The sequence below is a fragment of the Fundulus heteroclitus genome, chromosome 11 (assembly GCF_011125445.2).
Source record: "Fundulus heteroclitus isolate FHET01 chromosome 11, MU-UCD_Fhet_4.1, whole genome shotgun sequence".
Classification (NCBI taxonomy): Eukaryota; Metazoa; Chordata; class Actinopteri; order Cyprinodontiformes; family Fundulidae; genus Fundulus; species Fundulus heteroclitus.
In genome coordinates, this window is record NC_046371.1 from 13,972,407 (window position 1) to 14,044,495 (window position 72,089).

Consider the following 72,089-nt stretch of genomic DNA (forward strand, 5'->3'; position numbering starts at 1 on the left):
TATAAGGTAAAAAGCAGCAAACTGTCTGAGACAAATCTGGTTTAGAAATCCCTGAGAACTCTCAATTAAGACCATTTAAAAAATCACATGAAGAGGTATGAGTCACTGGAATCAAAGTATGATATATATTTATGAGATGTGTACAAGAGGTATGTTATTTAAACCTTCATGAACAACTTTTATTCCCATAGTGATTGTTTCATTGCATCATCTCTGAAGAGACATGAAGCAGTTTATCAGATCAAGAATGTATTCAGGTGCTATTAAGAAGTGCCCACACCATCAGGATGGCTGCGATAAGAGAGATAAGAGAGATACTTGTCTATGCCAATATATATTCAGAGCTCTGGCCACTAATTTGGCCCCTTTCCCTTATTAAGCGGAGCTAAAGTGTAGATTTGTGTTTCCATTCCCTACAACTAAAGGCATAAAGCTGAAAGGATATAAGACGGGGTGCAAATTAGAGATGCTCACAGAAACCTCACTTATGTGCACTTGCCTAATTCATTCAGCGGGTCTGAAGAACAGTATTATACACCCCATTCATTATTCAAATGCTCTCCATTATCAAAGCGCCCAGAGAAATACGACTAACCCAGCCAGAAATAACTCAGTGTGGCGTGATTTCTCCCTATAAAGCACTTGGTCAGGTGCAGGCGTAAGCACAAACTCACACGAGAGCGTATGGACATACAACCTGCTCAACAAAGTCTTTTCAGACTATGTGGATCCAAAAGAGCAAGGAGAAAAGGAAGACAAGAAAGGGATGTCAGAGAAAAGGAAACAAACAGGCAAGGGCTAGAAAAAGAAACAGGTATAAAAGAACTAGTGTAACTTAACGCAAGATGGGAAGTTATCATAAAGTGTCTTGCACACATACTGATGCACCCTGAATGTTTTCACATTTTGGCAGCGAACAAACACAAACCTCAACTCATGTGATGAAGACAAAGTAGGACTGAACTGTGGACTGAAAATAATGCATCAGGTTCTCTGTATGTTTCAGTCAAAAAAAGCTTATTTTCAGAGAAATACGATTTAAATTATTGTATAAAAAAAAAAAACTGGGTAAGTTCATATTTAAGACACTTTAACATGGTCTTATTTTTGATTTCAGTTCTTAAAATAAGCTACCAAAGTCCAGGTGTAGCAACAGCATTCTTTCAAGGATAAATGTAGCTTTGTAGTTCTGTCACGATGTAAAAACAATACCCAAAATACCCAAATCTTCATTCAAGAGTAACCAATGAAAGCTGCTCTTTCATTTTTTTTTGTAAGAGATATAGATGGAAATACTAATAAATGACTGAGTACAAAGTTAACATATAATTAAATCCAAATATAGCACATTAAAGACTTTTAAACGCTAAACACTGAGATTTCCTTAACTTTTTAAGACCCCACAAAAATAATGTGTCACCTTTTAATGTAACTTCAGTCTCTTTGGGTTATGTTTGCACATTTTAAGACTGAGACTTGTCCCAAGCAGCCCAAACTGAGATTGCCAGGAAAACAGCAGATTTTAAGTCCAGCCACAGATTCTTGATTAGATTTATGTCTGAACTTTGACGGGCTCATTCTCACTGTGGTCAACACTGTTCCCAGAGGAATCTTGCTGAAAGAGTTTTGCTCTGTTGGAAGGTGAACCTCTAAACCAGTCTCAAGTCTTTCTCAGCTTTTTGCAGGTTTTCTTTCCTCGTTGTCCAGTCTCCATCCATCTTCAGCCTCTGATCAGCTTCCTTGCCCTTGTGGAAAAAGAAACATGGCTACAGCATGATGCCTCCACCACAATGTTTCACCAGTTTGTTCATCAGAGTTGTGTGTGATGTCCTCTGCCACACTCAGTATTTTGTGTGTAGGCCAAAAAGTTTAATTCGCAGAGAAGCCGTATTTAAATTTAGACCTACACAATTACACCTACACAACCTACACAATAACACCTACACAATTGGAGGACTGCTGAAATCAGCTGGTTGAATTGAATTTATATAATGGAATCAGAATGATAAAAAGAACAATCCACATGAATGGCACAAACTCACATTTTGAAAACTTTCTATCCCTCCATTTCACTGTTATGCACCGCCTTGTGTGGATAATCAGAGTTTGTGATTATGATTTTGCACAATATGAATTTGTTCAAGCAGTACAACTACATCCCCAGATCACTTTAGTCTGTAGGGGTACGAGAAGATGAAAAAGAATGGAAAGGAAATAAATTGTGCATTTTCAAGAAAGAATAAATAGTTATAAAAAAAGAATAAAGAATTAAATCACACTAGGAAAAAACCATATCTTGAATGTTGGTATGCCTGTTATTCTTTTTTTTCTTTCTTTCTATGTTGATCACACTGAGTTGAGTGCATCCCTGTTGGGTTGAAAAAATGTGAAGCTAAACCCCTGTGACAGCAGGAGTGCCAGAGGACCAGGAGGCACGAGGAGGCTGCAAAATCCTGCAGAGCAGAGACATTACCCCATTCTAAGGCCTGTCCATTTAGATTCTCAAGGCCTATTCATTAGACTTCCTCTATGCATGATTTATTTATGTTCTTAATTCAACTTCAGGACAAACTACAGGGTGGTTTTACTCTTAATCACCAACTGAGTTGCGACATTCCTATTGCAGGACTCTGACTCACAGGGTTGCTGCATGTTTGGGTGAAGGAAATAAATTAATTTTGTGCTCTTTTTTTTGCTTTTGTACATTTATAGATCAAGGTCAAGACAATTTAGTTCCATTATCAAAAGACAAACATATACAACCATGTTACAGTTGACATTTGGTGTCAGAGTCGTTGTCTCTTCGCTATCTTCTCTTCTCTCTCCCTGCACTGGGCTGTGCCTTTGAAGATAGACATGAAAACTGAGCCAGGCCACAGTGGGACCCCCTGAAGAAGGTCCCCTAGCAGATGCAGCCACCCGCCCTCCCTCCCCCACATGCTCCCACCGGCCCCACGCCCCGAAGACAGCCCTGGGGCTAATCGACCAGGAACACAATAAAGAAAGCAGCAGAGGTTGAATGCTCTGAGCACGTCATTTTTTTTCTGCGTGTGTACAGATCAAGGAGAGGAGCTTAACAAAACGGAAAATGAATGAAGCCACCCTAAATACAAACAGCGATCCGCAGTGGGCTCCTTCACATTTTAAAGATTTACATGTGACTTACTTAACACTTGCTGTGAGCTAGGGAAAATCTTTCTTTTGAAACCCGCATCAACATCAGAACAGCTGAAAAAGCAAAAGCTACGCCTTTTACCCCCCTAAAGAAAAACAGGATGCGCTGGAGACAAAAGGGGTAACTGCGATCATGCCCAGCGAACATAACGAACAGTTTATTTTATGGCATAAAATGTAAACAAAAAAGATGGCATGGTTAATTCAAACCAAGTAATAATTTGGCAAAATCATTAAGAACTGGTTAAACCTTCTACGGTAAAATTAACCCACTTTCACAGCAGCAGATTTAATTCAAAATTTTGAATTAAATCATACTCAAAATTTATCAATAGGTTTAGTAGAAACACATCAGATTAAATGAAAGAAAATTAGTATATAATAAAAATATAAAATATTATGGTTAATTATTACTAATACAAAAACAAGTTATAAAGCAAATTCCTGCTGTGATCTGCTATACATACACAAAAAGCCTAAATGATAAACAAAAACATCTCTATTATTAATATTTCCCTCACATATTTAGTAAAATAATCAAAAAGCAATTGAAAGAGAGCAAATTAATTTGCTGAATTTGTTCATATAATTAAAATACCAAACCTCCCTGTATGGCTTCCCACTGTAAACATCAACCTTTCTGTCTTTGGATGGTAGAGCTTGGCAAAGGACCAAAACTACCAATTTGCTGGGCTATAAAAAAAAAGAAAAAGGGGGAGCCTGTACTATTGTACTGTTGCGTTGTTTCTTTCAAAAATAAAACATTTCTGAGCTGGATTTAAATCTTTGATATGTTTCATACCATGTGACCCTCTACAGGTTTGATACAATAAGTAGAAAAGTTACAATTTGAAGGTGTGGTGGAAATAATGCATTTTAGGACTATTGCGATTCAAGCTGATGCCTGTTGAATACAGGCAAAAAAAAAAGTTCTCAAAGTATAGTATTTTCAGCACGTATAGATCTGGATCCTAAGTCATTGCATCTATGTATGAAATACCTCTTTTTAGTGCTCAACATGGTTTTATTGTCCCTATTTAAGTACAAATTTAAGCTGCAAGACTTGACACTGCTTCAGAGGTCCATGTATGAAAGCATGTATGATGTATTAGAAAGGCCCAGTCAAAGTCCAGATCTAAATCTGTCGAGAAAACTTGAAAATCAATGTTTACAGACACCCTCCATCCAATCTGACCGATCTTGACCATATTTGTATAGAGTAATGGGCAAATACAATTTTTAGTGACTGTGAGGAAATAGGGTCCTACAATGTACGGACCTAGAGGGGGCTGACTAAATGAATACAGCCACACTAAGATATTTGTTAAAGCAACATTAACATGTCTGTTGAACTGTACTGAAGGAAGTCGATGATGTTACACCACTGCAGACTGCCCTACAACTGGTTTTAGGCAGTCTGCCATGTCCTAAAACCTCCATGCATTCAGCTGGCAGGAAGTTTGTTAGTGGTGAGCTCAACCGGAATAAAAGATAACATTTTATGTTTTTCCACTGACCACATTCGTATGCTTCAAAATTTTATTGCAAAACAGTGTTTTCGTTAACAACAAGAATTCAGTGCTACGTGTTTGTTGCCTCTCAAGGCACAGCGAAGCCCATGCCCAGACTTAAGCTCATGCAAGGCCTTTTAATGTAGTAACACTTTTGAAACCCAGTGTTTCTCCATGAAAGGCATTTCCACAGCCGTCGGCCTGTTTTATGAGAAAGTAATCAAATACGAAAGTGACTTAAAGGACATGCAGAGGCTTAACTTTTCGTCACATTACTCTGGAACCAGAGTTTACCTGTTCTTTGGAATCTTAACAAACCTTGTTTATTGTTCAAAAAGACACACAAAGAGGGGTTTTCTTCTCAACAGTTCTATAAAAAGCAATGTTGAAAAGGATAGTGATTCTCTTGATTAAGTCATGAGGAAGCCACGGTTCAGCAGCACAGATACACATAGCTGAATGGCACACAGAGACCCACCCTCCACCAAGAACAAGCCTCCCCCATAGCTCTCACATTGCATCAAGTCACCGAGTGACGGGTACATTGTCCGAGGCAAGGGGGAAAAGAGTGGTGAAACGTGTTCCTCTCAGAGAGAGAACGAGCTCCCCACAGCCAAAGAAGAGCATTTACACAAATGCATATCTCCGATTAGCTGAGTGCACCACACGAAAAGAGGGTTCTTCCGAAGTTCGTTGTGGGCTGAATGATTTACACAGTCATCAATATTTGAGAGATCATTTGAACTTCTAAACGTTCCTGCATTTCCATTTCCAGACACATCACAGCCTCCGAGGACAAATAATACATAACGGCTCCCTCTGGTCACAACTAAGAAAGATTGTCTTGATTTAGTCCAATACGGGTCAGCTTTTTACACCTGCATTATTTTTTCTACCACCCATTTGTGTGGTGTTGGTGAGAGGTTAACGAGGGCAAGAGTGTCATATTAATTTCAGGGTCTCATTTTTTTTAACCCTACATTTTCAATGATGGAGTGATAACGCAACTTACAATTTTAATCAGCTTTAAAAGAGAGAACTGGATGCACCAGTCTAAATGTACTGCAGCTTTTCTCTAAGCTCTATAGGATCTAAAGTAAGGTCCAATGTACGCATAAACCCACACTGATTTTTGGTAAATGTCCTTCAGTAAGTTGATTCTCAACCACTCAATTTTCGTAGCTATTACAACAATGTGGAATAACACTGAGCTATTCCTCACTCTTAGGTTTGAAAGCTTTACCTTGACTTTTCCAAACAGTCTTCCCATTGTGGTCAAATAGCTAAATACATATTTCATCTAATTTTTGGATCATTCAAGGTGGACGGTGTCACTGCGGCTTGACTCTTGGTTGTTCTTGAGTTGCCCCTGAACATACTGTTCAATATTCTTTCATCTAAGGTTTTCTTGCAGACTGTGGCAACATGTTGACAATTTTAAATCAACTTTTCACCAAATTATTTATTTAAAAACTACCAGGAGCAATTAGATAGGAGTTGGCCCTGTTAAGTTAAAAGACAATCTAAGTAGGAGACTGCATTTATATATTTAATCCTGTAAGAATCATTTCCGGCCCTGTGGGTTAGAGAAAATCCACAGTAAATGTATGTGTACAAATGTCATTATCATTCTATGTGGACGATCTGTTAATGCTGGTGAAGTGACCCAGGAGAGTGACGGCTGGGTGGTTGATCTGACTTGGATTGCGCCCAGGAGGATGGGACCCCATGTGCTAAAAAAAAACAGCTAAAAAAAAACAGCAGCTTTACCTGCAAGTGTGAGCCACCAGAACTGAGAAAGACTCCTGGTTACATTTTCAGAAAAACTGAGTGAAAGTCCGGTTGCCTCCGATTTAAGCCTGTTTTCTGTTGTTAAAGGGGAGATTTTCTTTCCACGGTCCCTGTATGCATGCTCAGTATGACGGATTGCTGCAAAGTCAGCGACAGTACAAGCAACTGTCCAATGCCGTTCCATGGTCTTCTAGTCAGCGACTAAATGCAATCGGCTGGATTTCCTTAACAGATTTTATCAGTTCGAACAATAGACTGTACTTAACTGCATTACTTGATAACCAAATTCTGACATATTAAGCTATGCCGTGAATAGTGTAAAATCTGTTCATTATGTATTTTTTTCGGTTTCTTTTACTCATTTTGTAATCCTTTTCTAATGTGATAACTTAAGAAAATCTAAAAATAAAAGGACTTACTTGGATCAATTTAGAGCGTATCTTCTTCAATGGAATGACTAATTTTAGAGTACTTTGAGACATTTACTGTGAACTGACATTATACGAAAAAAAAAAAGGTATTGAAATATAATTAAAAAATCCACATAAACTATGAAATAGCTATGAAAATAATCATTCAAACTTACGACATGCAAAAACTGCCAGATCACTGGATAAAATCGAGACACAAAAGCAGAGTATGCAGTCTTTTAAATCTTCTTCAAGTTAAATACATTTTATGATCACGTTGCTATATTGCAAAGCGTTACATGTAACACATCTCTGTATTTTGGTACTTTGAATCAGCTCAAATACAAAAAAGGTCAAAATTATAAGAACAAAAGATAAAAAATACATTATCAGACCATTACAGACATAGTGGACTGACCACTAGGTGGCTGCCAAAGCCTCTTTTCTTCTCACTACATTTCCACATGCCCTTAATGTATCCTCTCTTTCTAAGGACAAAGTCCAACTCTCCAGATTGTGAATGTGCTTTAAATTGCTCTACATCTGGCAAAAACTTTAAACCCCACTACAATCAGATCTTTGAAAGGTTCTAAATAAAGTTGGTAGTAAAAAAAATAAAAAATAAATAAAGTTTAGAAAATAAAAGACCTGGCAGGTTCACATGTATTCAAAGTAGGGAATCAAATGTACTCAGGTTAAAAAATTCATTAGATGCTAAGCATTCAAAATCTGTATTATTTGCTTTGTAACATTTTCAACAGGGTTTCAGTCTTGCAGTGCTGCAGGAGACGTGTGTGCAGATACAAATCAGAGAAGCTGAATGGCGTTTTCCTGAATACTGAGAACCTTTGTCTATGATCTTGCTAAAAAAGAAAAAAAAAGAAAAGCTCATGCGGTTTGAAAATGAAAGAGTGATATCAGTTAAAAAGGCTACTTTTTTTTTCCTATGCATGGGTATAGCTGAGTCAGAACATTCAAATGACCATGAGTACTATGAAACTTGCTGGTGCCAGTACAATGCTTTGGGTGGGGGTGCTTCTCTTGGCAGGGACAAAGAAGCAGGGTGGAGTGGAAGGTGGAAGGAGCTAAATACCCGGGAATCTTGAAAGAAGCAGAACAATTACCCAACACATTCAATCAGAGCTACATAGTAACAGTTTAGATCAAAGTATATTGGTTCTCCAGTCAAAGTCTGGACCAATTCCAAATAAGAAATCGGGAGCAAGACTTGAACTGATGCTCTCAAACACACTCCTTCCAAACTAAGCCCCATTTTTTTTAACAAAAGGCAAACTTTTTAGTCTTTAGGTTTGCAAAGCTGGCAGAGACCCCCCAAGAACTGTAGAAAAGGGCAGCTCTACAAAGTATTGATTCAGGAGGAGGCCTGAAAAGTATCCTGCCTGCCGTTTTCCTGTTTTATAGCAGGGGTCACCATCCTTTTTGAAACTGAGAGCTACTTCATTCAAAGGGCTACCAGTACCGACCTTTGAACAAAAGACTCAACTTAACTTCATGTAGCCTAATATACATTTTTTTATGCTTTTAAATCTATGTGAATACACGTATGATTAAAACAGAAGAGCAATTGAATAAGATAGCATTTTAAATGCACCTCACTGGAGGGTTGTGCTATTTTTTGAACAGGCTTGAGTGCACCACATATGGTTCTGGGGGCTACATGGTGCCCGCGAGCCCCATGTTTGTGACCCCAGTTCTATAGCACCACGACCTGGGATCAAAATGGATCGTTTGAGGACTGTGCAGCATTTCATTTACGGAACATGCCTACAACTGTAAAGATGTTCAAGTCTAACCACGGATTCTCAGCTGGACCAAGGTCTAAACTTTTACTAGGCCATTCCCCCTCAAACCGCCTAACTGTTGCTTTAGCAGGATTCTTCGGGTCATTGCCCTGCTGGAAGGTGAACCTCCATCTCAGTCTCAGATCACAGGCAGACTGACGAGTGTTTTCTCGAGAACATCCCCATATTTAGCACCATTCATCTTTCCCCCAACTCAGACCACTTTCCCAGTGCCTACTGCTGATGCACTGCTGATGTCTCTGCTGATGAACTCTGCAGCTTCCTTTGCTGCCTGTCTGATCAGTGCTCTCCTTGCCCAGTCTGTGAGGTGGGCAGGGCTCTTTTGGCAGGTTTTGTGGCACCGCGTGCTTTCCATTTGGAAAGCAAGCAGTGCTTTCCATTTGAAGATGATGGATATGATGGTGCTCCAGAAACATCAAGGAGAGCTGCTTGGTTTTCGCGGTGTAATGCCTCTTGCTTAGAGTTGTTGCAGCCACTGGAGCCTTTCAGAAAAGGTGAGTACATTGGGGTAAATTCCCAATGTACTCAGTTTATATATATATATTTATTTACAGAACTAAAACCATTTTGTGCAAATCACATCAAATAATTTAAACTACAAGTTGCAATGTAACATGGAAAATGCCAAGGTAGGTGAACACTTTTGCAAGGCACTGTACACATTAATACTTTTTTAGATTTGTACAAACTCAAAAATCTGCAAATATTTTTTTTTATTCCACAACCATTATGCACTTCTCTATGTTGGTGTATCACTTGGCACCCTGGTAAGAAAAATAAGACTGTAGCTGATGCAAACAAGCTACAAAAGGGATGAATACTTTTGCAAAGTACAATTTGGTTCATAGAAGCAAGGCTTCTCTATGATCTAAAGTGGTTTGAGCAATTGTTCTTTAGGACTTCTTGAGTTCTTTCATCTTTTTCTTTTTAAGATTACTTGCTTTTTCTATAATTTATCCAATTGTTAAATTTCTTAAGTCACCCAACTATTTTAAAAACTACAGAGGCATGAAAGGCTTCAAAACGTTTAGACACTATCGTTTTTCCTTAATTTGCTTTCCTGTTTCTTAATCACATGCCCATCAACTGTTTTTAAATGACGACATGAAGAAAAATTACTAACAAATTGCTAATGATTAAAATGACAAACAATTCCACTTCATTTGCAAATTTGCTTAAATCAGTTTATTCCAACATAAATAAATCCATTAATCCAATTAAAATACAATTAAGTGCTGGACAATTCCATCTAGTCACAACAAAATACAATGATTCAGCAGACTGTAAATGCCAATTTGTAAAGATTTCTAAAAAATATATATAAAAGGCAATACGGAACAAAACATTCTCAAATAAGCTTTAGTCATGAGAAATAAAAGGTAATGTTCTCTAATGCTCATTTCATTACAATGCAAGAAAATTACAATAAATAGATCATCTTATGTTAAATTAAATACGAAAAAATAAATAAGATGGAATATCATATAATAATTTTTAACTAAGATACTACACAAAAAGTAAACCACACTACTAACTTCATTTTCTCATACCATGCTGCTTAGTTATGTCTTTTTTTTTTTGCCCACATGCACAATTTCAGCTTTCAGAAAATTGCAAATAAACCTCGTACGACACATCTGCACTAGACTTGCAGCTGCACCTCAGCAAAGGTCGGAACGGTCCCAGGTGCTGAAGTTAGTCCGTCCTGACGAGGTTTGTCTTCTGGCTACATTTTCTAATGTTTTCCAGCAGATCAGTGATGGGCCTGGTTACGGTTGAGCTTTTCACCGACTTCAGCTCTTCTTTGCAGTCAATCTGAAAGACGAGAAACCATGGTCATTCAAGCTGCTCAGAGGTGTTGCTCTGTTGTCCCTCTACATTTTCTTTCTAGTTTTTGCCAGTTAATCCATTTTGTTGTTAGGGCTAAAACAAACTGGGTCTTTTGCACATCATCGACCTTTGAAAAAAGGATTCTTACGCTGGAACTGTTGATGTATGCCTTCAGGAGGCGCTCAAGTGTCATCTCATCCTTCTTGGTTTCTCCAACCTTCTTGTGTGCAACCAGAATGCTGTGCACTTTGCAAAAGAAGCCATTCTACGTAGAAAGCACACGGCAGGTAAGCACATTGTCAAAAATACTTTTCAAAGCTATAAAAGCACGTTTTCAGTGATGAAGCACTCTTCTTACCTTACAACCGGCGGTGACCAAATCCTGCACGTCCTCCACAAAGAAATCCTGTCGCACACAAAAAACAAAGTCATTTTTGTTTTGTTTGATGTTTGACAATATTTAACACTAACATAGCTATAAATTGTTGTATCAAAAGCAAGACTAAAAAGAGAAAACTCACATTTGTGAAAGTTGTCGTGTAATTGTTAATGGCATCAATGATTTGGTTGCGGCTGAGCCGTGCATTGCCACTAGCCAGAGCAGTAGGAACCGGGGTCGCCAGCTGAGCCACAGCAGACAGCAGCAGAAGTATCACCATCTCCATGATTTCTTGCAGGCTGAGGACGTCTCAAGGAGTCTGAAGTTTCTTTTTGGATGTTCAGCTGTAAGCTCGCAGTTGCTCTGAACACTCAATCGAGAGCTCGACATTTATATACGCTTTACCCACGCCTCTAGTCAGGTTTCTCAGTTGCAAAAAAAAAAAAAGGAAACGTCATCTGCAGTGATTATAAGATAAGTTGTGGTTTGACTTCAAAAAAAAGGATTTCTCTGAATTTGATGTCTTGTTTGCTGTTAAAGTGAAATGACCTCAAATCAGTTTGTGTTAAGGAATAACTCTGGCTTCAGGGCTTCTGAAGAGGTTTAATAACAGAACGTTAAACTCACAAAGATGAAACAGGAACGTTTGAACCGTAATCTACCAGATTTGTGAAGCTAAAGGTGTTAGGTGCTTATCTTAAAGCATTTTACCATTGAAACATTTGTTTCAGTTCTTCACAAAGAAGGCAGGTACATTAAGTCAATACAAAGGCATTATAACTTTTGCTTTCAGTTTTTTTTTTGTTTAGATTTATGCAAATAATTTGGAAAAAAATAACATTTTCCCCTAGGCTCATCTTCATAGACCTCAGTTAACGCTAGGAAAACTTTCACAGTTCACAGCATATTTAAACAGCGGGTCAACAACAGGAAAAGTGGTCTGAATGCAAGTTTTCTTCAAGCCAAAACAGAGTGTTAATTTGCCCAAATGCAATCAAAGCATAAAGTGTTACTGATGCTCTTTCAAGCCACGGAAAAAGCCGCTCGCTTTTTCAATGTAGGTAAGACGAGAGGGAGGAGATGCTGCACTTGGTGATTTCCGAGTTCTGGTCCTGGTTCTTGCGGATTCGGTAGAAGTGTTCGATATAGCTGGAGCGGCCCAGGAGCTCCACAAAGTCTTCATCGTGGGTGATGATGAGCAGCTGGAAGTTACGCTGACGAGAGCGGCTCTTGATGATTCTGGAGAGCATGGCAAAGAGATAAAGTTTAAGAGCAGCCTGCTGAATGATGTACGTTTAATACCGGTGCAACATTTCTAACCTTTAAATCTTAAGAGAGAGGAAAACAGCGATAAGGGATTGCTTTGTTGAAGAATGCGTCAATGCCACGGACAGCTGCACAATCATTTGTACCTCTAAAGACTCGAAGATCATTAAAAAAATACTGTCTTCAAAAAGTCATAAATCAGAAAAGGTTCTGGTAGGTCACACTTCATAAGGGGAGTTCAATAGAAACATGAATAGTTCATATGTCCATTCAATTGGACTAAATGTCTAAATCCAAACAAGAAAAATCAAGAAGCTGTTCCCAAAAATACTTGAATGCTGAGGTCTTGTACACATGTAGCCGGGTGTTTATAAAGACGAATATGCCCCCCACATTGTTTTTAAAAAAAATACCATAGACAGGATCGCTTTTAGAAAAGTTTTCATCCGAATAAAACCGTGTGAATTCACCACTGACCGTAGTTTTAAACATGCCAGACGCACAGGGCGCAGTGCGCCGCAAAGCAAAAACCTGTGTCAGCCAGTCAGAGTCCTTCAAAATAAAAGCGGCGTTGAACAGCAGAGTGCCTGAGTAACACAGCCCTACTCCAAGCGCTTTTTCTCCTTTGAACCTCAACGTATTGGAGCAGCTGGGCTTGCAAAAAACAAACAAACCAGAAGCGTCTGAAACAGTTCTAGTTTCCGGTACGCTTTAACTTCGACAACATTAATTTCTTTAGGCCACCGTGTGGCCAACTCTACAACAATGTGACGTCAGCGGCGTGATGCGGCGGACCCTAAAACTCTGTCTCGTCATGTACACACACATATTTTCAAAGACGGAGTTTTTAGAAATCTCCGCTTTGGCCAGAGTTTTCAGAATCATCCGTTCTTAGGCAAGTAAAACACCGTTTATGTGTGGATGAAAGGCGTAACCAGACATATATATATATATCCGTTTTCCCAGACACCCATCTACGTGTGTACTAAGCCTGAGTTCAAACTGAAAACACTTAAAAGATTTAGCTTTGCTGTAAATAACTGAATATTTAGTTGAATCACCATTTATTTTTCATCTTCACATCTTTTTTTCTCTCACAATGGACAGACTTGTGGCTCCTATGAATTCGTGCCCAGGATGATTGGACTACTTTCAAAAGGTTCTCTGCAGTTCATTGCCTCGCAAAAAGCATTTTCTACAGGATTAAGATTCTGGGATTTGGGCTAAAGACACCATAACGTTAATCTTGTTGGTCTGGAATAAGTGTGATTCTCGCACATCTTTCTCCTTTTTGGTTTCATTTAAAAGAATTACAGATCATTAAAGCTGAGCAGACTAATATTTATCACTTCTTTACACGTTTTTGCCTCTCCAGTCAATGAATATCAGAGTACACTATTCTTCTAAATAATGTCTGAAAAAGGCCAAACTGTAAAAGAGGAATGACTATAACCAGAAGCAACCAAATTGACGCCTTTGCCCTTAAATACAAATATGACCTCAATGACTCAACTTCAAATGTTTCTTTTCAATCAATGATTTCATCACAAAATAATATCAGTCGCCTAATAATCATGACTTTATGATCTGTTAGTTTTCTATTGCTCTACTGCACATGAATAGTAAATTGTTTGCAGGGAAATTTCGACCAAAAAACGACTGGGTTAGTGATGTTCCTGCTATTATTTTGAACATAACTGTATACCCCATCAGCTGATACAGACTTAAATGCAAAAGTCTTAAAAAAAAAAAAAAAAGAGAAGAGCGAAGATAAGGTGTGTTAATTTCGACTGATGCTCTCATTACACACTGTGTCGTTTAAAAAAACTTTAGATAAAGCTTCAGGTTGGGTTGATAATGTATAATAACAGGAAGTGCACTGACTCTACAAGGGCATGGGCCAGAGACTCGATGTTCTCTCTGTCCAGGTTGGTGGTGGGCTCGTCCAAGGCCAAGATCCCACAGTTGAGACAGAAAGTCTCTGCCAGGGCAAGACGGATGATCAGGGACGCCAACACCTGCAAACAGATTAAAAAAACCCTGATTAAACAGAACATTTACATTATTTCCAAACATCTTCTTTCTGTTGCTAATTTGCAGATAAGGTGCAAAAGAAGAATCAAAATCAAATTGAAAATAATCGCATGAACAATGACAAACTATATCAGTATACTATGTACCGAAAGGTAGAGTTGTGCTACTGTTAACTTAATTTTAATAAAAAAATACATTTCCAATTTGAACAACACTGCCTTACAGACTTTATGGCAAACCAAATGTTTGATCGACAAAGTTATCATCATGTTATTATTACAATACTACATAATAGCAAGTGATTAGATTAGATTAGATTAAACTTTATTGTCATTACACAGGTACAGGTACAAGGCAACGAAATGCAGTTTAGGTCTAACCAGAAGTGCAATAGTAGCAAGTGCAGGATATACAGTACAATGGTTCCATAAGTACAGGACATGGGTTTTTACTGAATAAATATAGAGATGGATACTATTATAAACATAATTTTACTGATAGATTTGTCCTATGAGTATAATATATAGATAACTAGTATTGTGAACTAAATTTACAGCTGGATATGTACCGAATATAATATACAGGTGGAGTTGCTGATGAGACCAATCACCATAGTGTCGTCCGCAAACTTGACGAGGAACCTTTCAATTAACTTGGCCCTAAATTCATGCCAAATATGGGCAACAAAAAAGTGAAGAAGAATAACCTTCTGGGGACTGGGGACATTTCTTTATGTTTGAATGAGATTTTTAAAACCCTGCTTTCGTATTTAACAGCGATGATTATACGCTATCAGGTATAGCAGAGGGCAGGACCGCTACTTCCCTGTAATTGGCTGAAAATGCTCAGCTCCATTTTACACATGGCCAGCATTTAGCCATGCCAGCACAAATACACAACCGCCGTTGTCTGTACCTTCTGACCAGCGCTGCAGCGTCCTCTCATATCCAAGGCCGTGTCTCCCTTCACCATAACGACTCTGTAGTTGTAAACCCGCCTCCTCACTCCAGCTGACGAGTTCTCGTCCACATCCGACCTGATCTCCACGTACTCGATATCTAAGGAAAGCGTCGGGCACGAAAGGTGCAATAAAAGTAAAGCAACGGTGGAGAAATATTTGACTTTTTTAACTTTACAAGTTCTACAAAAACACCGGCTCTTTTGTAAAAGAGAAGCACCTCGGCCCCTGTAGGTGCTGCGCCACAGGTCTCGGATGATTTTATTGATCTCGTCCATTTTCATACTGTGAAACCTCATGATGGTCCTGAGGAAAGCAGAGAGAAAATTAAAGTTAAAAACTAAAAGCTTTATTTAGGCTGTGCTGCTGACAGATTAAGAACAATGAAATAAGATGAATAAAAGCGACCAGTCATGTGTAAATAAAAAACGTTTCCTCTCAATATGAAAATGCACCATCATCAACACCCAAATGTAGGTTGAACTCGTTCACTTCCGCAAATGCGGCTTTAATGAAATCCGTTTTCTCATATCTTGGTTAGAAAATGAAAACGACAGCAACTTTTTTTTGTTTCATTTAATACTGAGATGTGAGAAGATGGGTCTTTGTAAATAAGATACGCCAACAGAAAGCTGGATGCTCTCTTCCTGCATACTAAGAATTTTTTTGCCTATCATCTAGCAAACTGATGAAAAAGTCCAGTGTGGTTATACAGATTACGGCGATAGCAATGCAACATGCAGAGGTTCTTCCTATGACCATAAATGGGGGGGGTTATGAACCATACAGAAAAGCTGAAACTTGAGGGATTGGAGAACACCTTATCCAGCAATCTGACCTACTGCCTTATGTGCGTAACTGCTTTGTCAGCAGTCGTAAGAAAATACTGACTTCTGTGCTGCAATAGAATGAGCCCTCCAAAAACACAGGACTTCTACGAAATCCTCAAATGTATCCCATTTTGTAAAAAGAAAAAAAAAAAAAAAAAAAAAAAATAGAAAGAGCCCAAGATCAGTTGGTTTGGATGGACAGTGCCTGTGAAGAGGGCTCAGTTTTCAAGTTTGATTTAGATCTGAGCTTTGACTGGGTCATTCTAACCCTGAAATATGCTTTGATTTAAACCACCCTATTGCATCTCAGTCTGTAGCTTTAGTGCTGCTCTGTTGTCCTTCAGGAAGGCTAACCTGCCCCCCCCCCCCATTCTTGAGTCTTATGCAGCTTCCAACAGGTTCCCTTCCAGGACTATTCTGCATTTCAGCAGGGACAGGGGCAAAGGCTCCCCAGAGCATGAAAAAGCTTTTACTTTGAGGACTTCAAGGAGCATGTGCATTTATCCAGAAACTGAATTACCCCAACACTGCAAACTCTGGCTTGAATTGTATACAGTATGGTAAGTAGGTCACATTGGCATGAAAAAAAAAAAAAAAAAAAAGGTTTAGGGCTAGCTCATGTGAATTAGGTTACAACACTGACGTAGAGCAGTACCAATGCAAACGATTTATGAGAAAAGGAAGTTGACGTGCATAACTTAAACTAACACAGCACTACCGATAATTCGTACATGAGCAAATAGTTTTTTTGTTGTTGTTTTTTTTTCCTTTTTTTCCCCTTATATATATATATTATAACAAATAGGTTTTACATATACATATACATATATATATATATATATATATATATATATATATATATATATATATATATATATATATATATATTGTATGTATTGTGATGTATAGTACTGCATATGTAATGCAGAAAAGCTCACTGGTGTTCCAGTTTCAGAGTTATAATAAACATCTGAGAAAAAAAAGTTGAAAATATAGCCAACATTTCATCGTTCTGCATGAATTATAACGCTTTACAATATTTGTAAAATACACTCCAAACTCACAAGACTATATATAACCAATTTTACCTCCTTCTAGAGCTGAATGCTTGAACATTTAAGCATTCAAGCTACTTGTTTTCATGAAAACATCAATGCATCTTAGAACATCAGGTATTGCTTAAAGCTGGCTCAGATTCTGAGGAAGGTTCACAAAGGTGCCATCTGACGGCTCATTCTGTGACCCAATAACCTCTGTTTAGTTTCACTTTCCAAGGTATTATTTAATACCATATAACCTACGAGGGAGTAAAACCCATGACATGTTAAGTGTGCCCAAAAAAAACCTGTAGATGTTTCTGATAATTCTTTAAATTTTTCTTAAGGAACGAAATAGCAATAAGATGAACTACTTTTAATGGCTTCCATGTCTTTGGAGATCCAGCGTCCTGTAACTGTGGCATTTCTAAAAAAATAAAATAAAAATGACCATTTCAATAAATGCAGTAGAGTAGATTTTCGATATGAGATCTGTATTGAAAAAACCAAACAAACAACAACTATAAAAAGCAGTGTGTTTCAGGAAGTCAAAAAGCCATTACAGGATGTACTTGGGGTCATATTAGTCCCCCCCTCCCCCCACCCGCCTCCCCAATTTAAGTAAGTTTTTAGCTTTGCTAAGACATTTTGAGCTATAATAACCAGAACAGTAGGATAAAAGAGTTAAACAAACAGTTTGAAATAATTAACGGTTTCACAGTAATTTTATCTTTATGTAATAGTGAAAGTTAAATCTGCATTCAAATTGCGTATGGGGGTTGAAGCTTAAAAAAAAAATATCTGAATAATTATTAGTTAATAAAGGCCTTTTTCTAAAAAAAAAAAAAAAAGTAGTCATCCGTTGATAATATGCTCATTGAAAGGTAATTTAAAACACCCAGCCATAAATTATCAATGACAGTGTTTTTATGGTTTTCACAAGGTTTTGCTCCCAGCTTTTTTTTTTGTTTGTTTTTTGCAAAGTGACTCATTAAATCTTTTTTTTCTTTTCTTTACACTAATCATCTTAACAGATTACTTTGAATTCAGAGAGAAACTGTGACATGGATATCTGCTCTGCTGAAAGGCTTTTTAGCCTTGCTTGCTTGGTATCTTGATGAAACTGCAGACAATGATGCTCATAACCCACCCACATGTTTGGGTAAGTTACGCTTTGCTCATTCCTCAGATGTTATCTTACTGCGAACGCTAACTTTCTCACATGCGTTTCATTGCCAAAATCTGCAAATCCGAAATAATTAGATTTTGATTGACACAAATCTTTTGTGTCTGTAGATAAAACATGCATAGAGCCAGAGCTGCTTTCAGCTGAAAATGAGGACCGGGGCAAACCTTCGTCAGCCTGAAGCCAGAGACCAATAGATAGCTACAAGAAGCATCTCACTGGAGTGATCTAAGGGGGTAAACATTAGCCATTAGGGGGTTAGGATGTAACCTTTTCCTCAGCTAGAACGTACATTTTTATTGTCATCTTTAATTTAACTACTAAAACAAGGTTAGTTTTGCTGATCAAGCGCAATTAAATAATTTTGGCCACTCAGGACCATGTTTGAGTGTTGCAATGCAGAAAAGTGTTATAATTGGCACAAATTGTGCACATAAAAATATGATTTCTGGTTTATTGCAGAATGAAAGTTGCTTAGGGCTTCAGGTTTTCCTTCAGGTAGCTAAAATTGGCCCCACTACTGCAACCACACTACTGCTAGCTGTTAACTTCACTCTGCCATTGAAAGGTCTCCCGTATTCTCCAAGCGGACTTCAGACCAGTGAAGAATACAATAAACAGAAGTGAGGTGTCCATATGCAGGCCCAATTTGAAATAAATTAAACACAGAACTATGCAGGGCTTTTTGTATGCTTCACAAACTTATGTAAAAAAACAACAACATAATAGCAGCTTAGCAGGTAAAAAAATGAAAGTAAACAAGAATTTGGTGGGCTCTCACGCCCTTCAGATTTGTTTCTCGACCAGCAATCAAACAAAGTACCTGGACATAATATAAAAAAAAACAACTACAACAGTTTCGGGTCTGAAATAAGTGCTTTTTTTTTTCAATCATTAGCCTTTTTAAAGCTATTGTTCTCATCTGTTTAATGTGACTCCTGTTACTGAAGCTCAACGGTGATTTTGCCTATGATCTGGCTGTAAGATGCGCGTTTGATCTTCGCTCTGGATCACAGGTTCTCATTTGTGAGGCAGGCGCCATATTTGGACTTTCTGAAATTCATGCTTGCCTTGCCTGGAAAAGGCATGTTGAGCCAAAGATGGACAGGACTCCAAATGCATACTTTTTCATATTTGTATACTTGTCGGGAATCATAATCCATGTTGGCATATAAAAAACACGCTTGTCAGCTTTGGGGAGGTTGTCAAACTCGTTCCTTTTGTACTTTTTAGCGCAAGTGGACCTTCTGACGAGCGGCTTCTTCGAGATTTCCTGACAGGCTTTTGAACTTGGACGCCCATAAATCTGTATCCATTACACTGGCCAGTTCAATTTAAAGATCAGGCTGACATATGCTCATGAATGAAAGTGTTCAGCAGGGATGAGTCAACGTTCAGCAGTCTGACAGGGAAGGACAGCGAGTGTGTGTTTTCACCCTCTCTGAACTCGCTGGATCTTTCTCCAAATGCAGCTTGCATCACCATAATTGTGCGGCGTGAATAATCAACATTTATCTGATTGCTCTCTTCTTTGAAGTCTCTCATGGAGGGGAAGCAAACACTGACATTAAAATGGCAGAACATCCAACTACAGGGCAGTGCTTCACTTTCCCTGGAGATTTACATTTAGCGTGTTTAGGTGACTTGTTTAGGTGACTTGTCATATCCACCATGGAATAAAGCTTTTTATGAGGAAAATTACAGGCCTCTCTCATCTTTCTAAATAGGAGAACTTGTACAATCAGTGGCTGACTAAATGCATTCCCACTGTAGAAACATTAAATTGTGACTATTTTAATACTAATAGCAAAGTAAGGATTTTTCATACTCAGGGTTTCCTTTAGGGTTTTTCTAAAACCGTGGAGGTGGTGATATTTTTATTAAAAGGGATGACATCATCATCTCATTTTCATAGTTGTTCTAACTTTTGTGACTCAGGCTGTAGGAGAAGTGACAAAAATGTTATTAAAAGCAATGTTTGAAACTAAAAATCACTTTTACAAAATGATTTATGAATTTTAATACATTGCCTGAATCCACACTACATAAAAGCAAAAAGACAGCTATCAGAGGTACACAAAGTGAATGAGGTGAATAAGTGATTGAAGCTTTGTGTGAATCAAATGTAGGGAATTATATTAGTGTAACAGTTTCAGAGACAAAAAAAAGACTACTTTAAAAACTGTATATACATGACGAGGCAGCAGCAGCTGTGGTGTGCCTGTGAGACAGCGCTGAAGGAACTCTTATGGCTGCTCTTGCTGCTGCCTCAACACAGTGATTCCAGAACAAATAGTGTTTTTGGTAAAGTCGCCATTAAAACAAAAAAAGTAATTGAAACTGCAAAAAAGACAACAAATAGGCAACAGTGGACTGTCCTCTCTAGCTTTTCTTCCCTCCTGAGAACAGAGCAGCCGCCAGCTAGCCAGCTTTGCAGCCAGACAGGAAGAAGCAGGCACTTTCAAAACAAAGTAAACTTTAACTTTTCATGACATTTAAATTAATAGATAAATAATAATAATAATAATAATAATAATAATAATAATAATAATAATAACAATAATGTTATGTTCAGTGTTTTTTCGCTAATCCACCTCTTATATACTTCAATCCTTATGTAATTTTGTCTGTGTTGTGTGCACCTGCCTGTTGCTTTAATCCTATAAATTTCCCCGTCGTGGGATAAAAAAAGGATTAGCTAATGTTATCTTATCTTAAATAACACTTTTTAATATATGTCCTGGGTTCTTTCAAGGTCTTAATCACATTTTCTGTGTGGGCTCTAGTAACATATGATAGATAATATCTACTTTGAAAGTTAACATGAACTGCTGCTGAAGATGACCACTGATCTACCTGGATATTTACCTGACTCCGCCAGATGGATTTGCTCCGTATATCCATCTGGAAACCTTCCATTGAAGTAATTTTGGGAAGGGGCGAAAATACTGGTTAGCTGATTGGCCTATGTTGGTGACAGACGGGCCAAATAAACCAATCAGATTCGTCGTCACGACGACGAAAACACAACCACAAGCCAAGCTACTCTTGCTGCTGCAGGTAAAGGCTTGTTAGCTCAGCAGAGAAATACTCTGTAATTCCGATAAAACTTGCTTGATAGCCACGCTAATGCTAGTTTCATCGGCTGAAGCCGCCATGTTGTTTAGACTGAACTGTCGCGCTTCCCGTTGCGTCACACCTCAACCCGCCTCAAAGCCAACGCTGATTGGACGTTCGTTTGGTGAACGGCTCCAAATTTTCTTTAACGGAAAGTAGCCAGACTGATCTGCGAGTGAAACCTTGAAAGCTCGCGAGATCAGGATTGTCTCACGAGGCTACCTGGATGTTCCCTGGAGGACTTAAACGCCTCAGTCAGAGACGTCTGTGGGTCTGTCGGGGCAATGACAGAAGTTTCGTCTCCTCTCTCCGTTTCTGTGGCTCGATGTTTTCTTGCTCATGTTTTTTCACGTGCTTAGATAAATTTGTTGTGTTTCCACTGAAATTAACCGGCTTTTTACAAAACATACAGCTTGATTTCATTTACGGTATTAAAATAAAGCCAAACGGTGCTACTTCCCCTGTTCATGTTTTTCTGCTGCTGCGGTCTCTCTCAGCTGTTTGTGTGTTGAGTTTGTGTGAGAGCTGAGTGGGCGGGCCAGGCTGAGCCTGCGTGCTGATTGGCTGGCGCCGCTGAGCCATGTACATGAGGGGAGGGGTAGCACCAGAGTGCTGCCGTGACACAGACACAGCGCGCGCTGACTGACACTGACTGAAAGCATGTGAGCAACATGCGTTAATGCGCGATAAAATAAATATCGCCGTTAATAGTCTAATGAATTAACGCGAAATTAACGCGTTAACTTGCCCAGCCCTAATATATATATATATATATATATATATATATATATATACATATATATACACATATATACATATATATAAATATATACATATCACTTTATTTGGATCTATAGTTATATATATATATATATATATATATATATATATATATATATATATATATATTAGGGCTGGGCAAGTTAACGCGTTAATTTCGCGTTAATTCATTAGACTATTAACGGCGATATTTATTTTATCGCGCATTAACGCCTGTTGCTCACATGCTTTCAGTCAGTGTCAGTCAGCAGGCGCGCTGACTGCAGCGCGCTGTCACGGCAGCACTCTCCCGCTCCCCCTCCCCTCTCGTACATGGCTCAGCGGCGCCAGCCAATCAGCACGCAGGCTCAGCCTGGCCCGCCCACTCAGCTCTCACACAAACTTGACAAACAAACAGCTGAGAGAGACCGCAGCAGCGGAAGAACAAGAACAGGGGAAGTAGCACCGTTTGGCTTTATTTTAATACCGTAAATGAAATCAAGCTGTATGTTTTGTAAAAAGCCGGTTCATTTCAGTGGAAACACAACAAATTTATCTAAGCACGTGAAAAAACATGAAAACATCGAGCCCCAGAAACGGAGAGAGGAGACGAAACTTCTCTCACTGCCCCGACAGACCCACAGACGTCTCTGACTGAGGCGTTTCAGTCCTCCAGGGAACATCCAGGTAGATCAGTGGATGGATGGATGGATGGATGAATGGATGAATGGATGGATGGATGGATGTTACTGGAACCCACACATAACATGTAATTAAGACCTTGAAAGAACCCAGTACATATATTAAAAAGTGTTATTTAAGATAAGATAACATTAGCTAATCCTTTTTTATCCCACGACGGGGAAATTTATAGGATTAAAGCAACAGGCAGGTGCACACAACACAGACAAAATTACATAAGGATTGAAATATATAAGAGGTGGATTAGCGAAAAAACACTGAACATAACATTATTATTATTATTATTATTATTATTATTTAATTGTAATAATAAAATAAAAAACACAAAACCCAAAAGGTCAACAGTTTCATGATACATCAAGCTTAGGGACTGGCTATTATACAGCAGGTCAAAAAAGGCCATATTTTGGCTGCAGTGCTTGCTGTTCTCTTATGAAGAAAAGATCAACTAGTGCACTAAATTCAATAGATGGGTTGAAAATATCCAGTATAAAATAAGTGCTACAAATGTTACAACACTTTTGTTCATATGGCAGCAGAACATTAAAATAAAAGTGCTCTTTACACTACTTTTGAATTCATTCTTGGAGTTTGTAAATACAATGCGATTAATCGCGATTAATCAGGGCGATTAATCGCGATTAAATATTTTAATCGTTGCCCAGCCCTAATATATATATAACTATATATCCAAATAAAGTGATAAAATTATTATGGTAAGTATAAGTTCACAAATATAGGCTATATATGATATAGGCTATATGTATATATATATATATATATATATATATATATATATATATATATATATATATATATATACATCTTACATTACTTTAACATAAAAGACTTCATTCTGAAGGTGTGCTGGCTTTTATTTTTCGTAGAGGTACGCCACGATCAATTACATGTAGCGGAAAACATGATACTGACATCACTTTCCATCAAACAATGTGACTTCTGAGTGACTGACTTCAGAACCACTGTGGTTTAAACCCATCAAGGGTCTGTTAACACAGAAAGCTAGCATAGGTTTCATTACAGGAAAGGCACTGGAATAGAAAGGCTGGGTTAAACTGAGGTTGCATATTCTTTGTCTCAACATCTGCAAAGCACTAGGGCTAAGGTACTCTGTTTATTAAGAAAGAACAAGATTATTACATTTAGACAGTATGGTAAAGTCTGTAAGTTTTGTAAGCAGCCCTTCTTTACCATTTAAAAAGGTGGGTTTTTGCTTCATGGAATTTTAAGATATTACATGACTTTTAACTAAACTCAAGCAAAACCCAATGCGTTTACCGCTTTTGTATGTGAATGTCAGTAAAGCATTCTGTTATATGACCTTTGATACTAATATAATCAACCACATCCTTTGGCATGGCATCTATGTTGAAAAACTGCAAGTGGTTTCAGTTTTTCTCATGACACATTGACGTTTCCACAGTCAGTATAGGTTTTGATAATTGCCCACATCATGACACTGCTGGGGGGGAAAAATTGTTTCAGTAATCCAAACAAACATGTCTCACAAACAGGTTTAACAATTTAGTTGACAGGTTCAACAGAAGTATTTTTCTAAATTTATCTAATTTTCCTTTGGGGTAATTGGTTTCTCTAAATTGCCCTTAGGAGTGAGGGTGTGCGCCTGAATAGCTGTTTGTCCTAGGTCTCTGTGTTGCCCTGTGATGGACTGGTGAACCTGTCCACCATGAACAAATGACTGGCGGGGAGAGGCAAATTACAAAAACATAGAGACACCTAAATGTTTATCACACCAAAAGGTGTCACCTTATTACTCATCTATGCCTCATCTGGGTTTCATAAAACCTCTTAATTTTCACGGCTCAGATATAAAAGGCATTTTATAAGGAAACTCTTTTCTTTTTGGAGGCATGTCAGCTGCTCTGTCAGTATTGGTCAGGTCTCTTTTCTACTACTGAACACTGACCTTAACTGAAGCCAGTCAAGCCTACAGTGCTTTAGATTCTCGTTAGTGTTTTTTTTTTTTTTTTTTTGTGACCTCCTGGATACGACGTCAAGGCGCTTTGTCGGCTACTGTTACGGATTCAGCAGTTTCACATTTTCTGTGGATACTGGCTCTCGTTCTGGCACTGAAGTCCCAAAGCCTAAGAAATTTATTTTTTAAAACCTGACCAACAATCTCGGTGAGTTTGTTTCTCAGCTGTTCCAGCCTAATTAACGCTGTCACACAGGTTTTTATTTGGGGGGTTTCTTGATTCTACAGGTCTGTCAGTAATAAGGCCTGGTAGTGGCTAAGGAAGATGAACTCTCCTTCTGGGGTTAGTTACAGCTTATTTATAAATCAGCCATTGAAAACATTATTTTGTACCTACTGCTGTCTTTTTTTCTCTGATATTAGAATTTGTTTGCACATAACTGTAAAACTAAAGTGATTTACGTGTTTTTTTTTTTTTTTTGGGGGGAGGTATTGTTTTAACCTTTAGACAGCTGGTCATGACATGTTCTTTTCTAAAATTTAAATTAAAAAGTCTGCTGCAGGCGTAATCCCAAAACAGCATCAACAAGAGTCAAAGAGGGCACAGAATGTGAAGATGGCTTTTTTTCCCCCTGATAAAAGGACATAATCCTGCTTTAGCTCTGGATCAATCCAGGGAAGAGTTAGCAGAAACAACAGCCTAACGCTAGCTCCTCTGCACCGCTTTTGATCACAAGAGTTTATAATCCAGCTCGTAACAGGTTTTGTTTGTCGCTACGGGCATTCATGAGTACACGAAACAACGTATTGCTTTCAGTTTGAGAGTTACAATATCACAAGTCTAGTGCAATAGCCGCATAGTGAAGGAAAGATGAGTCCCGCCTGAGCGGGCCCCATCAAACTAACCCCTGACAGTTCAGCTGTGGACGCCAAATGTTGTTCTCCATTACAAACTACCCATCTGCCACTGAGGCTTGTGGGTTGATCGCTATTTGACATTGAAAAAACAAAACAAATTATGGTTCCTCAGTGGCATGTGGTGAATCAACCACTTTTGCAAATACTATTAGCAACCATAGGCCGACCGTTTGCTAAATTAAAACAACAAAACGATGTTACCACCTAACAAAACATTTGTCTCATCGACTGATTTCTGTCTTGATCGACGACGGTTTGAGAAATATATTTGCATTCATAATTTTAAAGATAGAACTTACTGATCAAGAGCTTTGTAGTAGAGATTAAGGTCTTGAATGACCAACTCTGTGGTCCTCATTGTGATCATCTTGTTTTTGTAGCGCTCATCAGCTTTGTCATACTGCTCTTCTCTCAACTCTTTTCTGAAAGAAATCAATTCAAAGAGAAACAGAAGCAAGTTTTAAACAAGACTAAGATCTGAAAATGATTTGGAGAGTTTAGTCTCTCTCTTGTTACATAAAGCATTTACCCAGATAATACACTTGTTAATGGCTATTGTCTTGTAGTTATAGCATGCGTTAATCAATATGTCCATAACCTATGCTGTGCCAGAAAAAAAAAAACAGATGCAGTGTTCATCTACAGGGAGTGAAGGACAAAGCGGCCAATGAGTCTGTTTCACATCTCATGACCTGCCCACATTTACTCAGGAGCTTTCATATGGGTTGCAGAGAAGCAGTTCAGCCTTGTGAAGGGAAACGATGAAGAAACACCTTGATTTAGCTCCGTACTCTGCTGACATTTATGTCTGTCTTACCTGTACTGCAGAATCTCTTCTTCAAAGCCTTTCTGCCGACCCAGCGCGATGCTCCGGTTCTTCTTCAGCTCTTCTAATTTGCGTTCTGCATCACGACGTTCTCTAAATAAAAGAAATTCAAAACACAGACAATAGTGGGTTAAAGCACTAAAGTTTAACTTTAAAAATGTCCACTCAATTATGATGCAGAGACTATAAATCCTGCTCTATATTTAACTGGGGCTACATGGTAATAGAAATAATAGAAAATACTGTGATGGTGATAATATTGGTAACTACTGCGATGGTGATACCAGTGGCGATATACTGATATTTTCTATCTTCCTCTCTTTCTCATCTGTGCTTCCATAACTCTGTGACCTTCAGTATTTGGAGCAATGTCACTTGTATCTGTTTTTTCAGCAGACTAATGCAAATAGTGAATGGCTCTTACTGGCGCAGCTGCAACACTTGCATGTTGCCCATGTCTTTCATAAGGATTTCTCGTTTAGCTACAACCTCCTTCAGCTCCTCAACACGCTTCCGTAACGTCAGATTGTCTTGCAACCAGCGCTCTTGGACCTGAAATATATACAAATACGTTAAAAAACAGCAGATAACAAATAACACCATTAAAGATGCCACGATCTAAATTGTGCGGCCAGAGGTCTTGTTTTGCTTTTTGAACTATATTATGAAACAATTGAAGGAAAGGATTAAAAATGTCGTTTCAATGGCATTGAGCGGTCAGTGATTATTGATCTTAGAAAAAAGATGGCACCATACTGCTTGTGAAAGCACAGACATTGTAAAACAAAGTTTTTTTTTTTTTACTGCTTTTAAAATGTTACATAAGCGGCTAGCACCAGGATTCTGCGCATTTCAGCGTGATGGGCCGTCACGCTGAAAATCGTCAATGAGCATAACGGTCAGTAAGATGTGGAACATCACGACGCAGATGTTTGAGAGCAACATAGAAAGGTCAGTAAAGCTCTTGAATGTGCATCAGAAAAGTTATGAACCTCCTGGACAACATAAGCTAGCGCTAGCTGTTATTGGCAAGATGAACAGCCTACTTCGAGCTGCACTACGCAACACTTTGCTGCGACAATACATCCAGCTGTTGTTGCCGCTACAGCAAAGCGGAAGTGACTGGAAACAACAACAACTAAAGCCCTATTCTGGTGGGATTAGTTTTATCTAGTAATATTTGTAATATTTGCGCCGATTGTGTTGTTAATTCCGTGTGACTCGACCATGTCAGTAATTTAAAAAGTAAAGATTCCCCCGCAAATGACCTACTATGTTTTGCTGAACTCCGAGACTCTGTGATGAAACTAATCAAATGCGAAAAAGGCATCTCTAAGATTTGGACAGGAATTGGCGGGATCCGATGCGTGAACAGGCAGTTTTTGTTTCCTGGGAGCATTTCTGTTTGCGTTTTGGTGAAGAATGGAGGCCGCATTGAAGCGTTGGAAAACGAGGGCAAAAGAAGCCTAGCAAAGCAACCCACCACACTGTAATACAGAGCCTGGTTCTATAATCTATAAATGCATGCTTTTAATGTTGCATTTCTACCCTCTACGACTTTCCCTGTCAATTTCCGGGAGAATGTAAGTGCAAAGATATTTTAACCAGCACATGCTGTCTGTATGTAGCATTAGTACCGGGAGGTTGCACGGTACAATTGACAGGAGAAGGGGTTGTGTTGGAAAAAAAAGTACAATCCCAAATAAGGGACTGCATGTTCAAAAACAAGCCCTAAACCCACGACTCATGAAATTTACAATCGACTTTAGAAAAAAGAGAGCCCAAAGTCGCATGTAAGCGGACTTGGCAGCACTGCTTCTTTTGCACAGCCGCTCACGTGCACAAACGCAGTAGAGACGTCTGTAAATTTCATCTAATCTCCACAAAAAAAGCTGATGTAGATGGGGGCCACACACGATGCTTATTCCGTGTGAATAAGGGGCATGTGTCCTAAGGGCTTAGGACACAAGGGTGTAACCCATATAAAATCACAGAGTTGGTTTAGCATTCGCTGAGGGGCATTGTGCGCAGGTTTCCCCAACTTTCTGCAGGTTCAATATGTACAGATCTCCAACTTTATTATAAAGCCTTCACATCAGCCCAGGAACAAGTGCACAGAAAGCTTCACGGAATGGGTGTCCATAGCCAAGAAGATGCACCCAAGCCAACATCACCGAGTGCAATTCAAAAGGTCTGATGCTGTGGTGTGAAGGACCGCTCCACTGGAGTCGGATGAACGACCTGCAGAGAGCTATACAGTTGAGACATGCATTGTGAGGTGATGAAACATGCTTCACTGGCAGGTAACCTACTGAATGAGTCTGGGCTTGGCAGTTCCCAGGAGAATTGTACTTTCCTGACTCCACTGTATCAAGTTCAAAGTGTGATGCAGAGGGGATTATGACACAGGGCTGTTTTTTCAGCTCCAGATAAAGGAATCCTTAATGCTTCAGCATACCCACGACACCTTGGGGAATGGTTGCCTCCTGTTGCAGCACGGCCGTGCACCAGAGCGTGATAGCAGGGTCCATAAAGACGTGGATGAGTGATTTCGGTGAGGAAGGAACTCGGCTGGGTCACACAGATTCCTCACCTCCACCAGATACAGGAGGAAATAAGGTGGAGTCTGGGAGCCAAGCCTCCTCGTCCAACATTAGTGTCTCACCTCACAGATGTGCTTCTGAAAGTATTGGGAAAAATTCCCAGATACACACAGCTGAAGCTGTTGTAGCAGTAAAGGGTGGGCAAACATATCGAAACCTGTGGATTAACACGATGGAGCCACGCAAGTTCATATGTGAGAAGGCAGACAAGCAAATGCGTTTGGCAATGTTGCAATGACAACAATTAGTATTCTTTCCTCAGTAAAAGCCACAAAGATGGGTGTGGTTGTCAGCACAAGCTGGTGGCGTTCCGTAGGATGGGTTCAAGGATGGGAAAAGGGCGGGATTTTTGAGTTTCTGACCAGTTTAGAAAATCTCGGGACGGCCAGTCAGGGCTGATCGAACTTTAAATTGTCCATTGGTCATCGGTCAGTTTCTCTGCTGCTGCCATTACTGCACGTAATATATTACGTTACATTAATAACAATAATAACAATGAGCCTGAGCCTGTGATGAGTCTGTACCTTCTGGGTGTCTATGTCCTGACGGATGTTCCCCATCTCCTTGTTAATTTTTTCTTTCTGCTTCTCGGCCTCATGTAGCTGAGTGTTGGTTTCTTGAAGCTCAGATTCTTTTTGCTGTAGCGAGAACAAAAAGTTGTTTGATGCTTTTAAAATAATAATAAAAAAATAGATAAATTATAATGATTTTTAAGTGAAAACTGTTAAGGGACTCAGAGAAAAATGTAAAAAAAAAAATGTTAGAAAAAGTATCTCACATTACCTCCTTATATTCATCTTTTCCTTCCTCTATGTATTTTTTGATGTCTCGTTCAAATAAGGAGACAGATTTAACCTTCTCTTTTATGGCACCGATCTGTCAAAAACAGTGAGCACATATTTACAATGAGAACAATGGTGAAAACATAAATGCCTTCACAGCACAGAATACCTGTGCATTGAATTAAAGTATAATCGAGATAAGGGACGTTTCCTTTTTTTTTTTTTTTTTTTCAAACAACGTAACCAAAACGTGCGTGAAAGGGAAAGAACATTGACTAAAACGGAGAAAAAGATCAAAGAGAGAGCAGATTAGTATCTTTCTTGTTTAGTCACATCTTAAGAGCTAAAAAACAATTGTTTGGAGGTGAATTTGAAGTTCATGGTACAGAGATAAAAGCATGACTAAGCAGCAACCTTCTCCTGGCCTTCTTCTTCTTTCTGTCTCTTGCGCACAATCAGCTCCTGTTTCTCTTGCTGAAGCTTCTCCAAAGCAACAGACAGAGGCGACAGTTGTTCCTTCGCTTCCTGTTTTTGCAGAATGTAAGAAAAAATAAATGGACGTCAAATAATAATGGAAGGTCAAATATTTCTGTGCAAATATAAGTATTGCAATAAAAACAATGCAGCAATGTCACAATGATGGTAAACAATGTGTATTCAAAACAAATCAAAATATTTCAAGCTTATTTTATTTAGTCATATTCAAAAAAAATTACAGCATGCATTGCGATGAGGCTCGTTGGTCCGATTAAAAGCACCTTTCGAAAGCAACAACCTTTGAGCAGGTTTCAATACTTTTCATTAAGCCCCAGATTCTGAATTAATAATATGCTTTTTTATTAGTCTGACATAATATTCTAATCTAAAAGGTTTTGTTTTCATTAGATGTAATTGTAAAATCTTTATTTAATAAAAATAAAGGCGTATAAAAAAAAATCGGCTAGTGTGAAATTAGTTTATATAAGGTTTTTCACTTAGTGAGTGGAGTTACTGAAATAAATAACCTTTCCAAAAATATTGTCATTGTATGAATGGGTCTGTATGTACAGAATGATGTGTTATCAAATGTGTGAAAGCTACAAGAGAATAAAAAAAAAAAACATAAAAACTGTTAAAATTACCCTGATTTCTCTAGTTAGAGCCTGGATCTCTGCAGTGAATTCAACACATTGCTCCTCCAGCTGCTGCTGCTTCTGCATGTCGCTGCTCAGCTGCAGCTTCTCTGCCTTGGTTTCGTTTACGCCACTTTTCAGCATCTGGATCTGGTCCTGCTGGTCTTGGATCAGCTTACGTTTCAGCTCCATTTTGCTGCAAGCTGGCAAGAGACAGAGCCAAAGACTAACAACAAGACGACATAGGCATGATTTCTCCTAGCTGGAGAAACACACTCGCCCAAAAAGAAAAAGAAAAAATAAGAAAAATCTTTATCGGCATCACGGCTATCAAATCTCTTTAATTAATCTTATGATTGCTGACCAAATTTTGCATGCTTCTAGTGGGCTTTAATCTTTCGTGATTGGGCATTAAGCCTTTAAAGATGGAAGGCCTCCTTGCCGTCACCCTAATCTTTATCTCCCTCCACAGATTCTCCATCAGATTCAAATTAGGACGCTGACCAGGCTACCCCAAAATGTAACCATGGCTTCTTGTCAGAACAAAGCTGCAGGTAAAACTAAAAGATTACATTAAGCCTACATCTGCCAGGGATATAACTAATCACAGACATAACTGTACTGTACATTTATTCAATATCTCACTTAATAATTCATATTTAACCTATTGAAGACCCTTAGTTAGTACATATCACTTTGACAACTTAAGTGGTTGTCTTTCAGCTTAATGCTGTTCCACCTGGCTTACCTAACACCAACGGCCTTTAAAGGTGCACTTTCATTGGGCTATCCACGACGCATCATTTGACACACATCAAACCCATTTCTTTGCAAAGGAGGAGGCTGCTCACGTGTGCTCAGACGGCACAGATCACTGGACTTCAATCCTAGAGTAATTTTTATGGATGCTTTAAGGTTTTAAAACCAGAGGGGTTTAGGGAAGGATCGCTCTGTGCCGCGCCATGTAATGACCGATATCCGATTCACCGTGAGGAAGAAGCTGGTACTGGATCACGTGACAGAAGCGTTTTGATTTTAACTGCCTAAACAGACCAACAAAAAAAAACTATTTGGAGGCAGAATTCCTTCCTGGGTTGCAGGAAAGAAAAACCTTAATTCTTCAGCCAGAATTCAACAAACAGAATGAATTAATTGTTTGAAGATATTTATGCTGAACAAAGACTTGTGGAGAAAGCAATGAATGTACTAATTAAATGCAATTTAGGACCTTGGACAATGTCGACATATTTAAACATTTGAGGCCTCGAAATGGAGCTCACAAAATGTAACTACCTTTTTAATAGTTTTTGCTTTTTCTTTTAATTGATTGATTGAAACTTTAATGACTCCTAAAAGGGAAAACTAACTTGTCCCATCTTTACACACAACAATAAAAATAAAAAATAAAAATCACTAAAAAAACATAAAATCTGTTAGAATTAGAACCAACACTTCTGACTGAACGCTTTTCTCAGATTGTAAGTATATTTGGTGTCTTACAGTGTATCACATAATAATATCAATAGGACTTAAAAAAAATTGTGCGCGCTGTTATTTTGCTTACACACTGCAAAAACGGATTTAAAAAATAAGTAAAATGTTCTTAAAATTTGTGCTTTTGTCCTAGATTTGAGCAGGTAAATAAGATCATCTGCCAATGAAATTAGTATTTTGACCCCTAAAATAAGATAATTAGACATCCTGCATTTGAAATAAGACGATGGAGATGAGTTGTTCCTATTTTAAGTGCAAAAATCTTATTCCATTGGCAAATCATCTTATTTACCCGCTCAGATCAAGGACAGATACACTCATTTGAGGAAAATATTACTTATTTTTAGTTGTTTTTGCAGTGCAGGCACTGTTGCCTCAAAGACAGCAAATTATGCGGCGCAGAAAATAAAATCCAAGCTGAACTGCAAACAAAATACTAATAAACAGAGTTACTTTGTACTATTTTGCAATTCTGCTGGGACGGTGCCCCACGGCCCCCCCGCTCTGTGCGCGCCAGGTGTTGATCAGAGCGCACCACTGATTGATAGTTGGGCAGGTGGCGGTGTGCATCTTTGTTACTGCTGCTGCATGTCAGCTGTTTGTGTGGCCGTGCTTTTGGGCTCCGCTTATCTGAGATCGCAAGTGCCGTTTATCAACCAATTCGGTTGGTTTTTGAGCGCTACACCTGCTGTTTGTTTCTGGGGCGTTGTTGCTCCGCTGCAGTTATCAGCTGCACATGGAGTCCTTTGCAGCGTACGGCTTCTGCTGCTTTCTGACCAGCCTTCTTGTTTTACCTCCGTTTTTGAAAATCAGCTCTGTTTATACGTTTCTTCTTTTATGAGCGCATGCCTGAGGACTACGACAGTATATATAAATGGCTTGTTCTTGTACAGCGCTTTATCAAGTCTGACAACCCCAAAGCTCTTTACACTCCCATTCACATTCCCCTATTCACATTCACAGCCTGACGGTGGTGAGCTACACTGTAGCCACAGCTGCCCTGGAGCAGACTGGCAGAAGTGAGGCTGCACAGTACCGCATGCTTGAGCTAAATCTCACTGCACATATTATAAATTATTTAAATGCAATAAAATTTGAACTCTAAAAGATGTACATGTCTCTCATTTCTTCCTTAGCAGGACCCCTACTTTGCAGTCCAATTTTTTTTAATGTTTGCTTTTAGTTTCTATTTTTCCATGTTCTATTTTGTTTCTACATTTTATTCCTACTTGCTTTTATTCTTCTTCCCCCCCCCTTATTTTAATCATGTAAAGCACTTTGCATTGTCTCTGTACTGAAATGTGCTATACAAATAAACTTGCCTTAAAACATATACAGCTCATAAAAAAAAAAATCACAAGATTTGCGTCTTTTTTGTGGAATCGGGCTAAATCAGTTGTATCTAAACTAAGTAATATAAAGGAAAGTATTGCTGTAATTTGACTCTTTTAGTAAGCCATGTAACCTGTAATCTCAGGTTTTGAACAGGTGTAATACTGGTGGGGCCTCTGTATGCACGAGGCCCAATGAATGCTCGCACACATGAAGAATTAGGGGGGAACATTGCTTACAGGGCCGTTTGGGGTTCAGCTGATTAGGCGCAAATAGTAGTCGACGTGGTTAAGTAAGCATCAAAAGCAAGACTAAAACATCCAGAGCATAAAGAACCGTGGGAGCGGATTGGATGAGGGAAACTTACTGGTGTCAAGCTTGAGCTGGGTTTCTTGTTTCTCCTGACTAACTTGCTGGATGGTTCTGGTCAGGTCTACTCCCTGGAGTTTAGCCGACTGCTGAGCGATTTTTCGCTCCAGCTCTTTGAGGTCCATCTGGAATCAAACAAAACATATAGTGGCACAAATGACCCGAAGGCAGGGAATTAGAACAACCTACAGCCTAAATGTTATGCTAACATTGGTCTAATGCCAATTCTAATAATGTTTAGCTGGTTTGTTGGTATGGTTTATAGTCTCAATTCAGGGATATTGATAGAATGTGGCTCGAAAAAACTTTTTCATATTTCTATCTCACAGAGGTGTAAATGTTTTGTAGGTTAAAAGTAATGTGCACATAATGATAAATATAGACCTTTAGGCCAATATACGGGCTAAGACTTGTATATCAAGTTTAATAACCCTTCCCTGCTGTAGCATGTTCTGAGGTTACCTCAAGAGAATGATGAGAATACAGTCACATCTAAAAGAATTAGGATATTGTGAAAAGTTCAATGTTTCTCATTTCAGAATGTGAAACTCATATTATATAGACTAATTGCAATGATTTCTTGTATTTTTGATGATTATTGCTCACAGAAAATGAAACACAAAAATTCAGTGTTTCAGAAAATGACAGTAAAAGGGTAAACTTATGGCATCACACTGTAATCGACTAATTTGTTCAAAACACCTGCAAAGGTTTCCTGAGCCGCTAAATGGTTTCGCAGTCCGGGTCAGTAGGGTGACACAATCAAGGGGAAGACTGCTGACCTGCTCAGGAAAGTATCCATAGAAAGTTGAGTGGAAGGAAAAAGTGCCGTAAGCAAAGGTGCACCAGCTTGGATAACCGCAGCTCCGAGAGGATTGGCAGGCAAAATCCATTCAGGACAAATCCTACACATGGGATGAAAATGTTGCATCCCTTGTATCAAACCACCCCTGAACAAGAGACAAGGCCAATGGTGTCTTAAGAGGGCAAAGCAGAAAAAGAACTGGACTGCTCAGTGGTTCAAAGTGCTCTTTTCAAGAGAAAGTAATGCTTGCATTTCATTTGGTCCACATTCTGGGGAAAGAGCGGAAAGGCACAGAATCCACGCTCAAGTAAAGTGGGAAGTTTTCACAATCAGTGAGGATGTGGGGTCCCGTGTTATGCTGCTGTTAGTCTATTGTGTTTTCTGAGCTCCACAATCAACAATTGGCATCTACCAAGACATTTTAGACCTGGGCTTCTATTGCACCGCCGCAGAACCACAGGCTGATCTCCTCCATGCTACACTGCATTGCTACCGTGATTCATCCAAAAAGAGCCGCGACCAAGTTTTGAGTGCATAGAAATCAACATACCTTTCAGAAGCCTGACATCTTGGTTCAAAACATCCTTTTTTCATATATCTTATGGAATATTGTAATTTTCTGAGGCAATTAATGTTGGGTTTTCATCACCTGTAACCTGAAATCATCAAAATTACAAGACATAAACACATTTCACTTTATGCGTAATGAATCTAAATATTATACGAGCTTCAGTTTGTGAAATCAAAGAAAGAAAAAATATAACTTTTTCACAATATTCTAACTTTTTGAGATGTTCCTGTAATTCACTTATTCTCATCTTTCTGTGCTGTGAAAGATGTTCAGTGTTTCATCAGCGGTTAAAACATAAAAAAAAAGCTGTGTACAGAAGATAACAACTGTTTTTCTGTGGATTTAAAAAAAAAAAAAAAACGTTCACCAGCATTCTAATAAAAATCTGTGCTTTGATCTAATGCAAAGTCTATTCTGCAAAACCTGCTTTGCGTTAACAAATAGCAGTTGCAGTAAAACAGGGAACCCAACTCATGATAGTAAGACAAACTAGCAAATACACTGTGGCCATAAAGTTCTCCGTCTCTAATCAAAAACACCCACAGGCCAGGATTCAATTGAAATGTTTAACTTTCGGTAATGGAGCGGCTCTGTGGCGACTGTGTGGCTAATGGTGGCTTTGGTTACAGACACTTTAAAATGTTCTTTGTTGATTTTCAGAATGACCGGATTTGCTCTTGGACCTGTTTAAAGTAGGCAACAGGCTAGAATGTTAAGGCTGATTGTTGATGACATGAGCTGGGTGTTTCTGTCAGAAACCGTGTATAGGTCAGAGAAAGGTGCAGGTGATGAGAAGATGCAGACAGAACAGCGATACCAGGTATCTGTCCATTAGAGATATGTCCTGCAGGCAGGCCTTGGCCGTTTCCTCCTCAGACATTAAGGTACCAAGCAGAGTCTCCTGTTCTTCTACATCTGCCTTGAGCCTCTCGATGTCTCTGTTCACAGTCTGCAGCCGGTTTCTCAGCTCAGGCAGCTCTTTTTCCTGAAACTGAACGATGGACTGTCTGCAAAAAAATAAAATCATACCCAGTAAGCTGCAGTTGTTTGAATTAAAATGTCTCCTTTGCACCAGCTAAACACTGCTGGCTGCCTCGCTGATGTTGCTGACCACCTCCATCTCATTATACCTCAAATTATCTCAACATGGTTTCCTGAACGATGCAAAAACCTTTGCTACATTTTTGTGGTCTCCCCTTCCTGATCCCATAAATTAACATCACGGACGGGCAGCTGACAAATCTGCAGCGATTCTGCGGTGCCATCATTTCAATATGGATCGAAACCTCTGAAGGATGTTTCAAACACCTTGTTGAATGGATCAATGACAAAGTTAAGGCCTTTCTCACAGCAAAAGGCATCCAAAATTTTTTTTTTTTGGGAAGGTAAGCCTCATCAAGTGTCCAGTGAGTGTAAGCTTTTTAATTTAATCAATAGCAAAAGAATTCACAGCACAACTATCAGAATCTGTTCATCCTAGGAGGTCAAACTTATGTCCTATGAGAATTTAGCTCCATCTAGTGGCCGGATCTTTACTAGCTGGGAAAGAAAATCTCTTTGGGCTCAGAAAACGCATTTTATGCCTTTGGATTAGCATTAACACTATTTTGAATTACAATACCTTCATTTGTAAGTAAAAAAATTATTAAATTAAATAAATAAAAATCACAGAAAACTTTGAAGACGGACTAAAAGTTTCAAACTTAAGCTGCAGGTGTGTAAACCTGATTTAAATGATGCTTTAGTTTAGTTTAATTAATGTTATTTTTTACCATCATCCTTTGTGAAACTATTAAAAACATCAAGTTGACAGCTGTACCTCACATACCAGCTTGGTCTTTCTCACATGCAACTCTAATGAAACTAAAATATATATATGGTCCATAATCCACAATGTTTTAGAATAAATAGGCAGATCAGATTTTCTTTTGCTGTTATTCAGTTGTTTTTTTATTTTGACATGATTGCATGTGTTTAATTTGGAACAGTTTGCTGTTCGCCACACGGATCTGTCTCAGCTTAGCATGCAAGGATTCTGGAAACAGATTCAACTCTTTTTATGCCAATAACAGGCAATATTTCAGCAAATCAAAGACAAGCTGACAAGTTTTTGAACAAATATCAATGTGCTCAAAAAACAAAAATAAATACATTTGGTGAAGATCTAGATTTTTCTCCTACATCTCTATACTTTTTCCCGTTACTCAACATTTTTTTAATTTAGACGACTCAATCCGGTTGAATGCAACGCTTTTCTGAAAGATTATCATGTCCTGCTGGCGTGGTATTTGATATTTTTGCCTTTTAAGATATATTTTTGCTGAATTTGTTAGTAAATATAGCCTCTTCTGTGTATATTTACCATTACAACATTGTTAGACCGGGGTTACGTCACTGCGCATGCGTACAATTTGTCACCAAGCCGATAATAACTAGCTAGCGTGTTAGCTATTTAGACCGGGAGATTTTCTCTCAGATGGGAACAAAAAAGCAGGACAAAACGGCTATGAGTGCATCTCTGCGTCTGCAGCTAAAATTATTATTCGCTTTGACAAAAAAAAAAAAAAAATGTGTCCGGATCACCATACCTCACGGGTCTCAGGGCCATCATTTCATCCTTCTTCCTCTCCTTCCTCTTCAGGTCCTGCTCTGTGTTCTTCAGTTTGTCGGGCACCAGGCGTAGCTTGGACTGCATGTCACTGATAACTTCCTGCAGGTCGGATTCTGAAGGAAAGGTGCGCTGGCACACAGGGCAGCAGGGCTCCTGCTCCTCTGTCAGCTGGCTGATGAACTGGGTGTACACTGCCGTGGCCCCTGCTAGCATGGCTTTATCGGGGCAGAGGGAATATAAAAAATGGATTACATATTTACCAAGATAACCACACTAAATATGTAAGGAACTAATGCAAACAAACCAAAAAGAATTCTACGGGGGGAAAAAAAAGAAGTAGCAGGAGAAACAAATTTAGATTTGTTTCCATTTTTTGCAATAATTGCAGAGCGCTATGGAGATTTCTGATCCGGTCCCAATACCTCTTTGTTTGGATATCTTCTCCAGATCTTCCTGCAGTTTGCCCAGATCTTGCTCCAGATCCTGACTGCCACACACGCTAAAGAACCTCTCTTCATCGCTGGTTAATTGTTGCTCCTTCTTGCGCAACTCGGCAGCAACGTGGCTTTTGTTCTGCTCGTTTGATGCCAGGTCCTTACTGAGATCCGTTGGAACAACAGTAACCATGCATGTTTAAAAAACTGCTCAACTTAAAAAAGTACATTTTTGATAAAAACCCTTAGCTCACTTCAGCTTGGCAAGTCTTTCTCTGGTACTGTTGATCTCCTTGGACTTGGAATAGATCCAATCCTCCAGCTCTCTCTTGTTGGGAAAATGACCCAGGAGGGACACCAGATCCTCCCCGTGACGGGACTTGATTTTGCGTACCTGCTCCTCCTTCTCTGTCTGGAAAAGTGAGGAGGAAAGATGAGAAGAGTGCCAACGGACCGAGAAAAGATGAGAGGAAAAACCAAAATGACCAAAAAAAAAAAGAAAGATCAGGAAGAACATAGAGAAAAGAAAGGATAAAAAAGGGTTTGATTTTAATGGTTTGTCAAGCAATAAATTGACAGAGAGAAATGAAAGAAATGAAAGAACTGAGACAACATTGTACTTTATCTCTCCTCAGCATGTCCATCTGCGTGCGTGCAGTTGTGTGCGTGTTCAGGGTCTGCATCTCGTTGTCGAGCTGTCTCTGCATACGGTCGAGCTCGGCCTTCTCTCTCTGCAGTTCCTCGATCTCAGTCCTCAGCTCTTCGACGTTGGCGCTCTGAACGGCGCGTTGCAGCTCACGCTCCTATTGTGGGGGGGGGGCACCAACACAGAGAATTAGGCTGTTACGTGCGTGAAGGTAAAATGCAAAAAAATTAGCAATATGCAGTAAAAAAAAACAATAAGTAGGGGCATAATGTCATGCAAATACTTTAATTAATGTGAAAAAAAAATCACTATTACATTTGAATATAAGTACTGATTCTGTACACAAAAATGTACCCAAATGACAAACTGGGGAAAGGTATAAAAAATACCAGCGACCAACGACAATTACTTGTTAAATGTGCAATAATATGACAGCAATTTAGACAACTTTAGAGCCGTTGATTATTTTTTCCAGATGAGCAGATAATGTCCATATTTGACAAGGGGAAAGCTGCTGTGCTGTCACCTAACTATTACCGAAAAATAAAAAACATCATTATTGGAGCGAAGGCTGAAGTGGCACATTCTGATCCAGAGAGCAGCATGGGGCTCGTCAAAGAGTTCCCTCACTAATCAGATTTTTGGCTCAAACGGGAAGTTTAATTCAGATTTTGCGTGTGCTTCCAAAGCCGGCGTTTGTCATCATGGAGTCAGTGCTAAACTCTTGATGAATGATATCAAGACTACTGGCTTTCTATCCGCCTTTGCTTGTGTGATCGGAATCCTAAACAGTAACTGACTTCCTAGAGTTATTGAATAAGGAAACGGTGGAGTGATGAAGTTCCAGCACTTTTATCGAGAAACAGAGCACAGATCACATAGATGGAAAGTCATCTTGGCATTTTAAAGAAGCTATTCATTTATTTCCATCCAAACCGGTCAGCTGTCATTCAGTTAAAAACATGGAAATACATGGAATGAGTTTAAGAGTGAAAGGGAATCTTACAGCTTTGGCCAACTCATTTTCCAGCTCTTGCAGCCGACTAGACGACCCTTCGAGCTTCTGCAGGTCTGCCCTGATGTTCCTCAGTTCCTGCTGCTTTTTTCCCTGCATATCCCTCTTCAACTCCACGGTTCTCTCAAGGCCGGTCTTCTTGTCCCGCATCTCATCGATGGACTGCTGCTTCTGTTGCTCCTTTTCCTGCAGATCTGCCTACGACAAAGTAAAAAGAAGAACAAACAACAAATTGTCTGACACGCATATTTGTTAAAAAGAAAAACGTCCTTTATCTAATCAAATTAGAATTTAGGTAAAGTTGGATAATCTTGTGCTGTTGCATCTAAAAAAAAAAAAAAAAAAAACACAACGGGAGGTTATCTGTCCAGAAAGTTAATTTGGATCGTTTTGGCTTCGACTAAAAGTTTTTCATACTGTAATCTGACTGAGCGTCTCTTTCTCTTGCTCCAGTCTCTGTGTGACGTGACGATGAAAGCTTTCAAGCTGCAAAGAGGTGAAGGGCGGTCGGTCGTAACCATCCATCTCCAGATAAGATGACAGAGAGCGAACCTGTGAGACGGAGGGGATGAGAGGAAAACCATATTGGTTGGGTTTTATTTCTAGGAATTTTTGTTTAGCCGCAATATATATATATATATATATATATATATATATATATATATATATATATATATATATATATATATATATATATATAAACAATTATTAAAAGTTCCTTATATATTTTTAACTCTATATCTTATAAAGCATTCATTATCTATGCATCGACAGCGGATCAGTATAAGTGCGTGTTTCTCCAAGCTTCCTCTCACCAAAGTATCGCGACTCTTGATGTTCTGAGTGTGCCGATCGGCTTCCAGCTGAAGACGACCTGAGTAGAAAATAAGGATGTTTAATTAATTACTGCAAAGCTTTTATACAGATCTGCTCCAAGGAGCAAAACTCTCAATGCCTTTCAATATGAAATTTGTGTAGGATTGCGTACCAGGGCAATTATGTTGAAGGAGAAATTAAGAATGAGATAAGGTTTGTTATCTACGGTGCCTCGCAGAAGCGTTCACAACCAATGGACTTATCCACATTTTGCTACGTTACGATAAAACTTTAATGCACCATACGTGGATTTTATGAGATGGAGCAACACAGAGTACACCTATTTGTGAAGTGGATGAAACATAAACATCTTTTCTAATACATTTTACAAAAACATTGAGAACTTTGGGTTGTTTTGGTAATCTGCTCCCTTTTATGTGACACCACTAAATTAACTCTACAGCAACCGATAGCCTTCAGAAGCCAACTGACTCGTAAATCACTGGGGCCTCTTCCACCAAACTGGTCTTAGTGCTCACATGGTGCAGCTAAATTCTTTACACTAGTTCCTCTGTATTTTCACCAAGCAAAGCTCTGGCTCTAGAAAACTGCTGCTAACTTGTGGAAGTGCTTTTACTCTAAGACAACGTTGCAAACATGTTGAACATGCTATTAAATTGATTTGAATATTTAACTCTCCTGTCTTCACAGAAGACTTAATAGCCAGAGCAAATCTACATTTGAGCCATCAATACGTCAACTAATCATTTCAAAATCAAGGAATTAAAGGATTGGTTATATTTCCCTTCTCAATACCTTGCTCAACTAAGAGATCGGCCTTCACTCTGTTGAGTCTCTGGCACTCGCGTCCAGCTCTCTCCAGCTCTCTTTGGCAGTCCGTCAACCTGCGCTCCTTCTCCCTCACTGTCCGCTGGTGGTTCTGGTAAACGTCTTGCAGTTCCTCGTTTGAACCCTGAAACACCTGCAGCAAGAAAACGTCACTATAGCCCCGCATTTATAAAGAGTAGGTGAAATCCTAATGACCACACTACTGCTTTGCAAAAACACATAATTTAAAGAATATTGACATTTTTGTTCACTCTCGAAAGGTTAGTTCAGCCTTTTTGAAGAGAAGTTCTGTGGAGGTATTATTTCTAATAATTCCCTTACCTGAAGAAGAAAGATGGCATATCACCCGAGGATTGTGGGAAAGTAATGTTGTGAACAGCTAAACGAGCTAGTCAGACACACAATGTCGGTTTTAGCTGACTTTGGCAGTTTAAAATAAGTTGTAAATAAAAAAAGTGGTATTTAATTCCATAATGGTAGATATTAAGTCAACAATTTCACAAATAACCGCTACGTTTTGTGCTGTTTAGCCGAGCGACTGACACATTTTTATGCAAAGTTAAGCTGGTTGAGTACCCCGCCTGTCTCAGTCCACCAGATCCACCACACCAGTTCACCCTAGATCTGCCACAAGTGGGGCAAACTTTGGGATTTTGTGTAAAACAATTTTATAGCAAAACCTCTTACTTTTTTTCTACATTTCCTTTTCAGTTTTTCTTTTAGTAGTTTAACAAGAGCAATTCAGTTGATGTGTTGGCACCAAAACTAGTGATATCTATGCAACAGCAGAAAGAAATTAAATTAGCTTTTAAAGTTCTATATCATGCTTTTTTTTGCCTTCCAAAGTCAACTATATATATATATATATGATGAAATATTGCCTTTGGCACTACGGAGTGGTCATTTATTGTGAAATAGTTGTTTTCTGGTGCTATTTTTCCAACTCGGAAGAAATACGCTTACTTCCACTGCAACACCGCCCCGTCCCCATGTGGGGTCGCCCTAGAGCCGCTGCAGCTTGGTATCAAAAAAGAGCAGTTGCTGTGGCGGTGCAGATCAGGAGCTAAAAGAGCCACTTTGTCTTAACTTTGACCAAAAATGAGCACGCTCTGCCTCACACCACCGCTCGCTGGGCGGGTTGTTTACTGGGCAGGGGCAGCGTGGTCAAGCTAGGTGGGGGCTGCAAATGACCATTCTATGTAGACCAGTAATGAACCACTCAGTTTCCAAGACAGGGAGAGCTGCTGCTCAGAGAGCCGAATTCACGAAGATTACTAAGACATGCATGAATCAAGCAAAATAGCACTTTGGGCATGATTTTGATGAAGGGACTGTATCATAATGTAGTGAAAAGCTCAAAAAAGTTGATTTTGCATGATATAGTCCTGCTAATGAGGTAAAACTGACATTCCTTACTACAAGTTCCTACTGTTGCTTTACCTGCTCCATGGTTTCCTCCAGCTCCTTGTTGTCCTCCTCCATTTGCTTCTTCCTGCTGTCCAATGCCTTTATGTCATTGTCTAACTTCATCACCTTGCCCAGTTTCTGGTCAATCTCCATCAGTCGATTCTGACAATAATTACGAACATGAGTAAAAGGGGAGAATGCTGACCAATCTTCAACACGGCTTGACCTCTAACCCTTATTAAAGTTGGTCACTACGCATACCATAGTTTCAGTTTAACTATTGCCGTCATCTTAGACGTAAATCAAGCACCTAACTCACACACCTCAAGGGGATCAATCTGGCTCTCTATCTGCTGGACGTTGTCTTTGGAGGCCATCAGCTGAGCCTCCTTGGTGGCCACATTATCTCTGATCTGCTGAGCCTTCTCCTTGTTTTGCTTCAGGTAGCGCAGCTCCACTTGGCATTCTTTGACTGTCTGACTTTGGTCGCGGCGCAGCTTATGCATCGTCTCCAGAGCTTTAATATATCTAAAAGCGAGACAAAGGGAAAAAGCATTGATTATGAAAAAAAATTTAAAAAATCACCTATAAGCGGCGTTACTTGTGTTATTGTAATTGTTTTGTGGAACGTTTTTATGGAAATTAGATGCTCGGCAATCCAATGGACTCACTTAGTTGCAGCAAAGATGGAGTCAAATTTTTCTTTGAGCGCTTTGCCTTCACTAAGTGGCCAGTTGGACTCTTCTTGGTGACAAAAGATGACGTGATTCAGCACGGGCTTGGATACTCCCAGAGCGGAAATCATCTCCCTGTCCAGCTCGCCACACTTAGAAGACAGGCTCACTTTTTCTCCATCTCTGGAAGAATTCAAACAGGAAACATTGTGTTCAGGATCAATGTTTTCCAACACTGTGGTAAGACAGTGCAGTGGGTTAAAGTGCCTTACTTGATTCTAGTGATGACCTGCTCCAAGCTTTTGAAGGAATAGTTCTTTGCCTTCTGGGTGCAGGACATGGAGCGTTGGACGGCAAGTTTCTCTCCATTCACATCAGTGAATAAGAGTCGGATCTGAGCTCGCACCTCAGTCTCATGGGCGTCCTGCAATGACATATGATCACTTTAGACAAATAAGTAAAAAAAAAAAATGTCGATAACTACAAATATCATCTGACAAAATCAGAACAGAATGAATCTCCAACTTCTCTCAAACAGTTTTTGAAACTTATGAGATATTAAGCAACAAACCTTTGGATCGTGAACAAAAGCTCCTCCTTTAGATCCAGGGGGAAGTTCCCCTGATGTTGCATACTTAAGACATTCAATGATAGTCTGAAAACATAAAAAAAAAAACACTTGTACAATGACATTTTAAACTAATATAAAAAGTAACAAATGTTACGCTTCCTTTCGCAAGATTCGGTTTTTATGGTGGTTTAAAAATAAACAATAGATCTGAATCATAGTTAGGCTTGTCTTGGTGTTGTCCTACCGTTTTCCCTGCGCCGTTTGGTCCCACCAGAACAGTCAAAGGAGCAAAAAAGGTGATGACTTGTTTGTCTTTATCCTCAATCCCAAAGCTCCTCACCCCGAGGATGCTCATCTTCTCTATCTTCGACATTTTTGCTTTATAAAAGCGAGAAGAAAAAAAAGGCACTTTAGGTACAAGACAAATCCTTTAAAGAAGGAAAGAAAAGGCTGATGTTAACAAAATTCAGACTATTTTTGTTTGTTTTATCCCTAAGGACTGTAACATAGAAAACAAAGATATGATAAATGATAAAGATATGATAAATGTGAAGATCTTTTTCCGGTGAGACTAGAAAAATTACAAGATTATATTCATTTCTGCATCAAAGCATACGCCTGTAATGTTTATCAGATTTTTATGAAACTCAAATCAAATTTTTAAAAAGTTAATTGGCTAATTTACAATCGGAGCTAATCAAAAGAAAACTTAACCGTCCTTATCTCTGTGTCATCTATTGGTGCAACTAATAATATAGAGTAATATTATTATAAAATTCCTATATTTAGTACACACAAAATAAATCTAAAAACATAAACAGTACAGTATTCTTCATAAAAGTTAAACAAAAGCCAGTATATACTCTTTCAAACATCTTTTCCTACTCTATTCAATTTCTAGCCAAAAACACATCTATACCCTGCCTTCTAACACTACATGTGTGCAAATAAATTACTTTTATTTGAACTAAGTCGGATTATCTACCGACTCCCATAACATTTTATACAGCAAGTTAGCTTGCAGCCTTGCACTGTTCAGACATAAAGTGTTTTGCACTTGTTTATTAAGCTTCTTTCCAAACAGGGCAGAGCTGACACGTTATCAACTAGATTTGTTTTTAGGTAAATGATTTAAAGCGATAACACACAACGCAGAAAGAGCCCGGAAGGTTAGCGCACACGTTAATTATCTTTAATGAAATCGCGAGGACGCTACGGTATAAGTTGAATTTGTTTTCAACAGAGTTCGGAGGAGACGACTCTGTTTAAAGCGTCTGTGTTGGCTTAATGAATGTCCACTGAGCTAGTGGTGTTTACTGTTATGGCGTTAGCTAACAACGAAGTTTTGCACAAGCGCCACATGGCGGCTTAACAGCTAATAAAACCCATTCCGAAACAGTCGACCGTCACGGAGCAACTCTGACATTACAGTGACTGAAAGCAGCGATCCTCGATCCCACACAGAGGCAAATTCAGCGTCCATACCTTGGACAGTTTCTGCACCCCTGATCAGACGTGAAACTACAGTTTTCGCGCGGCCAGGGAAAGTGACGTAAGAGGAGCCGCTCACTTCCGGTCTCCAATTGTCAACATAAAATGTAGAGGGACCGTTCCAAAACAATTATCTTATTATTATAGGCTAATAAAGGCACAATTCAATTTTATATGATGCAAAAGTAAACATTTAGAAAGTGAAACTACCATATATTTACATTAAATATATTTTATTATCACGGAAATGGCAAGTTAAAAGTTCAATGAAAGCTTATCAACCTTTTTTTAATGGTAGGCTACTGTTGAGTCAGGTCTTGCTTATATAGCACATCAATAGTAAATCAACTTGAATGTTGTGATAACAGAATTTCTTTCTTTCTTTCTTTCTTTCTTTCTTTCTTTCTTTCTTTCTTTCTTTCTTTCTTTCTTTCTTTCTTTCTTTCTTTCTTTCTTTCTTTCTTTCTTTCTTTCTTTCGATGGTGCAGTGATGTGTGGGGTATTTACTTGGCACACTATTAAACGGCCCCTTTCCTTAAGTCTCTACTCTTTGGGTCCCTTAGTACCTAATGAGCATTATTTAAACAACACAGATCGTGTCGATTTGTTTCAGCACTGTTCCTCAGCTTCTGATGACTCCTTCATGCAGGATAAGATAACGTGTCACGAAACTCAAATAATCTTAAACTGGCTTCCTGACCCTAACAAAGAGTTTGTGGTGTTGCAATGGTATTAGGATGCAGTGGAATCGGAGAATCGCATCATGCATGTGCAGATGACAAAATCAATGCCATGAGGAATAATGGCAGGGCTGAAGCCAAAAGACGGTGGGAGGGGGAAGGATTGCTGAAAATTGATGATACAATCCTGGAAGCCCTTAGACAGCTTCTTTTTTTATTAACTGGCATTATAAAATCCATTGACTAGGATGCATGTAATTAAATTGGACCTGTCCACATGATTCTCTCGTATTAGACTGATTTAATTATTATTTTTGGGTTAAGGTAAAACACATTTTAACTAATCTTTCAGTATGATTCGATAGAATTCCCTTTTATAAAGTGAATTATAAAGTAAACTGAACATGGACTGAACCTATTTATCTTATATAGTGCCTTAAAGTTACTTTTTTATGGGCTGTGTGAAAATTAAATATAGGCCTACTAAGCTGCAATGATTTAAGAGTGTGTGTGTGTGTGTGTGCGTGTGTGTGTGTGTGTGTGTGTATAAAATCTAAGTCTTACCACAGGCAAATATGTTTATGTTTATATATGAACATTGCATTTATCATCTTTAGAACTCTGACCACAAGATGGCAATGTTTGACCAAGTGACGATACTGCTTTCAAATTGTCATACTGGATCTCCCCCTCTCTCCTAGTTGCTCAGGATCCTTGTGAATGACTATTCTATAAATACTTCCCCTGACGCTCTTTGTCAGCTATTTAGGTCCAATAATATGGCTGTTCTATTTGCCTCAGCCAGCCTTTTAAGCGCTAAAATGTCATTTTTTTCTTAGATATGTTCTGACAGCAATAAATCCCATTCTCCAAACACTAAAATAACCTTTCATTGATTCTGGCATTGGTTCGATTACTTTCCATCTAGTTGGGTACACTCCGCAGATCTCATCCGCTTTAGTTCCAAACAAACACTCTCAGTCACCCAAAAACATTCTGTATCATGGTGTGTTTATCCGTTGTTATAACACAGATGTCACTGCTTGCACACAGTGACTAAAAATTGCTCTGCAGTTGACAATGTTGTGATAAATCTGGAGTAAGCCAAGTGAACAGGCTGAGCTGACAGTTGGTGCCTGATAGAGAGCAACACCAAAATATGGAAATATACAAATGAAATCTAAAATAAAACCAACTCTGAAGGCCAGCTTCATTGAAGAGCAATGACGAAAGTACTACCTATTCTTTCTGGCCCATCTTGATAACTGCTTTTGTGCCTATTGTGCTGATATAAATACCATATGGAATATAAGGACCTACTTACAATAGAGGGAGATTGGTTCTGTAGAACTACAGTATGGGATTCACCAAAAAAATTTGGATTGACTCAGCATGTTAAAAAGCCAGCACACAAATGACAAAATGTTTCAAACTTAATTATCACTGAGGGTCTCACCATTTGGGTCTTTGTAACTTATGTCACCCTATCTGAACACTTGTTAGTTATCTTTCAAAACTGGTATTTCCAATCATTTAGCCAAAGAGACATAATAAGCAGTCCGTCCAGGAAGTTGTAATTAAATTGCAATTTTGCATGGACTTGCAATTTTCCAATCCTCCTTAAATCTGACCAATCACCTTAGTGTTTTTTTGTGTGTTTTCCTACCTTTCTGATGAATCAGTGTTAAATTTTGAGCAATCGCCTGAGCCTCCTTCAGATTTAACTTCCTGTTTTCAAAATGTCTTGGAAGCTGAATCTGCAAGATGAAAACATGTGCGACGCTAAATGCTCATATTTGTCATTTTCTAAAGTATTCCACCAAAAAATGGTGGAAAGCTTTTCTGCACAACATCCAACATGTTGATGGAACATAGAGATTTACAAGTTGGTGTTATCCAGTCGAAGAAGATCCCGTTCAAGTGTTGTGTAGATGTATAGAACAAATCATTGCATGGATGTTTCATAATTTTCTTCAGTCTATTAAAACAAACCCAAGTAATTGTCTTTGGACCGAAGGAGGCGCAATCAAAGTCAGGACACTGGTTCAGTTACTACAACTAGACAACACTGATCAAGCCTAAAATTTGGGTGTAGTGAGTGACTGTCACCATGAACCATAAAGAATATTTTCAGGATTAAAGGACTAATGTCCTAACAGGATATTGAAAAACTCCATGTGTTTATCTTTAGCTGAATTGATTACTGCAATGTTTTCACAGGTCTGCCTAAAAAGTCAATCAGACAGCTGCAGCTGATTTAAAATGGTGCCGCCTGTGTCCTGTGTGGCAGAAAACAGAACAAAAAGCAGAAAATTGCCTTTTACTGTTATTTTTAAGTTATCAACTGAAGCATTGTTAATTTCAGTCTGGAGTTCAACTTTTCTTAGCTTTCTTTATTATGCCACTGCAAGGAACTTTTCTATGTGTTTTAATTTCTCCTGTTTTCCTTCCTCCTGTAAAGCACTTTGAATCGTCTTGTAGCCAAAATGTGCCATACAGGTAAACTTGTCTTGCCTTGCCTATTTGTGACACTACTTTGCGCTGATCTGCCACATAAATTCCCAATAAAATGCAGTTTGCTGCGGTATTGTGACAAAACATGACAAAGGGGAATAAATGAATTTTACATGGCACCTAAAACAAGCGTGTATCCACTACTGCTCCTTCTGTTTGTCTTTACTACACTCAGAGAATAATTGAATTGGTCTCCAGGAGCAAATATTTCTGAATGAAACTGGACTAAGACAAAATAAGGACAAATAAGGACAGAGCTGCTCAGTTTGTTCTGTACATTGGCATGGTACCAAGGTACATTGGTAAACTAATATCGGTCCCGCAAGTAATTAATATTACCCGTAGATTTTTTGTTGTTGTTGTTGTTTTAGCAAGATTGTCTGCTCAGTTATACAAACTGCACACCTTGACATTATGCCTTTTTGGTAAGAGAAAGGCTGAGTGAGTTATTCACACAGTTTAGTGTATTGTTCCTTTATGTTTTAGTCCTTTGCCTTTTGTAAACCTCCTCTTGAGACCACAGACATTTAACATCTACGTGATTTTTAAACTATGTAACTGAATTAGTGCATTTTATTTATTTTTATTTTTTCAGTTCTCTTATTTGCATATGCATACCATTGGTACTTCACTGGTGGTTACCAGCTGTGTTCCCTGGGGGCTTTCATGTTTCTCTGCTTCAACAATTAATTAAATATATGGATCATTTGCAGGACTATGCAGAACCTGATATGGTAAGGAAGTAATTAAACTACTTGGATCAGTTTTGCTGGAGCAGGGACACTTCTAAAGGTTGCAGAAAACTGGCCCCTTAGAACTGTGGTTAGTGACCGCCGTGGTGTGCAATAAGTGTCCAGAAGAGACTTTTTAATTAACTAGCTGAAAACATATGTCGGTTCTAAACATTAAATACTGTTTCAATGCAGCTTGATAGCCGCATAAAGTTTTGAAGCAGTAATTATAGATTACAAATGCATGCTGATCCACTTATGCAAGCAAAACCGTAAACAAAATAAGCTTGCATATCAATGTCTTACGTCAGAGAAAGACAAAATAAAATTTTCTTTTAAAATAGGCACCATTGTTGATTAAAATGAACACTTGGGTGTTTTCTGTCTAGGGGATAAACAAATAAGCTTTTTCAATGTTTTGAAGGTCACCCAAGGTGTGTATGCAAACACGAAGATGACAATAAAAAAGCAATGATTGGATGCTCAACACTAAACTGATTGGACTCTTCAAATCACAATTTTTGGATGTGTCCAGCCTTTATTGGTTTCTGAAACCAGAGCAAAGGGATCCTTAGTTTTCTCAAAGAATATTGGGTTAGGATTCCTGCAAGAACCCCTGATGTCTTAAAGGTAACCCTAAGTTGTAGAGGTAATAATTCAGACAGCAAGACAGCAGAGAATGTGTGTGTTTGTTAGGATGAATCTACAAGGAATAAAAGAAGGAGAGGTTATTTTTAGTCTGTGTCTTGGGGCAAGATGTGGGGGAGGTGGGGAACTAGAGAACATCATACATCCACAGGGACCTGCAGGCCTGGTGTTCCCCACCTGCAGCGACCCCCTTAAAAACCCAGAAACATCATCTCTCTGATGTCCTCCCTGTAGTCTTCCCCCTGAAAGACAGCAACATACAAACAGGCACGCTAAGAAAACTGCCTCCTGCTTTCAGCCCACTGATTCAGTCTGTCTACGTTATCAGCCCACTGACTCATTGTGCCTCAGTCTGTCCAGCTCATGGCCCTCTTTCTATTTTCATCCTGTCCTGATATGAAAATGCCACGACCTTGTGTCTTGTGTTGGACCACCAGAGGTATATTTGTATGTGTGCCTTAAATTACATTTTCGTGTGAAAGTCTAATGGCAAATGCCCACTGCCACCTTCAATTGGTTATCTTTGTATTTTTAATAATCACACACACACACACACACACACACACACACACACACACACACACACTAATATATATATATATATATATATATATATATATATATATATATATATATAAACTGAGTGATTTGCTCAGGAATTTTAGCGAGGACAGAGGAGCACAAAGACGTGGCAAAGAAGAAGGAAAATTACGGAGGACAGGTTTGGATGCAGTGATATAATACAGCAGCAGCTTTGTCTTTCTTTGCAATGAATAAATCAGAAGTTTTGGACTTCAACTCTGCAGCAGTTGGCAGTCGCAGACAGAAAAGCCCAAATGACAGGATTACTCTCTACTAAACCGTCTTCTTTCTGACATTTTTTTGTGGTCCTTTCACAAACACTGTAACACAGACAGGCTGCAGCTTTGGAGGGGTTCACTCACTGCAAAGCATTTGAAGAAAAGAGACAATTTAAAAAGAAGGAGCACTAATTGATTTGATGGTACATCAGAGCATTCTCATGCTCCAAAAATGGTAGACTATTCTTATGAAATTGTTTATAGAATAGTTCTCATTGATGTATTTGAAATGAATCAGACCAGTCAAAATACATATGTTTCATCAATTCATATTTAGAGCCAACCTATTCACACATATCTAAATGAAACAACAGATTTGTATATATACGGTACCTAAAGATATGCAGTTCCAGTGAGAAGTTTAACCATCATCATCCACTTGAATTACACAACTGGATAATGGTGGTTTTGGAAAGAATCACCTCCCCGAAATTCATCTGACCTCAGCCCTTTTGTGGACTGTGTTTTAAACGCAGGTCTGTACCAGGATACCAAGTATTGTAAAGGAACTCCTGCAATTCTGCCAAAGGAGTTGCTATATTAAGGCAGGATTAGGCCAAAAGCTTGCTGCAGGCTGCAAAAAGTGAGCGGTCATCATGTTCCCGAGGGACATTTAACCAAGGAAGAGTGTGTATATAACAGAGCCTGTGTGGATCTGAGAAAATCCAAAATTAATTCAAAATTGTGAATCCAATTCTATTAGTTTGATAATCCTTGAAGTTGCATGTTATATTATTATTAAACTTTGTGAAAAAACGACTAATTTTCATCATTAATACCCCAAATCTTGCAAGTTATATTCATGGCCATGGTGTGTTTATTAAAAAGTTCTGATCAGAAAAACTTAACTGTTCTTTACATATTTCTAGCTGTTAAAGATAGAAATTACTTAATTTCAAGAAGCATCTGCTGCGTTTTTTAAGAATAGCTTTTGTGCAGTTGTACATAACTACAAAGTGAGGATTTTCTGGCTGCTTGGCTTCGGACATAAGGCTGTTTTTTTTTCAGGCCTTTTCAGCATAGCTTCAAATGTCTTCTAACATTCTTTTCTTCTCTTTGATGTTTTAAGTCCTCCTGTCTTGAGTATCTCCCACACAGCTTGGATTTTTCAAAACGAGTTTCAGCTGAAGGAAAGAAAAGTTCTCGATAGGTTTCAAGTTGCGGGGAAGAAATAAAAATGGAAGCGGAACCAATTGATTTATTTATGCATTTTGATTTTACACATTAAAAAAATAACCCACGGCAGACAAAACCCATTTAGATTTCAGTTTATATCCTTTATTATTATCCCAGGATTTACTTTGAATAAGAGGTCTTAACACACAACATTTCATTGCAGCTTTGTGTTGCAGCTGTATACACTTCTAAGACCTCACTTTAGACCCATTAGCTAATATGAACTGAAATACTCCTCTGGCATAGCAGGACCTTTTCATAGCTGCTTTTAGTGTGTCCTTCAATATGGACACAATTCTTTGTGTTCATGCATGGCTACACATTCATTCACCCAGTTTCTGTAAATAGATAAATAAATAAATAAATAAAAAACAGGAAAGGCCATGACTGATGACAGGAGTTATCACAGGGTAAGAAATAGAGAGGATTGAGGCTGTCCACTGTACGTAGATGTGCATGATAAATTAAAAGAATGAAATCAACAATTCTTTCTGGCTTTAAAATGAGCTAAATAGCAATCAGAGACATTTTAAAAAATGCATTCGAAACAAACATCTGCCTTGGCTTGGGTGAAAGTGAGACGCTGGACACAGTGGCTCTCAAATTTAGTGTTCTTTTGCATTGTATTACAAATACACAGGGTCAACAACATCCTGAAGCTGCATCAGTCAGCACACGAAAGATTTAGGATCCAGAATCATACCGTGATATGAAATAAACAGCTTTGAACGAAACGAGAAAATAGAGTTGGCGAAAATAAACACCCAGGATGACTTGGGGTTAAGGAGCATTGTACAAGGGCAACAATGGCATCAGAATAAATAGTTATATTCCCAGGCAGCTATGACTTCTTTCAGGAACAGCAGTTCAGTTATTTGCTTTTAGGAGTTGTAAATTGTGGTACATCATATTTAATGAAATGATGTTAAGTGGCCAGAATATTTATTTTCATCTATTGGCATCGCGAAAATAAATCAAAGCAGCATGTCTCTCTAATGAAGTGATCTACAACCAGCTGCTTCAGGGCCACATAGGGCTTCAGTGGCTGTTAATTACTAGACAGCCTGGTTTTAACATAAATATATTTTTTTATGTTTTCTTTAAACTTTTCATTTTTGAAGTCCTTAAGTTTGAAACTACAGGTACTACATGCTTTTTAACTGGGCAACCTAATTTATTTTTTTTCATAAAGTTGAAAATGACACAGCTGACCTTATTTTGACAAAACTTTAATGTTTTTCTTTCTTCTAATATTGAACATAGAAATAAAAATAATTTTGGTACACTGATATCGTGTTTACACAAAACTGAATGTAGCATGTATCTTTAAAGTTTTTAAAGTAATATTTATTCAAAGCAATAAACATGTGTTGCAGCAATATATAAAACCATGGAAAAAAAGAGCTTCCAACTTCCCACTGTTCCAATAGCCATCTCTGCTAGTTTTAGTGTGTTTCACTGTAAAAAGTTTGAATGTCTATAATATATGTGTTCCAGTGAGGGCAAGAACCTATTTTTCAACTTTATTTAATTTGAAACCCTACATTTTATACTGAAACATAAAACAAATTTAACCTGCAGATTTAACAGAATTACTTAAATGTATCAAAGTAGTTTTTTCATGAATCTAACATTTTTTACAATAGCATTGGAACGGAAAGGCTGAAAGAAAAGGTTTTACTGTAGTGACAATGTGTTCAGGGTGATATGCAGTGTTACAATTTTTCAACATTATCCACATGGAATTTGTATTGTCATTATCCACCTTAATGGAAATAGCTGTTCCCATGTTGTCTAGTTCTAATTCCATATACAGCCATATTCAATAAATGCAATACTATTGAAAGGTTCTTTCATCTCAGTGACTTGATACACTACGTGAAAAACATTTGATTAATTACACACAAACTGACGTTTTCAAGCCTTTATTTCTGTTAATTGTGAAAAATTGCTGTTTACAGCTAATAGAAATCAAGATTAGAATATTAGATTAGACAAATGAAAAACACATTATTTGTTACAGAAATGTGGGCTTAATGGAAAATGTGTTTAGTACCTGCTTAAATGTATTAGATGTGTAGGCACATAAAATAAACCAGAATCACAACCACTAGCAGAACACATCAGAGCCAGGCCGGGGGCGCAGCAAATGACTGGGCCCTTTATAACATCATTTTACAACATACACATGCGGGGCTTGCAAGCTTTGGCATCAGAGAGAGCAACTATGTCGTTTGAAGTCCATCAAGTGGATATGAAGTATAAACCAAAAGAACAAGAACATTAGGATACATGGTCATGTAATGTTCTGTTGTGGTTAGTCGACTTTTCTGTTTTAGGATTTATTTCTGTGTTGTTTTGTATTGGTTTTATCCTTAGCCGGTATGGGTCTTTATTTCAGCTAGTGTTTGTTCAGTCTTTGTCTTGCTTTTTACCTTAGGTTTATTAGTCTGTGTGCTCCGTTTATTATTTCCACCTGTGTTGGTTAATTAGTCCCGCCCTGCTCTTTTGTTCCGTTCATCTATTTAAGCCCGCTTTAGTTTTTGGTTTGTTGTCAGGACGTCTTGTGTTATCCCCATGTCCAAGTTCCCCGGTAAGAGTTCTTTCCCTTCTGTTTTTGTTTAGCCTGCCTGTCCGTTTGCCCGTTTAACTTTCGGCTCGTCTGCTTTTTGAGTTTGCCTTGTTGTGTTGCCTGGAGCCAAGTCTTTTGTTCCCTGGACCTTTTTGTCAATAAACCCCTTTTTTAAAGCTTCAGCTCTGTGTCCGGCTAACATTTGGGTTCTCCTTATTCAATTCATTACAGGTCACTGATAAAATAACAAACGAATTCAAAGCAGTTCAGCACCATGGATAGCAACCACATCATCTTGACCCCCACGTTAACTTTCAATTAAGAGCTTGTAAGTCCCCATAGTAAAACACAGATGTATCCACAGATATGTCTGAATCGTGGCAAATGATTATATGAACCACTACAAACACTGTTAAAGCTATAAGCAGTTCAATCAAAAAGCAAACAAAATCCAGAGATGCCATGACTCGATCTAGGTCACAGCCAATCACTTTACAACTGCTAACCCCACATAGCTTCTCAGCTGAACCCAATGCGCTCATAGACTGATAAAGTATCAAGTTTGTCCCCAATGATGCTCTTCAGTCAGGCATTTACCTCTTCACACACTCATCTGTATTTTTGCGAGGATTTTTGCTTCGTGGTGTAATAGAAAGGAGCGCAAGACCGGAGTGTAGGGCTTGTCTCTAGGCAACCATGAAACCAGCATAGGTGTGACCAAGGGGTCCTGCTCAAATCCTGCTACGATAATTTTGCTCAGCTTATTTCCTGTGTTTAATTTCATTCATATAGGCTCTGTGCACAGAGCACATTAGACTTAATGTTGATATGTGTGTGACAGACATGTTTATCTGACAATTATCAAAATAGGTAACAAATTGTATGGCTTCAAAACGAATGCAACATTAACCAATTCCATTTTTATGGGATGGGTGACAACCTACAGCTAACTGCACAAACATGACATTGAGAGAAAACAACTGTTCTGTTGGGAAACAGCTCATTTTAAGGCCATATAAAAGCAAAAGCTAGACACAGTGAGATGTCAGTGGGACAGACGTTTCTGCGCCCAGTTTTCAGCTGCCATTCAGTTTATATGTTTGGAGAAAGCAGCGGTGTGGGGAGATGTTGGTAACTGGGAAAACACGTAGTGTAGTTTTTGATGTACAAGTATTCTCCCATCAATCAAGTGGATAATGACCGGTAAGCTTTGCACATGTTCTGACCTCTAATTCCTGTGCTGGAGGCCCAGCTCTTTTGAGTCCTACCTCCAATGCGATAGAGTGGCGACGTGTCGAGGGTGTACTCCGCCTCTCGCCCACTGACAGATTTATTGTTCAATGACAAGTGTTTTCATCTTTTAAAAAACTGCTATTTATACAGACACTATTTTAGTCTAAATTGGCTGGTTTGAATTTTATTCCTCCCTCAGATTCTAGTTTGTTCATATAAATGATAAAGCTTCTTCAAACTCCAGGGTCACTTGTGGAGTACCACAGGGTTCAGAGCTTGGGCCATTTCTCTTTAGTATATATATGCTTCTAGTTGGTTAAAGTATCACACAGCATGGGTATAATTTTCACAGTTATGGCGATGATACTCAGACATATGTAAATCCTGATGAATCCAATCATTTGCATAGACTACAGTTATGTCTTGATGACATGGAAATCTTGATGACTTTAAACAGTGCCGGTCTGAGCCTCTTGGGGGCCCTAAGCAGAATATGATTTGGGGGCCCTCCTCTCACCACACAGAATCACCAATGCTAGAAGATTATCACTCTTTTATTAAAACTTCTGAATCCAGACTGTCAAAAAACATATTAAATAAATTATTTCATCATCATTCATTCATTCATTCATTTATATAACTTATTAAAGTTAATTAATTGTTAAAAAAAAAAAGAAAAGGCCAGGGGGCCCCAAGCAGCCGCTTAGTTTGTTAATGCCTCGGGCATATTTTGACAAATATCCAAAGTTACATGCTTGCGGTTACTGCAGCATAACTTTAGGCAGTATGAATTTAGTACTATTCTGTGGACAAATAGGCAACCTAAGATACAGAATATGTGTTTTTCTTGATGGTTTGTATTTTAGGAAAAAACTAAAGCGCTTCAGATCCTCCCTTATCCCATTGTCTGTTTCTTTTGTCTGATTCATGAGCGGCAGAAAGGGGAATAGTCTGACAGATTGTAAAATAAATAAATAAAATTAAATAAAATCTCATGTTTCTACCATATTCTGAAAGAACATGTACATGAACGAGGGAACATTCAACCTTAGTTTGATTTGTGACCAAACGTTAGTGTTTCTATTGACAAAAAGCAACTCACTTAACAATTATCCATACTAAGAATCACATAGCATCGAGCAGTATATTATATAATGAAAAAGGGTGTTGTATTGATGAGAAGGGATGAACATTTGTGAAATGTCGAAACAAAGGAAAATGTACTGAACATATTGATGAGATAAAAAGGGGAACAAATGCCCATGCAATGTTCATGAAGAGGGCACAAAAATGATTTTCTGTCCTTAAATTATTCAAGACTTGTAACAAATTTTTAACTACTTAACATGTCTGAATGCTTTAATTTCGTCTGTGTACTTCAGAGATGTAATTTTCCTTCAAATAAACTCTAATCCATAATTCAGCAATGACTGGCTTTCATCAGAGCATCGGTGCTGCTCCGCATAGCAATTAGACCGTCCCTCTTACTCAGCTCCTAGTCAGCATGTTTACTTTATGCCCTTGATGTAACTTTCTAATCACAAAAAAAACAACAACAAGAATTTATTGATCCAAAAGTCAGCAAAGCAATTACAGGAAGGTAAGATACTATAAACATGAAATACTTGCAGAGAAACAACAGCCACGCAGGTTGTGGTTGTGAATGGAGGTAATGAAGTCGGTGTTGTGTCCTTGTCTGTATGCTGATTAATTCGTTGCCTGTCTTTTGTTGCTCCCTGTAAATTACTGTCAGCATTAAAACAATGCAATCAAAAAACCTGAAATGGTCTTGAAATAATTTGAGTTACACCTGCACATTATCAAACAAAATTGGCTTAACATTTAGTTCTTAGGACAATGTTGAAAAGGATTACCTTAACCATGTGTGTACATTCTCAATATGGAGTATGAGAAGCATAGAAAAGGAACAAGAACAAAACCAGCCCTTCTAATGTTCACTAAATAGCAATGGTAATTTACTACCTAATGGTGAAAGTGAAATGATTATGCAGTCTAATGCGATTTATTCATTTCAATTACTTACCCCAGATTTGATCACTTTCAGTAGCTGGTTTTAGTAGCACCCTCCACACTTACTTGCATATATGGTAAATATGTGCATCTAACCTTTAAAATACATTTTTTTTGCCACATTAACATAATTGCACACTGATTTTTTTTTTTTTACAGTTCTAAGAAAACTTTAAAGAGTTTTATTACTTTTGTTTCTAAGTCAGATTGTTGCATACATTGTGAATTAGACTGAGCCAACTACAAGGCAAAAAATAATGAGACCAAACTTTAGTTCTTCAGTTTAAATAAAGCAGAGATAGAATTTAAAAAGACTTGACAAATTTGTCAGACTGCAGGGCGTGATCAGATTTACTTTGGTTTAAAAAAATGTCCCACTGTTCAGTTGTCTATGGTTACAGGTGTTGAGTGCCCAAAAGGACCTTGGCTTCCAGGGTTGCAGAAGCAAAAATTTAGGCTTTGCTGTGGGAGTACAGGGTAATTAAAATGGGTTTAAGGGCTATCTGTTTCTTCAATAGTTAAAGCGAGAGCTTTGTTTGCATTCCCAAAACAAGGTCCGTGTATTTCCATTCTGGTTTGGAGTTCTCTAGGGTTCAGGCTTTAATGTACAATATCTCAGAGTTTAGTCATGTAGAAGATGGTGCCTTAGTTGGGAACCTCATTGTCTCGTCTTTGATTTTTAAATAAATAAATAAAGATTTCCCTTCTTAGTACCACAGAGGGGAAATTTATCTCTGCATTTATTTCATCCCTTAGTGTGGTGCACGGCGAGCAATCATGGTCAACAGTCTTGCTCCGAGTGATAGACTGAGTTTCAAACTGGTGACCTTTGGAGCCTCTCCAAGATGTAAACGCCCAGCTCTCTAACCACAAGGCCACAACTCACACACCATTTGTGGATGATCTGGTTTTGTTGACATCTTGGAGCCATGACCTTTAGTGTTCACTGGAGCAGTTTGGGGCAAAGTGTGAAGTGGCTGTGATGATAGTTAGCACCTCTGAGTCTGAGGCCATGGATCACAACCAGATAGTAGATGAGACACTAATTTGTCTATTCAAAGAGACAATAGGCAGATTGGGGCCGCATCTGCTGTAATGCTAGCACTGCTCTAGTCTGTTGCACTTAATTAAAGCATTGGTTTAAAAAAGAAAAGCTCTTAATTCACCGTTCTATGATCCAAATCTCATCTATGGTCAGGAGATATGTATCAAGGATGAGATACCAGACACAAGCTGCTGTAAGGAGCTTCCCCATAGGGAAGCTGGGCTCTGCCTTAGAGAGAACCCAAAAAGTTCCATGATGTGGCAACTGACCAGGATGTCTCCTTACGGTATCTCTCTTTTGAGGTTTGCCGGGAACATCCCAATGGGAGTAAATCTTGGCATTGACCCAAAATTACTCGGACTGGCCCAGGACTGTCGTAGGATCCCCAGACAGAGCTGGACCCGATCCTGGGAAAGGATGGATGGAAGGATGGATGGACGGATGGTTTTTGTAAAACAAAAATTCAAATGTTGCTTCTGTTTGAAGTTTGTATTTCTGACTTCAGATCAACACATATCTCTAACTGCCATAGAAAATTCTTATCTTTCCAATTTCAACATTTAGTAAGAAAAATGGTAAATGGTTTATACTTGTACAGTGTTTTGAAGTTTACAGTTTAAACATTTACTAAAAGGTTTATATACAGCCTTTTTGCATCAATTCCTAACAAAATAATCAAACTTCCTTAGCATTCAGAACTCATGTTTGAGGTAATTTTTATTGTAAAGCCACAACCTTGGTTCACTGAGTTAATAGCTAACATTGTGGTAAAGCTGCACTGAAAAACACAAGGTATGGATGCTCATATTAATACTGTTTACCATGCTGTGTTCATATTTAAATGGGTGGTTCAAAATGTCCAAACTGAGGCTGTTTGAGGTACGTTTGAATTGTTTCTGCCAGTCCTGTAATTTCCTGCTGCAACTCACTGTCTATTTTGAGAGACAGGTAGGATTTATGACAGATGAACCAAGTTTAGCGATGCTCAAAATGGAATAAATCAGAGGAGAGATTTCACTTCCACAGTTGAATGCCTAAAACATTTCTGAAATCTGACTTGTTTCAGGAGTTTAAAAAACGACATCTGGTGTCTTGTCTGCTTATCAAAAATAGTTTACGTCACTACAGTTCTACAACGGAGATATTGTTTTAAAGCAATCCTATTTCAAAGAGGTACTTATCTTTCAGACCTTAACCATTTCTGGGGGTATTACTTTATTTATTGAAAAAAATTTTTTTTCTTCTTTAATAACTCATGAGAACAAGTGGAAAATGAATGCAGGCACAAAAGGGATGTTCTTTCCTCCTGTCAAACTATCCTGGCTTAGAGTGGTTATTTTACCAAGACCATAAAACAATACCACACAATTAGCATTCGTCCAAAAAATAGTGTACTACTAATATTGATATTTGTGAAACCTTGATCCATAATATGTTCTTTTAGGGGGTTGCTTGAATTGAATATGACTCAGAGTGAACCCTATCGATAAGGCATCATTCAATATGGGAGTCACAAGAACAAGATGCGATTTGGATTACATCTAAACAGTTTTATTTGTTTTCACACATAAATCGAAAATGTCATGTAACACAGATGGTTTGTATAAAGATTTGCTGTTCTTTACAGAAATAATCGGTTTCAGGTTTGTTCAGTCTAAGAATCGTAGCTGTCGAAAAACAGATGTTAAATTGCAGTTCAGATTTCTTCCAAATACACATCATCTGCTCAGTGCTTACCCTGTGCACATGAATGTGACTGATAGATAACCCTTTGAGAGATATCTGACAAGCGCCTTATTTTGGAGAGTTTTTGCCTCTCCTTGCTGGGATGACATCCTTGGCAGTAAGTAACCCCCATATCGACTGAACACCACTGGTTTCTGTGAACTAAATATCCAGACATATGAACAAAAAATGAATGAATCCATTTATGATTTGGACAGCCTGGAATTAATTTGTTGGCTAAATAAATATATATATTTTTAAATAAATACACTAGTTAGGTAAATGAAGTATCATGGACAGATAGAGTCTCTTTTATTTTAATGACTGGTGTTGCAACTATGTTTTTACCACTTGTGCAGAATGCAAGAGAAATATACAAATTGTATTGAATTGAAATATATATATATATATATATATATATATATATATATATATATATATATATATATATATATATATATACAACCAGAAATTATGACGCGATACGGGGATGGTGTGTGTGTGTGTGTGTGTGTGTGTGTGTGTGTGTGTGTGTGTGCATGTGCGTGCGGGGGAGTTGTTGGGGGGGAGGGTGGCGACACTACAAATAGCTGGTGCCAGACTGAAATGAAAAGAGCTTGGGATGTCACAAACAAAAGTACAACACAGTTTGTATTTTAAGTTGTCCTGTAATTGGGCTGAGATTAGCCTCCTTCTACTGAGGCATTGTGGTGTGAGGAGTGAAACAGGATTGATTAAACCTGAAGAACCAGGCCAGCTCATGTCAAAAAGGATGGGAAAAGGAAGGAAGGCACAAATGTGGGAATCAGGCAGAAGAAAAAATAAAGTCAGCACGTAGGAAAAGGAATCCCCTCTAGCACTCTATGGTTCTGATAATAACGAGCTGTTTTCATCCAATATATTTTTATCTGTTACCTCAAGACTTCTTTTTATTAGCTGCTTTTGTATAGTATTGTTTAAACCCTTGTGCATCTTTTCATAAATCCAACTAGATATGATTAAAAAGAATTATGATCTCTAGTAACAAAAATATCAACATGTGTGCTTTTTATGCTTCTGAAACGTTTCTGAAAGGTTAAGATGCTTGATAATGTTACACACCGGCGATTTGTATTTTTTTATGTCAAACCCAACAAGCAGAAAAATAATGGTGGAGCTCTTTGATCCCGAGAAGACTTCGAAGGGCTTGCATTGGACCTTTGAACCAATTGTAATCATTTTTTGATTGCCTGTGAAACATAGGTACTATGCGTATTTGGGACCTGCGCATTTGTGTTATCACAAGCTGTTTTGATTTGAATTTTTTTCCATTAATCCTGTTTAGCTTTATACCTATATCACCTTTGCACTGTTGTTGGAACAGCTGGTAAATATGTGTAAAAACCTTTTGTCTTATCTGGCCAAAAGTACCAAAGTAAAATCCATACATTGTCTAAAACTGCTTATCTTTGCAGGGGTGCATGTGTCTATTTCCAGCGGTCATTGGGCAAAAGGTGGGGTACACCCTGGACTGGTGGACAGTCCATCACGGTGCAACACAGAAACACACAGGACAAACAACCAGGCATAATGCACACTTATGCCTATGAGCAATTTGGAGAGACCAATCAACCAAACAGTCATGTTTTTGTACTGCGGGCGGAAGATGGAGTACCAAGAGAGAAACCACACCTGCACAGGGAGAACATGTAAACTCCATTTAGAAAGACCCCAGGCACAGATTCAAACCCAGGACCTTCTTTACTGCAAGGCACCAGGGAAAGCAACTGCACCACTGTGCAGCACACAAAGTAGAAGGCTAACTTTAATTTGGGCACAGTTCCTCAGTGGAGAAAAATTGCACATTAATAAAGTTTTACATGAAACCATATATCCATCCCATGTTCGTCTTGCAGAGTAATGGGGGTGGGGGGGGGGGACTTCTCTCGACAGTTAAACAAAATCATCTGAGAAATTATTTTTAGCACTATGGTTATTGAAACTTTGTAAAAAAAAAAAAAAAAAAAAAAGAAAAAGAAACTTAGCTTACCCTTACCCTTAGCTTCCTATGTGACATTTCACAAGGTCGGAGGCTACAAAAAGAGGATTCTTCAATCATCCCTGCTTGCACACTTTCTCTAGATCACCCAAAGTCCTGGTTCCTCTGTGTTGCTCTATCATCTTCAGTTCACCTCAAATGTTTTCAAGAGGATTTAGGTCAAGGAACAAAGATGGTCATGGAAGTAGGCTGATTGTGTTTCTGGGAAACTGTTTTGTGTAGACTGGGTGGTGAGTTTTTGATCATTATCCTGCTGGAAAGGAAAACACTTGGCAACCCAGTTTCTGTTTTCTTGGACACATGAGATTTATTTTAAACTTTTGGTATTTCAGCAAGTTAATGTTCTCATATAATTCTAAGGTTGGCCTTTCGGAAGAGACACATGCCGGCTGAATCACAGATCCACCACCATACCAGTGGGCGTACACATACAAGTACAGCTACAATCTTTTTATGTAAACGAGCACAAGAAAGATCATGAACATGTTCAAAATGTATGTCAAAAGTAAACCTTGGATATTATACAGACCGGTTACACATCAACCAGGAGTGACGTCAGTAGCGTCTTACCTGTGTTAAGGAGAAAAAGAACTGAACTGTTGGTCAGTGTCCCAAAGTCTCTTTAGATGAAAGTAAATGTTTCATTTCATTTGTTAGTAAAGTTCCCAGAGTCTGGAGAAAGAGTGAAGAGGAACACAATCAGCCTGAAGTTTAGTATGAAGTCAGCAATTGTGCGAGATTATTTAACTATTGAACCTTAAAAAAGAAAGAAGACTCGGGGAGATGAGGTTTCTCTGCTTGCCAACGGAGAACTCTTTTTATTTCAACGGGTGTGAGCAAAAAGTTCTGATTACATACACTGGACATGCCTTTTTTTATAGCCCACAGATGTGTGTGCGTTACAATAAGAATCTGTGTGTATCCATTGGTGTGTGTTGCAACCTAATAGTGTCCACGTGCTTTCAGCCTTTTTTGGCAGATATGGTCTCATTTCTGGGAACAGTTCCACAAATGTTGCAAAACAGATAATTTTATCTTAATAGATGACATCTTATTGGGAATGTCATGTCCCGGTCATGTTCTGGCCTTTTACTCCCTTTACCTCGTTGCCAAGGACAGTCTGACAGTCCCCATGCAATTCTGCATTGATGCAGTAATTCATACAAAAGGAGGTCCCACCAAGTACTGAGTGCATAGAAATTTATATACTTTAGAAGCCTCACATTTCTTTTCAAAACATCCTTTTTGATCCTATGTTACATTCAAAATTTCTGATATTCTGAATTTTGGATTTCTAGTAAGCGATAATAAGCAAAATTACAAAAAAAAAAAATAAAAAATAGAGATTTGGAATATTTCACTCTATATGTAATGAATCCATATAATATATGAGTTTCACTTTCTGGAGTGAGTGACAAAAAGACTGAAGTTTTTCATGATACTCTGATTCTTTGACCTGCACTTCATTCATTCTTCATTGAAACATGTCCTGACCTATGAAGATCAACACACATCTGCCCTACATGAAAATAATGTTTGTTTTGTCTTTAAAAAAAATTACTAGGGATGGCTCCCATGGTAGAGCTGGCACAAAATTTGCTGTGAATACAGTCCCCTATGCATCAGTCCTTGGTGCGATTCCTGATCTTGGGCCATTCGCTACATCCCTTTTGTAAACTACATTACCCCACTCACAACATAACACTGTCATTTTGTCTGTTGTGGATGTTTTTTAATCTGTTTTCTTATTATTTCATATGTAGAAAATAATGCTGTTTTGGGGGACATAAAGATAAGGATGAACAGAGCAGCTGCTTCAGGATTGTTTCAGATTCTCTCGGTTTATTGATTGCTCGACCCAACCAATTTCAGCTGAGAGCTCTGTGCTTGACTCGGCTCCAGCTTATATGATAGAGAATGAACTGCTGTAAGTCCTTGTGAGATCACTGAAGACAGCCTGCTGGAAGGAGAGCAATTATTATGAACAAGAAAAGCGATTGTACTGTCTGGTTCTCCTGCTCCAACTGCTGTTGATTCTATTAAATGGATTTAATTATTTGGATTTGGTCATTTGTTAAACATTTATTCCTTGTCAGCACGTAGGGGACCAATGAATGGTCTACATTACACAGAAAAATATGACTTGTAGCAGTTTGCTAGGATAATAACTTTATATAAAGACCCAGTATTATTTAAAGACTAAGACTGGTTAAAAGGGTTGGCAATCATCAAAATCAAAGATCAAATTTAATATTCCCTCAACAAAGACACATTTAAGATTACAGCCATTTTTTTTTTTTGGTGGCTTTAACCTGTATCTGTGGTTCATATCAATCTTAGTCTACATACAGGTGCTGACAGCTCCTCTGAAGCTTTATTAAAGACTCCGGGATATTCTGTGATAGCTAGAGAAGTGACAAGAGCACTGATGAAAGTCTGGCTTTCACAGCAGTGGATAAAAACAGATGTATTGATGTTTGTCTGAGGGATGTTTTTTGATCTTGGGAGTGGAGCCAGGTTGAAGCCCCTGCGAGTCAATTCAGAGCAGACAAGAAACAAAATGCAATGAATAGAATGGAGAATCAATAGCAAGCACACTTACTTCAAGTGTCAACGGTAGTCATGTCAATTTTACAAAGAAAAACAGTGATTGAATGGATCAGATTGACAAATTTACACAATGGGCGATCCGTAAGTGGGAGACACTTTGAAACACAGCTGCGGCAATAATCAGAAGCTACAGAAATACGCCGCATTATTGCTAATTAGACAAATATTCATCATACTGGAAAAAAAAACATACAACATAATTTGTGTTTGAACAAAAATAAGCAGATAATTTTACACTTGGCTCAGTAATGTTAGATACTGTATGAAACTACAGGCTGTGGTGGTAACATTAACAGTAATTATTGAAAAGTGAGACACATATGTGAACCTACTTAGAGAACATCCTAAAAATTCCTGAAGGACTTTTTTATGTCAAAGTACACAGAAGTTTATAAAACCAAGCTGAAGGACATCCAGAAAACAACTTTCATATAATGGGTTATTTTATCAGTCAGGATAATAACACATTTTGCAGATTAGATCTTCATCAGATTTGGGATTAACCTGTCCAGGAGTTAACATTCCTTACAGGGAGACGTAGGTGGAGGTTGCACAAGTGCCAAATATGCTGGTGAAGATTGAAAGACAGTGAACTAACAAATACATTGTCTGACGGGAAGATTTCTACTCAGCTATTTGGCATCAACAGAGTAATGGTCCACGAAAATCCCACCAAATGTGACCAACAAAAGTTTCTAAAGAGGAATGAAGGGGAAAACGTGATGTGCTTTAACCCTCCACCTGACTTTATCTCAACTGAAAAGTATTTTCAAGCTCAAGGTAGACTTCCAAAACAGCAAACAGCATAACCTCTCCTACAGTGAGTGGCTAATGCATATCTCTAAAGAGCAAGAAAGCATGCCAGAAAAAAATAATAGTAATGCTGCTGTGCCGAGGATGCTTAGGTCTGTGATCAAAAATAAATAAATAAAATAAAGCGCTAAGAGAAGCACTCTTGGTTACAAAAGATTAACTTACACCTCTCTGCACTTAGCCTGTAGTGCTTGTCTGTGTGTTCAAACTCTGATGAAGTAATTTTAACTACTGACTAGGTGGCTGCGTTTCGGAAGGTACAATAGTTGTCTTGCAATTAGAAATGTATGGGATTGATTCAGAGTTTCTCCTATTACATTTCAATGTGTCCCTTGGGAAGGCATAAGGCCTACTAGTCTGCATATGGGTGAATAAATATGTGCACATTTGTGATTGGGATTGGGTGAATGTGGCTCTAGTGTAAAGCACTTTGAGTGGTCAATGTGACAAGAAAAGCTAATAAAATCTTACACTGAAGTTATGTCACCTTGTATTTTATGTAACTACAGTGCCCTCAAATAGTACTCAAACCAATCACAATTGTCTGCATCTTGTTTTTGTACTGCAGCAAACATCGATGCCTTTTGTTGGGACTTTAAGTGACAGACCAGAACAAAGTAGCACATAATTGTTAAGTGGGAGGAAAGAGTAGAAAGAACATTATACTAAGACAGACTTTATTTTCATTTAATTGCACACACTTAAATGTACATTTGAGTGAAAATAGGTTGCAAGGCTACTAGTAAACAACATAAGACAAAAGAGAAAAAACTATAAATATAAGCATTTGTCAAGACAGCCATTCTTGAAAGAGAGCCATAGGAAGTTCTGTTTGCAATTTGCCACAAGCCTTGTAGTAAAACATGTAAAAGAAGGTGTTCTGGTTAAATGAAACATTCAGATTACATTCTTTGTGTAATGCAAAACCTGTGTGGCAGAGAAAAAAACAGTGCACATTGCACTGATCACGTCATCCTCGTTGTGAAATATGGTGGTGGCAGCCTCATGCTGTGGGGTAAGCTTTTGATCATCTGAAACAGAAAAGGCGGTCTGAGTTAATGGAAAGATGGATGGAGCTAATCGTGGAAGAAAACTAGGGAGGATGCAAAAGATTTTAGAAATGCAGCAGAGGTTAACCTTTGTTAGGATATCAACGAGGTCAAGTGGAACGAGCTGTTTATCCCAGAACTGCATGGCACACTTAGATGGCACTGACCCAAAAGATTGGCACATATCTATCAGATACCACCCTGGAGGTGACACAGTTTCTCTGCTGATGTCACAGTTTGGATGTGTACAGCCCTTGTATGGGTGTGTACCCAGATACCTATATAATGTTTGTGTGATGAGTAATCGGGGCTTCCTGCCTATCAGGAGCCCATCAGCGCTGGTGTGACTGTAACTGTTTCTCTGTCTTTACGTAGATAAAATATAACTAAAAGCATACTTGTCTGTTTTATGTGTCCTACATTCAAGGTAATAAGTAAGTGGGGGTCGCCTGACTGGGTAAAACGAGCTGGGTCCACTGAGGGTGTTTCACCATAGACGGGGCACAGTGAAAACAATAACACCTTCCAGCAGGACAGTGACCCTAAACATACAGTCAGAGCTGAAAAGAAAAAGTTTAGATCAAAGCGTACTCATGAGTTAGACTTGCCCAGTCAAAGTCAGGACATAAAGTCAATCAGAAATCTGTAGTAAGACTTGACAATCACTGGCAACTCTTTAGCTAATTTATCTGACACAGACCTATTTCGCAAACACGATTTATCTTTTTTTTAAAAGGTATTCCGTTTCATTTGTAGGCGTACAAAACGGCTAGGAACATACCTGCCAAACACTAGCAGCTGCACTAAGAGAAAAATGTAGTAGTATTGAGTCTGAGGGCTGAATATAAATGACGAATGAAAAAAATGTAACGCAAAATGTAATACAAAAGAAAAGTATAATGTCAAAATACTGCATCAATTTCCATCTACTTCGTGTCTATGATATAAAATACTTTGCAGTTTGTAACAAAATGTGAAGAGGCTTTAGAGCAGGGGTGTCAAACATATGGCCCGCGGGCCGGATCCGGCCCGCCGAACAATTTAGTCCGGCCCTGTGGCTAAATGCATTATCATTATAATTTATTTATTTATTTATTTTTTTCCCAGTGTCCTGTCTGGCAATGTGGCAATAAGATGCCACAAAGAGCTCATCGGATTTGACTTTCACAAGTGGACAAGATAAATAGAAGAGAGTGATAAAATCATTATTGAAAAAAAACATGTATTTTGTTTAAATGAAAATATGCAGTTCCTATATTGTCCATGAGGGGCGCTGTGTTTTAATTAGCAGATTAAGCTTCAGGTGTGGAAAAATTTTAATCATTTCTTAATTTGTATCTGTTTGATGTATTTTGTCATGCAGAACAGTGTTTTTAAGTTCCAAAAAATGTGAATAAATGTTTTTCAACATTGTACAATCACTGTAATAAGTTCTTATGCATAATGCACTTAAGTAAATGTTTAACTGAGTAAAAGTATTGTTGAAAATGCACATACTTTTCTTAAAAACGCTGAGGTTATTCATAATATATTGTGTAAAAGTGAAATTAATTTAATATAAAAATCAACAAGTCCACATTTATTAGTTCTATTTAATCTTGCAATCAGTTTACTCGTGTGGCCCTCTTGAGATCAGATTAAGCTGTATGCGGCCCCTCAACCAAAATGAGTTTGACACCCTTGCTTTAGAGGGCTTAAATAGCAAGGTACTGTATACGGTTTGTAATTGTAATGAACCTGAAATAAATTGCAATTGTAGTAAATAATCTTCAAACCAACATCACAAGAGTACAACCCAGTTTTTTCCCCTCCTTTCAGTGCTAACTGGTGATTACACATTGTGCTGCTTTTTTCCTCGCCATCTTTAGTGAAGCGATAGATTTCCTCTAATCTTACAGCAGCTTGCACTACAACCAGAGACCAACAAAAAGAAATCCTCTTTAAAAAAAATATACAACACAATAATCTTCCTGCAGAAGCAAATGCTCGAACAGATTACAGAGTCACAACACTTCCCAAGTCATCATCGTTGTCTGTTTAACTCTTTCTCTCACACCGCTTCATGCCTGTTTTCTTCATTAGCGCTGCGACGCAGCAGCAAATCAGTACCTAAACATGAGCAGCTCAGCTTGAAAGTCAGGGAGGTCAAACCCCTTGTGATCAGTTTTACAGCTGGATGTCAGCTGGATTTAAAGCCATGCAGTTTGAAGCTGAGCTGCAAAGCCTTTAAAAAGGGGGTTACAAAGCATTTCAGAGGTGTCTTGTGAAAAGCTACCGCTGTGCAACGTCTACTGTGCAAAAACGATAAACACAGCAAGACAAATTGAATTTGAAAAAGAAATCAAATCTCGTATAGCATTTATATTAATATAATTATAATTCATAGAATTTTCAGTATAACCGTATGAGTAGCGGTATCCTAGCTACTGTTAAAGAAACATCAGGGGAAAAAGACGGTTGTGTTAGCGTAGTTACCTAATCTTTTGGTCTCCCGTTTGACATCACTGTCTGTACACATACCTTTTCAAATACGATATATACATTTAAACCCTAGAAGAAAATAAAATTAGTAGTATTATTACAAATGTCTTATGCAATTGTTAACAAAGCAGCGTCTCTGCACAGTGTGTACAAATTCTTGCTAAAAAATTAACTACGGGATTGATAAGCCCTGATATAACATGTGGTGGAAGCACTTTATGTGAGGACTTACATAAAGCTAAAATGAGGGAGATGAGTCATGCATAAAAACTCCATCATATTTTGATACGAAACAAAGAAAAAAAAATAGGGACACAGCTTGCAGACTTCCTCCCTGGGCCACACACACTTTCTTGATCCGTCATTGAGCTCAAGTGGATTGTCCTTGTCAGTTTGACATGCAGGTCTCAGGTTGCTGCTGTCCCCTTGCTCAGCGAGATTAAAATGTGTGTGTGTGTGGGGGGGGTGTCATCCCACCTTTGAGATTTTCCCTGTGTTTCGTACAACAGCTCTTACCACATTCAGTAATATCAACATAATTACCAAAACTCTGCAAATCTAAAGCGACATCACCAACCTATAGTGTTTGCGCACGTTTGCAACATAAACAGATGACAGCTCATAATGTGACAAGAGACCAAGTGGGCTTCTCGCAGACCTTACTGAGCCATCAGGCTACTAATTACTGCTTTGCTTGAATTCTCTCAATGCTGAAGGGGGATTTATTTACACTACATGAGATAAATAGGACAAGACATGATGGCACACATAAAAGTAAAGATGTTGCAAGTTTGATTTAGCAAGAAAATAAATATATTTCCTGAATGGACATGAAAAAAATAGAGCCACAGTGTATTCCTGGTTCTTCAGTATGAATTCAGATTGCATGAACTAAGACCGTATTAATTACTTTTAGTCTTACATCTTTTAAAGCCAATCCTTATACATGGACAGCTATTTCTTTTGATTGCATTGCTTTTAAAACCTCTGTAGTACAGATTCCTGCCACTTTTCACTATCTCTTTATCTCCCTCATTCGAAGCATTTCCTCTATATGTGGGAATAAAAGACTCACAGAGGTTAACATTCAGGGCATCTGCCTCCAATTTCATTTGTTAAAAAGAGTTAATAAGGATGGAGATAATGAGTCATGCAAATGGCTAAGCTCCAAGCATACTGCACAAAGCATATTCTCCGGTTTCAGTGTTTTTGAAGACATTATTGCTTTCCTAATCCGTCTTTACCTATACTGGCCTTGAAGTGTACACCAGGATTTGGCAAGAATAAGCAAGTTTAAAACCATACTGATTTTTTTTATTTTATTTATAGTCAAGGAGAATCTGGATGATGACATTTGTGTTAGGATACTGCAAAACTAAGTCAACACTCATGAATATCTAAATGGTAATTATAACAATATTTGTTCCATTCAACCTTTGTTTAACCAGGAAGTCCCTTGAGATGAAACCTCTTTTGCGAGGAAGACCTGACCAGAGAAGCCATTGTCATTGCAGTTTTGTCATCTCACAATGAAAATATTTCCAGCTTCCTCACAAGATGCAGAACACTACCTAGATAAAATAAACAATAAAAACTGTAAATTATGATAACTGGGAGCAAGGCATTATTGCATTTTTAAACCAGGTACTATCATATTGTACTAATTAGAAAACAACTGTACGTTCAGATATGTTTGGGTGTGTGTGTTTAAGGGTTTAATTATAGAGCTCTGGGAAAGAAGTCTTCGGCTGTGTGGTATGTGTTTAAAACCTGTGATATGTCCTCCCAGGTGT

The 72,089-nt window shown here is 38.4% G+C and overlaps 1 protein-coding gene across 3 annotated transcripts; it reads right to left on the reverse strand.

Moving 5' to 3' along the window:
* Positions 1-10,278: 10,278 nt before the first annotated feature.
* rad50 (RAD50 homolog, double strand break repair protein) lies at positions 10,279-46,141 on the reverse strand. Of its 3 annotated transcripts, XM_012854774.3 has the most exons (30): positions 44,844-44,972; positions 44,600-44,683; positions 44,301-44,452; positions 44,026-44,211; positions 43,678-43,882; positions 43,388-43,516; positions 41,915-42,080; positions 41,098-41,156; positions 40,700-40,834; positions 40,274-40,480; positions 39,242-39,424; positions 38,876-39,033; positions 38,610-38,785; positions 38,165-38,402; positions 36,394-36,583; positions 34,199-34,325; positions 31,015-31,208; positions 30,308-30,418; positions 29,895-29,987; positions 29,636-29,749; positions 26,933-27,060; positions 26,500-26,601; positions 25,982-26,104; positions 15,397-15,482; positions 15,134-15,276; positions 14,069-14,202; positions 11,061-12,157; positions 10,898-10,945; positions 10,688-10,804; positions 10,279-10,524 (listed from the first exon to the last, which is right to left on the reverse strand). In XM_012854774.3, the coding sequence occupies exons 1-27, from the start codon at positions 44,970-44,972 to the stop codon at positions 11,971-11,973; spliced, it is 3,939 nt and encodes a 1,312-aa protein (XP_012710228.2). In that variant the 3' UTR covers positions 10,279-10,524; positions 10,688-10,804; positions 10,898-10,945; positions 11,061-11,970. The 3 variants fall into 3 exon arrangements, with proteins under 3 accessions (XP_012710228.2, XP_035998785.1, XP_035998786.1); XM_036142892.1 differs by lacking the exons at positions 10,279-10,524; positions 10,688-10,804; positions 10,898-10,945 and adding an exon at positions 46,085-46,141 and having other exon boundaries at positions 11,971-12,157; positions 44,844-44,977; XM_036142893.1 differs by lacking the exons at positions 10,279-10,524; positions 10,688-10,804; positions 10,898-10,945 and adding an exon at positions 46,029-46,090 and having other exon boundaries at positions 11,971-12,157; positions 44,844-44,977.
* Between the last annotated feature and the right edge of the window lie 25,948 nt (positions 46,142-72,089).

What these genes read in the sequence shown, in the direction of transcription:
- rad50 (XM_012854774.3), bottom strand. Translation starts at nt 44,972, where the DNA reads ATGTCGAAGATAGAGAAGATGAGCATCCTCGGGGTGAGGAGCTTTGGG. An exon ending in CGATCTCTTAGTTGAGCAAG is followed by an intron (nt 41,157 to 41,914) that starts GTATTGAGAAGG and finishes TTTTCTACTCAG; the next exon opens with GTCGTCTTCAGCTGGAAGCC. An exon ending in CTCTAACTAGAGAAATCAGG is followed by an intron (nt 30,419 to 31,014) that starts GTAATTTTAACA and finishes CTGCAAAAACAG; the next exon opens with GAAGCGAAGGAACAACTGTC.